This window comes from Lactuca sativa, chromosome 4 (assembly GCF_002870075.4).
Source record: "Lactuca sativa cultivar Salinas chromosome 4, Lsat_Salinas_v11, whole genome shotgun sequence".
NCBI lineage: Eukaryota > Viridiplantae > Streptophyta > Magnoliopsida > Asterales > Asteraceae > Lactuca > Lactuca sativa.
Genome location: NC_056626.2, coordinates 294,408,426 through 294,480,514, shown reverse-complemented (window position 1 = coordinate 294,480,514; position 72,089 = coordinate 294,408,426). Strand labels below are relative to the sequence as shown.

At 36.4% G+C, this 72,089-nt stretch overlaps 1 long non-coding RNA gene and 1 pseudogene across 6 annotated transcripts; both read left to right on the top strand.

Annotated features, from left to right (window-relative positions):
• Nucleotides 1–14,962: 14,962 nt before the first annotated feature.
• Nucleotides 14,963–26,521, top strand: LOC111909862 (uncharacterized). Of its 6 annotated transcripts, XR_008231906.1 has the most exons (8): nt 14,963–15,857; nt 15,947–16,014; nt 17,751–17,910; nt 20,161–20,219; nt 25,180–25,357; nt 25,437–25,592; nt 25,768–25,946; nt 26,020–26,521. It is a non-coding gene; the product is annotated as an uncharacterized LOC111909862 (long non-coding RNA). The 6 variants fall into 6 exon arrangements; XR_008231907.1 differs by lacking the exon at nt 25,180–25,357; XR_008231904.1 differs by lacking the exon at nt 17,751–17,910 and having other exon boundaries at nt 26,020–26,518.
• An 18,981-nt stretch (nt 26,522–45,502) lies between these two features.
• LOC111909861 (probable nucleolar protein 5-1) lies at nt 45,503–56,463 on the top strand (annotated as a pseudogene).
• The last annotated feature ends 15,626 nt before the right edge of the window (nt 56,464–72,089 follow it).

The window sequence follows — 72,089 nt, the reverse complement described above, 5'->3', positions numbered from 1 at the left end:
TTAGAATATGCTAGATTCTAACATTTTACGCAACAATCCTTTCGTAAAGTCATAGCACAAAAGTCACCAAGACTTGGCCAATGAAATTACAAAGTACTCTATCGGTAATTGTTACAAGACAATTCCATAGACGTGAAGTCTCACATTCAAAGTACATTCATTTGAACATCCTTCTTGCATAAAAGTTTCTATCTAGGCATAGACTCTCAATCTCCAACTCCCAATATGGAAACATTTCCACATTTGCCATATGACAACTCATCCTTAATAGAATCTTATCTATTCATAATAATGTCGATATGGTCCATACAATGCCATACTCCCAACTACTCACAAGCAACCAATCCTCAGCGAACTTTGGATCGTCCTTTGATAGTTGTTTAATTATTTTAGTCAAAACCAATTCTAGTCCTTTTTCCCTCTTAATGCGTTAGACATTTGGAAAAAAAATTTAGAATGGTAAATATTATAGCATTTGCAATCGATCCTATACCCGAAGCATATGGGACACGATGCATAATGTCTTACATAAAGATATGATACTTTACCAATCTTTTGCCATAATATTTTATGTGTCATGTTCTCACAATTCGAACTATGAAGAGGGATGCCGTAATCATAATCGAATTTTAAGAACACACAATGTATTCTTTGACTGAAAAATATTAAAATTTCTTAATCTAAGCTTTAGATTATGAAACAGAGTATAATATTCTCTCCCTTAATTATAGCAAAACAACTTTTCAACCCATGCAAGTCTGCAAATGGAACCTTTGTTTTTCTATAATTAATATTGCTAATTTGCAATACTCGCCATAATAATCATACAAGCATAACATTTATGCTCCCACTATCCTGATGATTATCATATAAACATAACATTTATGCTCCCACTAGCTTTGACATGTATTCAGAAAACAAATGAACTTCCAGAAAACAATGCCTATTGAATTTCTGAAATTCATATTTCTAATACCAGATGCTTCGATAAGCCTTTATCTAAGCTTCTTAAACTTATACACCCTTGCCTTAGATAGCTCATATGTGTGCTTAAACAATTTAGAACTTATGTTACTAAGTTCCAAATATTCAAACTAATTGCCAAACCTCACAATTCGAACTATGGAAAGGGATGCCGTAACCATAAATGAATTTGAGAATACAATTTTCACAATCGCTATCTTCTTAAAACCTCTCTTAGTGAAAACATTTCCTTACAGTCATTTTCATGAAGAAGGGAATCTGATGACACTTAGATTTTATGGTGTATGCGTTCCTATCCATGTGAATTTGCCAAAACCAAAGTTTGCGACAAATCCAAACTCATATGGACTGAGCTTTCTTAATCTTGATTTCTTGCCTTATGGTAACACGAGTGCCCACCATGTCTTCCAAGTAGTTTAGTAACTTGTCCTTACATATCAATGTACTTTCCATCGACTAAGGCTTTAGTATGCATTCAAATGAGAACTTACAGAACTCACATACACAACTAATTCAATTGGAATGGCACAGAAACAAAATAATGTCAGTACGATAGGTTGTAAACCTCAAGTCGTGTGCTAGTGATGATCGATAAGGTTTATTCTTGGTTTGTTCTTGAAACCTATCAAGACTATTAAGACTCTCACTGACTCCTTGACATATAAGATTCTCTTGTCAAGAAACATTTCTTGACAAAGCAAATATTGAAGAGTTAGTGTAGTTCTTATCAAGACAAAACACTTCACATAATTGGTCCTAGTTGGTCTTTGTCGTATCCAAGACAACACACCTTACCAATTTCAAATGTGCAAGAATAAGAAAACTTTTCCAAGTTCCACATTTGATGAGTGTTATAAACCTACTTAAGACTTTTCACTCAATGTCACAATCTTGACTCTAAGACTTGATATTGTAACGAAGTATGATTGACTTATTGATTTAACCATTTCTACAATACTCGATTCCTCTTCTTAGACACGCAATTGCACTAAGACTCAATTAGAGGATCTATTGAGACATGGTTCTTAATCTTTAAGACTTATCATAAAACACAATAAAAGGTACTCTCCCTTCTTCTTATAAAAGAGAAACTTTTATTTTTCTGCCTACTTGATTCTTCTTTATTCGTTCTACTATTCATTGAAACTCTTTCAATCAACTCAGAATTACACTTAATCTTATAAGTATAATCATATTTACTAAACTTTAGTAAATCATGACGAATATCTTTGTCATTCTTGTGGTGGACTTGATCAACGCACAACCTAGTGTACTTGATCTCCTAGTCCTTCAATTGACACTTTGCTAAAGAATTAGTCTAAGTTTCCCAAATGTGAAAGTTTTTCATTCATCATACAATACATATTGCATGATTCCAAGTTTCTGTCCAATTGAAACATGGGCGATGAGAAACTCTCCTTATTTGGTAAAATTTTGACATTTCCACAAATAACATAATTAAGAATCAAATCCATTTTGCTAATAATACAAGTACACAAACATCAATTTTTCATATATTTCATTGCAAGGATAAACAAATAAGATAAAAACCAAAATTTATTTTATTCATAAAAAAAAACAGCGGAAAATATGTCCTTACAATGCAAAATTCAAATGAAAAACTATGTAATCATATACTCCTAACAAATCTATCATAACTTCCTAAGCTCAAAATCTGATCTTCGAATTCATGCGATCGAAATCCATTTCTTCGTGATCAGACTCATCTTGCTCTTCCATCAAACTTCCTCTCCTTTCTCTAATCCTGCAAAACATGCAAATGTAATCTTATCACATTATGAATAAAGAATAGGAATTTAAATGGAGTTAGATAGTGTATTTTATACCTGAAGTAGAGCCATACTTATCGACTCTCCCATCTCTTAGATTCTTCAGGTCCTTCGGGCAGCTTCGTATCCATTTCCCCTTTCCTTGGCAGCAGGAATAGGTGGATTCTCCTAGATTGTCCACGGAGGCATGGTTGGTTGACTTATCAGACAAATATGCTCCATTACTTCGCCAAATCATTTCTGATTCGGCAGCAATAAGCATGTAAGTCAAGTCAATGAGGGTTGCGTCAAGCTTCATCATATAATACTCTCTTACGAACTCATCATATGATTCAGGGGGTGACTGAAGAATCCAGTCCACAACCAACTTATTGGAGATAGACGCACCCAACATAATCAACCTATCAATGTGCGATTTCATCCCTAGGATGTGAGCACACACGGGTTTACCATCTTGATGTTCCATTGCCAATAGGGATTCGGTGATCTTGAACTTATCAAATCTTCGATCATCTGGGTTAGGGAGAACAACGGGAGGAAGAGGAGGAAGTGAAATCAAGCTAGTCCACATTGATCTCTCACTTTGAATCAAGCTTTCACTTTCATTAGGAACACTTTTTCCTTGGGATTCGGGAATACCATGGTTAGAGTCAGACATCTACAAAACGGGAGAAAATTCAAGTTAAGTTGATTGAGTCCTTAATAAAACACCCAAATAAGTTATTAAGGCTAGGATCCAACACAATATTCTACAACCTAGAAAAGGGATGCCGTAATCTAGTTGCAAAATATTTGAAGGTAGGTAAATTGCGATTTACCAATTTCCACCATGAAAAACGAAAAAGAAGTTTAAGTTTTAAATGAATTGAAACTCCTAGATCTTTTGAGATTCATTGAACTTTTCAATGGCACGTTTAATCTCGATTATGCCCTACTATTTGTGACTGGGATGCCGAGGATCACAAATAAGGTGTGAATAACCATACGAATCACGTGGTGCACTCAATGCTACTATCACCTAATCAATGTGCCGGTTAGCCACACACGCTCCATTGATCTATGATAAGCATCGAGCCACCCTTTGCCACCAATGTCATCCCCAAATTAGTGTGCCGGTTAACCACACACGCTCCACTAACGTTTGACAAGGGTACGAAGTGTAATTCCATGGGTTAGCATACAATTTCACATTTTTCCTAAAGTAACTATGAATTGGGAATTTGTAAAAGCATTTAGTTACTTTGTACTTCATTATACTTATAATAGAAGGTTTCTGTCCTATCCTACCCGTTCGGCTAACGACCCTCCACTATCAAGAGTGCGGTGGGTAAGAGTGGATACCCATTCAATCGCCATTTTATAGGCAATTTCCTTAAACACCCCTTATAGACCAGCTTCGTGAATGAGGTCTACTAACGGTAAGACTGACTGTTTACTCATACATATATATAGTATTAGACTTTTAATGTTATATATAGTATAGGGTGTATTTTACACTTTTAAAATAGTAGGTGGTTTAATTTAGTAAAATTATACTTTTAATTTAATTAAATGTGAACCAAAACTTTATGGGTTTATTAAATCACTTTTAATTATACACTTTAATTAATTAATAAAACCATAAGGGTGTGATTTAAACTTTTCAAAATACCAGGGTTTTAGAATTTAACATTTCAAAATTAACCTTTTAATTAGCTTTTAAATTCCAAAAACTTGAGGGCAAGTTTTGAAACTTTTCAAAACATAAGGGTTTAGAATTTAAATGTTTCAAAATTAAACTTTTTAATCAAAAATTTAAATTCCAAAACTTGAGGGCAAGTTTTGAAACTTTTCAAAACATGAGGGATCAAATAACAAATAACATAAATTAAACAATTAATTTGGTGATTATCTATATTTGACCTAATCTCATTTTATTCATAAGATAATTACCAAAAATTTAAATAATCCATATTTATCATATAAAGAAACTATTATTTAAAAGATTTGAAATTATCTTTTGTTTTATGAAGGATAATCACCCAAATATAATAAAATTCGAATTTTATCATCAAAATACGTTTTTGGTATTAATCCTTCAGCAAAACAGCAATAAAACCCGATATTCCCTCTGTCTGACCCCTGGACTCGCTGAGTCAGGGACAGACTCGCCGAGTTCATCCACTGACTCGCCGAGTCAGGTCGGGCAGAGGCCAAAAATCAATTTTTCAGTAAATAAAACAGTTAAGCATCACATACAACTAAGACCAATCAAGTCTCTGATACCACTGATGGGTTTTATGCATAAGACCAATCCTATGTGCTCATACAAACCCTAATGCTTGGATCTAGGTTTCTCTATTGTACATGCTTTGAATCCAAGACTAATAAACTTAGATCTAACATATTATGAACTGAATTAGGGTTTAGAGAATTACCTTTGATTGTTATATAGCAATAACAATCAATTCCTTGCTTGGATTGGCTTCAAAAGCTTAGTGCCTCAAGTGCTGCACCTCTAATGGAGTCACAAACACCTTATGCAACTTGGATGAAGAGGGAAGAGAGGGGAGGCACCAAAAATGGTTGGAAACCCTAATGGAAGTGTTGTCCACGTTTTTGGAGCCTAAGGGGTCCTTTATATACTTGTGTGAGCTGCTAGGGTTTCAGTCAAAACCCTAATGGACAGCTTAAACTCTAAGCAGCCCATGGAACCTTCTGGATAAGGCCATGGACGAAAATATGATGGGCTTCCATCATAATTTCGTTCACCCCTTACTCCTTTAGCATTCCTTAGCCCAATAACTCAATTATCCAATAATTGCAGTCCAGTCCCCTAAGTTTAATTAATCTCTTTTAGCCACAAAATTAATTAACAATTAATTCTTGACTAATATTAATTAAACAATATGATTTCTCCTTTAATGTATTATTCTCATAATATATTAATAAATCATATTTAAACCTTTCTCTCCTTAAATCATCCTACATATTGCTATGGTGAAGGCAACCCAAAAGGACCATGCTCATAATCGGGTCAAGTACATACCAAAATAGTTATGGACTTAGACACTAATCCAACAATAGACTGCGAGCAGCAGCTGGTGACGATCCGAGATCCTAGTGGGGGAGTGCTGACAGTTTATGGTGAGGGGACTCGTAGTGATTCAGCATTCTGTTCGGCTGCCAGAGCGAGGCAGAGTTTGCAGAAGGGCTGCAAGGGGTTCGTAGCCTATGTGATGGATACCCGTGAGGCCGCTGGGAGGCCGAGTTTAGTTGGTGATGTTCCGATAGTGCGTGAGTTCCCGGACGTATTTCTCGAGGAGTTTCCGGGTGTGCCTCCCGAGAGGCAGTGTAACGCCTATGTTTCCGGGCTTGCCGTTTTTAGCAATGTAATAGTCTAGGTTAACCTTTGTAACCCATTTTGAAATAATAAGAATGTATTATTTGAGTATTATGTGTTTTGTGCTTAATTGCTTAATTATGTGGTCTGATTAATTAAGAATAAAAATAAGCGTCAAAATTTAAGTGTAAAATAAACTTAATATCTTTGGTTAATGTTGTAGTAGTTGAAACGAGGTTTTCGAATATATATATAACGCCCAAATCTGACTTCGTATGAGGAAGTTATGATTTATCGAAGTTTCGACTTAGCGGTTTGCAGCCTGAAATACTCGATTTGAGATCGAGCGGTTTTTAGCCGAAGCAATCTAAATGAGAATCGAAGATCTCATTGTTGGTATCGAAGCGATGAAAAGTTAGGCGAGAACGGACGTCAAACGAAGAAGTTATGAATTTATAACGAAGTTTTTCTGTCGCGGCCTATTAAAAATAAATAATAAAAATAAAGTCAAAATTAGCCAACGGAGTCTAAACGAAAGTTGTAGAGCGTAGTCTCACCTTTCCGTGGATATAAAGAACGTCGAAAACGGAGTTCGTATGAAGAAGATATGAATTTCCGAAGTTTGATAAATAAATTGTAATTATTTTTAAATCAAAAATCCGGCATTATCCGAAGGCCGAGTCACCAGTCCGATCCGACGTACGCCCCGCGTACTCCGAGAGTGTCGACACTTCGGATGACGCATGCAGTGACGATTTCGGAAGCAGTACGCCCCGCGTACTCCGAGGTTCCAGCCTCTATAAAAGGGATCCGAAGGCAGCCGGCTATTTTGCCCATTTCTTCTCTTTTCTCTCCCGTTTTGCATCGTTTTGCGTGCCAGAAATACCCCGAAGCCCCGGTATTATTCTCTAGCCCCGAGGCAAGTCCCGAGATCCCGAAGATCCCGAGAAGTGCGGTTACCGAGCCGAAGCTCTGCCCGCGAGAAGTTCAATTTTTGTGGAGATCTTCTAGATCTGCTGTGGATTACTACTTCTGCAAGTCGTAGTGCTGTCTGATCGTCTTCTGATCAAGTGAGTGTATACTACCTTTCATAAACACGATAATAATACAAGTGCGGTTTGAGTGTATTAAGTAAATTGTGGTTTATATGTGTGAGGGTATAGTTACTTTCTTCTAACGAGTAACTATGAAGTATTTTATATGATATACTTGTTATGTGTATATTTTGTGATTGTATGCGTGAATGGATATTCACTTTATTCTATCTCATAGATATGAATTGTTTTCTATGGAATACGTGTTATGTGGTATGCCTCATCTGTTATGTGGAATATATATTGAATGAAAATGATATACAGGTTTTAAACTATGTATGAAAATATATATTATTATCTACTAATATGTTGGGTAGAACATGGGTAGATAGTTGGTGTGTAATAAACAGATGAGAGGCCTCGATGTTGTTGTTGTTGTTGATCTAGTTATTCAGCGGAGTATGGATAACGACCACGGACTCCTTCTAGATAGTCCAGTGGAATGCTAGCAGGTTCATAACATGTAGGTGTTGTGAACGATGTGTTCACTGGTGTACTCTATCCCCCTCATGGTTGACTTTAGGATATCTATTGTTGAGGAAACTCCTTCGCAGTGATGTCCGTCCCGATGAAAAGCCTAGATTAGGTCCCTTGAGATAGTTGTCGTTTTAGGGACGTAAAGTGAGGATAATGGGAATGGGTAATCGGGATAGTGATTGGTCGGTGAAATTAAATATAACTTATTTATTGTGGGTTGAAAACCCTATATGTTCACCAGGCTCTCAAGCCTGACCCACTCAGTTTTATTTGTATTACAGGAAGTGGCACAAGGGCGTAAGATGGATGGATCATCTTGTTGTTTTGTTTACAAGTCTGTATATGTATATATTTGTTGAATGACTTGTAATGTTTATCGTTTATGCTTTATGGTCTGTATCGGAACATGACATCCCGAATTCTGATTATATAATGAAAATGCATCTCTTGATGAAATGCTTTGATAAATGTTATTTTATCATGTTTTGTTTTGGGAACAAATTTCGCAACTCCTTTCAAATCAAAAGGATTTACTCTGAAATTATTTAAAAGCATAAATGAAAATCGGTCTTTTCTGGCCGAGATTTTGGGGACGTCACAGGCAGGTGGAGTTTCGCATCGATTTGATTCCTGGGGTTGCGCCTATCGCTAAGGCGCCATATCGCCTAACACCGCCAGAGATACAAGAGTTATCCTCATAGTTGCAGGAGTTGTTGGGGAAGGGGTTCATTCGTCCGAGCAGCTCACCTTGGGGAGCGCCGATTCTCTACGTCAAGAAGAAGGATGGTTCACACCGGATGTGTATAGATTATCGGGAGTTGAACAAGTTAACAGTTAAGAACCGTTATCCGTTGTCGAGGATTGATGACTTATTTGATCAACTTCAGGGGGCATCTTGGTTCTCCAAGATTGATTTGAGGTCTGAATATCACAAGATAAGGGTGCGTGATGAGGATATTCAGAAGATGGCGTTCTTGACGCGATGCATGCACTATGAGTTCGTGGTGATGCCTTTCGTGCTCACCAATGCACCAGCAGCGTTCATGGATCTCATGAACAGAGTATGCAGGCCGATGTTGGATTGCTCGGTGATCGTGTTCATCGATGATATATTGGTGTATTCGAGGTCTAGAGAGCAGCATGAGGAGCATTTGAGGGAGATCCTCAGGGTTTTGAGATCGAAGAGGCTCTATGCCAAATTCTCCAAGTGTGATTTCTGGTCACGGGAGGTCCAGTTCCTGGGACATCTCGTTAACCAGAATGGGATTTTGGTCGATCCGGCCAAGATTGAGGTGGTGATGAGTTGGGAGGTACTGAAGTCTGCCTCCGAGATCAGGAGTTTTCTGGGGTTGGCCGGTTATTATCGGAGATTCATTCAGGATTTCTCCAAGATTGCAGTTCCACTCACTAGTTTGACCTGGAAGGGTGTTGCTTTCTCATGGGGTCCAAAGCAGCAGACCTCGTTTGAGACTCTTCGCCAGAAGTTGTGTGCAGCCCCGATGCTATCCCTCCCAGAGGGAGTTGATGATTTTGTGGTTTACTGTGACGCATCTATATCCGGGTTAGGTGCAGTGCTCATGCAGAGGGGGCATGTGATAGCGTATGCATCGAGGCAGTTGAAGCCCCATGAGGTGAGGTATCCCACTCACGATCTGGAGTTGGGGGCAGTAGTGTTCGCCCTCAAGATTTGGCGTCACTATCTGTATGGGGTTCGGTGTACCATATACACGGACCACAAGAGTTTGAAGTACTTGATGGATCAGCCCAACTTGAACATGCGGCAGAGGAGGTGGTTGGATGTGGTAAATGATTATGATTGTGAGATCTTGTACCACCCGGGCAAGGCTAATGTGGTAGCCGATGCCCTGAGTCGTAGGGCAGAGAGTGCCCTAATACGAGACATTTTTATGAGATTGACTGTGATGACTCCGGTGTTGGACACCATTTAGGGGCCCAGGCTGAGGCAGTGAGATCAGAGAACCGTAAGAGAGACCAGATTATCGGGCAGGTGTCGGAGTTCGTTACCGATAGCCGAGGGCTTATAACTTTTCAGGATCAGATTTGGGTACCGTTTGTAGGCGGAACGTGTACCATCTTGATGGAGGAGGCGCATAGATCGAGGTTCTCGATCCACCCTGGGGCCACTAAGTTGTATTTGGACCTGAAGAGGGAGTATTGGTGGCCCTGTATGAAGAGGGGCGTCGTGTGGTTCGTTGAGAGGTGCCTAAGCTGTCATAGGGTTAAGGCCGAGCACCAGAGACCGCATGGTAAGTTGTAGCCATTAGAGGTTCCCGAGTGGAAGTGGGAACATATTACTATGGATTTTATCACCAAATTGCTGAGGATTGCGAGGTTCGTCAATGCAATTTGGGTGATTGTAGACAGGTTGACGAAGAGCGCTCACTTCCTTGCTATCAGTGAGAGCTCTTCCGCTGAGAGGTTGGCAGAGATGTACGTGAGGGAGGTGGTATCGCGGCATGGAGTGCCGATCTCGATTGTCTCAGATCGAGATGTGCGTTTCACTTCCAGATTCTGGAAGAAATTTAATGAGGAATTGGGTACGAGGCTGCATTTTAGTACCGCATACCACCAACAGACTGACGGGCAGAGTGAGCGCACGATTCAAACGCTCGAGGACATGCTCCGAGCATGTGTGTTGGATTTCGGCGGGAGTTGGGACACACATTTTCCCTTGGCAGAGTTTTCCTACAACAACAGCCATCATTTGAGCATTGGTATGCCACCCTTTGAGCTGTTGTATGGGAGGAAGTGTCGGACCCCCATCTGCTGGGGAGAGGTAGGGCAACGTGTGATGGGTAGTACAGAGATTGTGCTTCAGACGACAGAGCAGATACAACAGGTCAGACAGAGGTTGCTGATCACTCAGAGTCGCCAGAAAAGTTATGCGGACAGGTGCCGGTCCGAGCTTGAATTTCAGGTCGGCGACTTTGTACTCCTGAAGGTCTCTCCTTGGAAAGGAGTGATCCGATTCAGGAAGAGGGGCAAGCTGGGGCCCCGATATATTGGTCCTTTCTGGGTGATCGCGAGGGCAGGCAGTGTAGCCTACCAGTTGGAACTACCTGCAGAGTTGGGCCAGATTCATGACACCTTCCACGTATCTCAGCTGAGAAAGTGTACAGCCGACGAGTCGGCAATGGTATCATTAGAGGATATTCAGGTGGATGCGAGCCTGAACTATGTTGAGAGACCAGTGGTTATTAGGGATTGGAATATCAAGGTTCTGAGGAATAAGGAAGTGCCTCTGGTGCAAGTCCAGTGGCATCATCGGAAGGGGTCAGAGTTGACTTGGGAGCCGGAGCGTGAGATGCGTGAGCAGCATCCAGAGTTGTTTGCAGAGTAAGACTTTGAGGACGAAGTCTGATTCTAGTGGGGGAGAATTATAACATCCGGATTCCCAGGTATATTATTTTATTCATTTATTTTGGAGTTTGTGGAGGGACTCGGCGAGTTGGTGCTTAGACTCGCCGAGTAGGGCCGCGATTTCTTTTCCGGATTAATGACTGGACTCGGCGAGTTCATGGGTGGACCTAGCGAGTCTATGTTGTTTAATGAAACCCTAATCTCTCGGGTTTGGGACCTATTTAAAGGCCCTTAGGACCGTCATTTGTAGCTATCAGTCCCTTGAGAGAAACCCTAGAGTGCTTGAGCGTTTTGAGAGAGAGAGAGAGAGAGAGAGAGAGAGAGAGAGAGAGAAAGCCATTGTTGACCTTTGAAGTATTGTTTAACAAGAAGAAGGAGGTTCTAGCCAAGAGGAAGCAAAGGAGGTTGACATTTTGTGGATTTGGAGCTCAGAGCATCACATTTGAGGTAGTAATTCGGCTTCTCTTCTGTTGTTATGATGATCATATGGATTTAGGGTTTCTTGGACCCTTTATTGGTTAGATTTGATGTCCAATTAGTCCCTATTTGTGATGAGGCTTTAGATCTGGATCCATAGAGGTCCAGAGAGCCTTACTCATCAAGCTTTATGAAGATCAATGGGGGTTTTGACCATGGGTTATGATAATTGGGGCTAAAACATCATATAGGATCAAATAGATGTTGCTTGTGCATCAAGATATAGACTTTACATGATTATCATGCTTGGGAAGGTCGGATCTATGGATTAATGGAACAGATCTGACCTCAGGAGGTCATTTGGGTTTGTGCATGGCATGGACTCGCTGAGTCCAAGAATAGACTCGACTAGTAGGGTTAGGGTTTCCCTGTAAATCACACAGTTGGTGACTCGCTGGGTTGGGGAATGACTCGGTGAGTCAGAAGGGATCTAGAGGTCGTGAGTACGCAATGGAACTCGCCGAGTTCATAATTAGACTCAACGAGTTGAGTCGGGGTGGCCCCGCGATTCAAGCCAGGTGTCACTCGTCAAGCAAGGGAAAGACTCGACGTGTTAAGCGGGACTAGAGGGGTGCGGGTGGACACGGGTGAACTCGCCGAGTTGCCCGAAGGCACTCGACGAGTCAGGTCAAAGGTTGACCATTGACCAGGGTTGACTAGTGTTGACTTGATAGTGTTAGTCAAACAAAGTCAGGAAAGTATTAATGAGAGTTGTACTTATGATATAGGAGAACGATAGGTCGGGAGATTGGGCACGAGTGATTATCCGACATCAGCGAGGTGAGTCTTCTCACTATGCCTTACCCGATGAGGTAATTATGTGTGACCGGAAGGTCTTATGTGTATGATGTATATGTGATGTATGCTATATGTGATATGTTGTGATATGAGTATGATGATGTGGACCGGAAGGTCAAGATGATATGGACCAGAAGTTCAACAGAGTCTGGGATGGAAATCCCCTGAGACACTTGGATCGGAGGATCCTAGGGCCTGGAAAGGCGTATGTGCCGTATGTGGTATTTTGGGGAACTCACTAAGCATTCATGCTTACAGTGTTATGTGTTATGTGTTTCAGGTACTAGCGAAGATCACGGGAAAGCGCCAGCTTGATCAGTACACACTTGTAGATGTCATGTTTTGAGATCTTAGGTTATGGATTATGTTATGTATTTTTGGAAACAATGGATACTTGACTTTTGGATGATTTAATAATGAAATGTTTTATTAAAAATTAAATGAAAAATTGTTTTAAATTTTACGTTGTTACAAATCCCATACGACAACTCGACCCTACTCAGCGAGTTAGACTCCCAACTCATCGAATCACTCCGTAATCCTTAAGAATTCAACTAAGCAATAACATACCTGAAATTCAAGATGTTACAACTTAAGCCTAAACTCCAGATCCATCGACCAAATGTGCTATAGGACTATAAAGTCTCGAACTTTATCACTTTGGACGTCCAAAAGTTCTTAACACATGGTCTTAATCCATTAAGACCTTTCTATTTCATACATGAGACAAATCTAGCTATTGGGACACATTTTTATCACTTAGGACCTCTTCTAAGGTTTGAAAGGACAACTCATTTCGTCCAAATCATAGCATGCACCATTTTTGGGACTTTTGGGACAAGAATGCTTCCATAAAGCTAAAATGACTAGATTTATCTCATGCAAGTATAAAGTTCCAAGCTTTTTACCTTCTGGAGTTTCTAGGGCACAAACCAACTTCAGATTTACAAGCTTGATCTTCTTCTCCAACTCCTTGATGCAACACCTTCTTTTTAAAACACTCAAGAACACTCAAAAAGCTCAAACACTCAAGGAAATGTCTTGGGTTTGGGGAAAACGACTCTAAGTAGTGGAGGCTGGGGTAAGGGAGGGTTTTGTGCTCATAATGTTGCTTATATAGCCCCCAAACCCTAAATATTAGGGTTTCCTTTTGATATGAGTATGCCCAGCGTACTAGGGCACACCTAGTATGCTCAGCGTACCCTTATGTACGCGCGACGTACTCCTCATAGTCCCAAAACTTCAACTAGCCCTTAGAACTTTCATGGCTTCACCCTTCCATTCACATGGACTATAAATGGAAAAATCTTGGGATGTTACACATTTGCTGAATTTGCGACTTGAATGGGTGGTCACTAATCATCTCCAAAAGACAGAAAGCTCATAGTGATTTGGTAACCAAACAAAATTGGATTTAGATGATGAAGGTATCCAAGTAAGGTGGTTGATCGGTGGAGGGTTAAACTAACTCTGGTAGAGAGAACTAATTTGATTGATAGTATATTCTAGTAGGAGAGAACGAGAAGAAGCCAATGATAGATAAGATGGTGGTCGTGGGTTTTCTGAACGGATGATATTTGGAGAAAAATAATTGGTTGCGGTTGTGGTGATAAAGTAACGCAACACGTGTGTTGTGTCTATGACATTAATCCGGACAATGAAAGATCATTTACTAGGCATGTGGAAAAAAACAAGAAAAAAAAATTAGATGCCTCACAGACGGAATTGACCATACATCAATAAATAAGGGACCATTTTTGCCAAAACATTAAGAAGATTACTGTTGCTAAGTTTGGACATTTTTAATATACATTAATAATAATAATAATAATAATAAGTAATAGAAAGTTAGAAACAAACTTGACATAATTGTTGAAATATCTATGATAGACAATATTTTTTGTTTTATTAGTTAGACTAACTTCCTTATCAGATATGAGTACCTTCATGTTTTTTTTTCTTTTATAACATCCTTCTTTCATTTGTTCCCACATTAACAATGTACAATGACAAATTTACCCAATTATATTACATATAAATGAATAAAAGGATAACAATTTATTAAAAAACAATCAAATAAAAAAATAACATTTGATTTAAGAACTATTTTTATGAGATTAAGACATCGTTCTTTAATCATTTTTCACGTGAAGTCAAAAAGTTTGATTTTAAACTTCAAATTTATATGAAAACTTTAAGCCTTAATCGTAATTTAATCAATTATGTCAATTATATATTAGATTAAAACCATGTTCCTTAAGTAACAATGTTTTACTTTCTTTGGTTGTTTTTTGATTTGATTTGATTTTATTTTATTTCTTTATTGAAAAGGGGTTTTTTTTTCGGTTATTGTTTCTTTCTTCAATTTGATCTGTTAAACCGTGTTTTCCTTTCGTTGGTTGTTTTCTTATGCTATAGGGTTGTTTGGTTTAACTTTTCAAACCCAAAAGTCCTTTTTGGAAAAGTTACAAAAAGTCAGGATTTTTTGATTTTTTTGAAAAAGTTAATTTTCCTTACGTAAAAACTTCAAAAATAGCTTTTAAAACTAGTTTGCAAAACATTTTTGTTTTTTTTTTTTTTTTTTTTTTTTTCCGAAAGAACTTTTGAAACGTACTTCCTCCTCTCATCTAATGTGGACTCCCTGTCGCACCGCCTCCTCTCCAATCAAATTTCATCCACCGCTTCCACTGCCTTCTACCGCCTTTCTCTGCTTTTTCTTTCTTCACGATCCCTTCCCTATCTGCTATTCAACGCATTCTCTGTAGAAATCGATTCACCCAAAACCTGTGTGTGCTTCTGATCCAGACTTCGTCGAATTTCTGTCGACCTTCAGTTCCTTGTGTGTCCTGTTTTTGACATGTGTTCTACTCCTATGCCTTATGTTTTTAGGGCAGAAGCAGCCGAAATCGACACCGACCCTCCTTCTATACATCCACACCTGCCTTCTTACTGCTATTATGCCCACCTTGCTATTGTGACCACCCAGTCCAAAGTGAAGCATAGTCGATTCCGTGTCATTTTCCTCTAGCAAAGCAGAGAAATCAAGCAACGATGTTCGGCGAGATTTTCCCCAAATCGACCCCTTTCACAAGTTACTGTGTCGCGAGAGCACTCTGAATCGACATCGACTGGAATAGATCATCGTTCCCTCTTCCAATTGCACTAATCAGTTCTTCCCCCAATATTCATTTGATTAATCAAAACCCCAATTTAATTAACTATTTTTGTATGATACCACTACACTCCAGTCTTCCAAACGAAGTTTTAATTCCTTTTAGGACAATCAATTAAAAAATTGATGTTCATCTTTTTTGCAGGAAGAATCACATATTTCTTAGATTACGTCTCATAATGAAAGATTATTATGGAACATGATCATCATTTAGCATCGTCTCTTTATCTCCCAAGAAATAATATCAGTGCACATCAGGTGCTCTACAAAATGTGCGAAAGAATGTTCGAAGCTTTTTTGACCAAGAATATTCGGAGCTTCTTTTGTCATGGGTCTCTATTGAAGCTTCAAACATTTTTTAAGTAATTAAAACTTTACTTGAATAATTACTTTTTTAACTTAAAAAAACTTACCTTGATTTTGGTTGATACAGATTCTTTGTTTTTTGTAGTGTTAACATCACCAACATGGCTAATTTTTAATCGAAGAGGCTTCACTACTAGAATAAGTAATGAACATGTAAGTTATCCTTCCGAACTGCTTTTAAGCTGATTATGTTATGTAGTAAAAATCTGCAATAATCTTCTATAATTACTATTCTTATGAAAATCGAACTAATATAACAATGCATGGATTAAACTTATAAAAACTAGAAAGATAGTAGTGGGAGTTGTTTAAATCTTAGGTATAAAGTAGCGATTTTTCATTGATTTCCCCTGTATATCACATAAATGACAACTGCATTGAATACTTTTACACTTTTAACATATGTCAACCGATGCATACAGAGATAGAGAAAAGAATTGTTGAAAAGGGTAACTTTTAGAAACTTAAGAAAAAGGCATGTCAAACAGTTGCAGGAGTAAAAATTAGCAACAAAATTGTTTTTGATAATTTTGTCTAAATAAAAATAATATTACAGTAAGTTTTTGTTCATGCCTGTGTGTCAATGTGATAAGCCGAGATCTTTGTGTTATATATTTAAATTGATTTGTATAAATATTAGTTTCTTTGTTTATAAAAACTGGTGAAAACCCTTTGGTCCATGTATGTTTTTGTTTATATATTTGCATGGTTTTCTTATTGCACGTGACCTGATTCCTTTATTTGGTATGTTCCTATATGATTTATATTTTGTCAAACATTTTTAATAATTATAAATTTGATTTAACTACAAACCACCGATAACATTAAATGTGATCTTGAATTGCAATTCCAAACACTATCAGCCACAACTCCCTGCAAGCTACAACTTCGAAGGCTATATGTAAGCGCTCTCACCCCGCCTACCCAACCTTAGTTTGTAATTGGCTGATGTTTGGTTAATATCACTGGGATATCAAATACAAGTATTGTCTTGCATTTTACTGGTAGCTGAAAATGTGAACTATTAGACTTTTAATATGAGTTGTTAACAACCCTTATCATTATGTTTTTTTTTTCCTTTTTATATAACTACTAGATAATGACCTGCGTAAAATGCGGGGAACATATAAAAATGTACATATAAAGGTATAAAAAAGCTAACACTATAAAAAAAAATATAAAGTAACAGAAACAACCTTAGCATTATTGGTATCATTGAAATGGATGAAAAAAAAAACAATGAAACACTTGAGTATCTATAATCGTTGAAGGTCCACTTTGTAGACAAAACTTTTTGTTGTATTAGTTAAACGACCTCCCTCGTTATATATAAGTACCTTCAATCATTTTTCACTTGTAACGCAGAAAACAAAAAACATATAACTGAAAATGAGTGAAGACGGGCCTACGCAAGTATAACCCAACATATGGTAATTATTGTCATTGACTTTTGTTAATGGTCATAACAAAATAAACAACTATGGAGAATTTCCTACGCTGAAAACGAAATGAGATTCTTTTATTAGATGAAGTTAAATTCATACAATGTATATAAGTAGTCTCGTTGAAGAATCTAGCATATATGATTCAGGCTTTAATGACATGTCATCCAAACCTAACAATCAGTAACCTAGTACCATTGCATAGTCCTTTGGTTTGGTCGATATTATGAAGTAACATGACTGGAACACCTATTTTTAGTGTAGGTTTATGGTTGGAAATTCTAGATGACTTAAAACCATTCAACACAATTGAAGAGTAGATTGATTCCTCAAAAAAATCTAGTAACTCTGTCTCATGTAAAGAATTTGAACTCATATATTTTTTCCCTTCATCTTTCATAAATCCTAAAATGTAGTCATTAGTAGCATCGAATTCTTCATTTGTAGGGACCAAAATAGGTTTATCTTGAAAATATGATAGACCATCAAGATGGTTTTCAAAGGATGGCTAAATGGTGGACACAATTAATGAATATGGTCACTTACAGAGCGAACGGCAACGTCTCTTGGAAATTCAACTTCAGCTTCACCATCATTTGGGCCACCGGTATGACCTTCACCAATTTTAAGAATCCACTCATCAAATGCTTTTGTCTCATCCAAATCATTAGTTAGACAACCAAACTAAAGCCTCATGTTTATGGTTAAACGTAAAACCATACATTTACGCCATAATCCAAATGAATATGAAGTCTGCATAATATCCGAAAGATTGCGTCTTTGTATTGCTAAAAAAATGTCTAAAGTCACCTCCAGGTAAAATGGTCTTGCCTCCAAATGATTCTGGAAGATAAATACATACATAGCAATGATATCCTCTTTGTTGACCATATTTGATGTATAGCCTTCAGTGTCATTGAACTGTTCGTCAGAGTTCACTAATACTTTTTGTATTGGCATGTGATATCTCTCTAGACAATGCCATATAAAGTTGGTCATGCGAGAAACCTATTCTGGGAGATAAATACCTGCATTTGGAATTGTTTGTCCCTGAGTTTTATTGATTGTCATTGCGAAACATAATCACATTAGAAATTGTTTTCTTATCAGCTTGAATGGGAACATGTCATCTTCATGTGGACATAGAGGAATCCTTAGACCAAATCTCCAGAATAGTTTATTTCGACTATTAGTGATGAAGCGATACCAAATAGTTTCTTTCGATAATTAGTTTCGTACGATTATCTAGGGGTTTAAGGTTTAGAAGGAGGGTGTGTTTCAATAAATATTAGCAAATTCATTAAAAATGGGACTTATTTATGAACGCAGATTTGTATATGTTCTTAGTAGGAACATGATATACTTTAAAGAACACGGAATATATTCTTCTTGTATCATCTCTCATTCATATATAAGTATACATTAATCTTCACCAAAATAAATAGTTATTTTTTCAAAATATATGTTTAAGAACTAAAATAATATGTGAAGTTTATTTTAAAACATGTTGATGCTAGTACTCTTTTTTGTAATATGATTTTCATATATGAAAAACATAAACAATGATTACTTTTATAATTTTACAAATTAAAACATTATTACTTGTATGTATTTAGACAAAATTTTCGTATAACAAAATTTTAGAACATAATTAACCGTTTAAAAACCATAATGAAATAGAGAATCAATTAATTGGTTGTTATTTTATTTTTATTTTTATAAGGTGGTAACCACATTGTGTCTTATTTATAAACTTATATTATAATATAACTTTTATATATATATATATATATATATATATATATATATATATATATATATATATATATATATATATATATATATATATATATGATAAATACAAAATAAATTAATATATTGTTATCATTCTACTTTTATTCCACAAATAATTAATTATGATTATAATGTAAATTATTTTAAAATAAACTAAATAAGGAATTAGATTTACATAATTATATAAATTTTAGAATTAAGACAACTAATAAAACAAAAAAAAGACAACACTCTCATCTGTCATTCAAATCTTATTATTGTAAAACAAAAACGCTACTGTCAAAATAGCTATTAGATATTTCATAAAGAAAAGACAACACTCTCATCTGTAAGTATTATAAATGTTTATCGTTTGTACATGTTAAAGTAGTAAAATCAACAAGGGAAGCTAAACAATTTACGATATACCTAAATAATCAAATGCATAAAAACTCTGATAACATTAATTGAAAATCTTCAAGGTTTAATGTTGGAAGTTTGATGTATAATTTGGGAATTGATTCAAATTTTACTACATTTCAAATTTCATTGCCTATTTTTGTAGGATTATTTAAAGTAGATTGCTAATCTTAGTGGGGTAACTAATACGGTTGAGGGTCTGATCTTGGTCAATGTAATATGTTCTTCTCAATCATGAATTCAATGTGGATAGCCTGCAGACCATGTGTAAGACCATGTGCTGAGTAATACCTAAGTGAAGCATTTTGACACATTTATAACAACATAAATCCATTACCTTGCATGAGAGAGTTGGGTAGGGCCAATCAATTGTTACAGGAAGACATTATTACAATAAATTAAGAACATTAGGCTTTGAATATGCAACATTGTTTTGTATATTGATCACATTCTTTAATTTAAAAAAAAAACCATTCAAAGGTTTCGTAGTAATGATCATTAGAAAGTAAGAAACATGTCAAATAACATTTTAGCTTTATTACATCTTGAAGTTATTTCATATGCTATTTTGAGAACATCTAAATGGTATGCCAGGTACCAAAATGAATAAAGATTTTAAATAAATTAGGTTAGTCAAAACTGAGTTTTTCTTTTTCTTATTCAGGTAGTCATATCAGGATTTTATCATTTTCCAAAAAGATTTCTCCACATATGTTCATCAAGGTAGGTATTCAAGGAATCTATCTACAGTCAAAGAATTCCAATATATATATATATATATATATATATATATATATATATATATATATATTAAAAGTACAATGCTATTAATGATTTTCTTTGCAAAATTCAACGCTATTAATGAAATTCGCTTCCGGAACATTGTCCTACAAATGAGCTTCACTGCAGGAAAAAATAAAACGTTTCAATCTCATCTACAAATAATCCAAAATAATATATTTTTTTAAAGTACAATGCCGTTAATGAACTTTTTTTTTGCCAATTTCAATACTAAAAACAAAATTTTCCTAGAAAATTATCATATTAATGACCTACTAAATAACATTTAAATTTATATATTACATAAATGGTTCACTTGTGAACAAAAGTACATAAATAGTCCATATTTGAAATGTTTTTTTACATAAATGATCTATATGCGAAAGAAAATGAAAATGTATTTTCCATTAACAAAAAGTTTTAAAAAAAATCCTATTAAGGAGCTCTAACGTACAAAAAAATAAAACTTTTCTAGAATAGCCAAAAGAATACGAAAAAATCATTTTTTGAAACTACAATGTTATTAATGTATTTTTTTTTTGAAAAGTTTAATGCTATTAATGGATTTTTTTTCCAAAAAACAATCCTTTAAATGAGCTTCAATATTAAAAAAAAATGTAACTTTTCATATCAACTAAAAATAATCCAAAAAAGTCATTTTTTTAAGAGTACGATGCTATATATGAATTTTTTTCAAAGTTCAATTCTAAAAATAATTTTTTTACCAGAAAAGTTCCTAATATAAGGCTAAAAGAACATACTGTAAAATACTTCTCGATCTACATGAGCAAGAATTAAATGTTTCCATCAATACCAAATAAGGTATATAAATCATGCCTCATTCTGTAGTGAATTATAACGCCCCACAATGTTGAATCCTCTCAGTAGCAGCATTCTAGAACTCAAATCATATTGGATAATCAATATGAAGAGAAACTGCAATAAAAAATAATAATTGTCGCCATTTTATACATATATTAGAGATTATTGGGGGTGTTAGTATAATAACTTGCAATTAAATATAATTTTCAAAGAGAACTTAGTATGAGAAACTAATCAAGGTGATCAAGGGCCAAATGAGGCGTTATAACTAAAACATAAACAAAGAAATGTTAGTGATGAAAAAGGAAACTTTAAGGAGAAAACATACAAATTTAAACCATGAAAGATAACAAAAATCCACAAGTATATTTTTAAAGTAATTTAAACCGATACGTTTTTAAAGTATTTAAAAAAAAAGTAATTTAAACCAAGCCGTAGGTTTATCCCAATATTGTTCCCTTAAGCATTTCATCGAATAGGTAGTAGACAGGTAGACCAAACAAAATTTCCAACTATCCAAATCAATGTCTCAAATCCTAACACATCCTAGCAAACGAAAAAACAAATCATATTTGTGATTTTAACAACCAAAAGCGGAGGATATGGCATAACTTGTGTATGAGTCTGTTGTTTATAATTGGTTTGTTCAACTTATTGAACATTTCGCCAAAAGTAAAAAGAAAATGGGGAATCTCATCGAAGGGTCCGATTCAAATTTCTAAATAACATAATTGCGACAATTATTTTCAAACCACAAATTTTGATACCCTCGTAACATAAAAATCAAAATATATTTTACATACATTCACAAGAACCCAGATGAATTCGACCATTTATGTTGTTCGTCAACTCCAATTTCGACGTACAAGAAATCTAAAAAAAATCAAGCAACTTGAGTAAAAATCATTTTCATGTTGTCGCAACTTTAGCACAAATATCGATGAAGAGTACAAATATCAGTTATCAAGAAATAAACATATATGAGATGACTAAGAAGTTGTCAAGTGGAATTTGAGTTACTTGTTTTCTTACCTTTCCCTGATGTGATTATAATTCCAGTCGTTCGACTAAAAATCTAAATTATTAAGTAAAAGTCAAAACAACATGCTTTATGTGTATTTTTGAGAGAATGGAGAATGAAGATGATCAATAGTCTGATAAAGAAATCATCAATGGTTTATCGAGATATGCAAAGCGGAAGCATACTCATCGGTTTTAAATATGGATAAATCCCTGATTTCTTGCATACGTAATGCAATTTAAATTTCGTGTCTGATTTTTTGGAATAATTTATCGTTACATAAAAGATTGATTGAGATTAACAATTTGAAAATCTCTAACTCTTACAATTTCAGACACCTTAAAATCATAAATTTAGATCAAAAAAATATTATGACATATTGAATAAACATAATCAAAAGGAGGTAATTATGTTGTTGACATAAAAGGTAATAAACAATTAAATAAACAATTTATATTAAAAGGACCATTATACCCTTGCCTCTTTCATAAGAAACCAAAAGTCAAAATAAGTTGTTTGTACTCTTTAATAGAGTGTAAGATTTAAAGAGTTATCAAATTACCCATGATCCTAGACAGGGGTGATCACACCTTGTAGCCATCGCATGTACAACATTTAAAAAAAATATATAAAAAACGTTATAAAAAATAAACTATTATTATGATATCTCTTCTAGGGTACATATGATTATTGAAATTAATGCCAACAGAAATCTTCAATTCAAGTGGCTCTAAATACAACCACCCTCCAGTTTTAGGGCCATTGACTTCACCCTACTCCCAAGTAGAAGCGGTCCCTCAAATACTCAAAAAACCTAAAAGATTAAGATATACACAAAAAAAAATGAAAAAGGTAAAATGGACTTTCAAATATAACAATAATATTTTATAGACAATACTACAAACAAGCTAAAAACATACAAATAGAGACGAAAGAACATCATGATTGGATTAACACGATACACTCATTTAGTCTTATCTTTCTTCTTCCCTTATAGGAGTTTATAAAACATTTTCTATTTTGTGATGGATTTCTGAATTACTTTTTTGGGATATGTGAGGTTGCAAAGAATGGAATAACAAAGAAATGAAATGGATAAGTAATCGTAAAAGAAAGATAATAGAATGAGTAATTTCATTCCAGAAACATGTTTCTGAGGCATGAAATGGAACACAATGAAAAATTCATACGATTTTTATGTTATATATTGGAATTTAAATTATAAAGATAATCTTTCATATATCTTTGTTTAGTTATTATTATGTAATTAAAAATAGTTTATATTGCAAATCTTATACAAATATTTTCTCCTATTGCTAAGAAACCTTGATACTCACAATGTTCCCAATCCTATTTTCAAGAGTGTAGGGTGTACCCATTTATCCTTAAGAAAGTAAACTCAATAAGAGTATTCAAACCAGTTAAACGAAAGAATAATGTTGTGCAAGGTTCTTACTATACTTTTTGGCATGTCCAGACAACACAAGTTAACCAAAAAAAAAACCCCACTAATTAACCAATATTAATCAATCTAAACATTTTCCAATAAGATTTATTGATTTAATCTATTTACATGGTATACTAAAACTTTGTCTTTTTTTTATATTGAGTTTAAAAGATGTTTTTTTTATAATATTAAAAAAAGATTGGTGAATAACTTATTTCTGAGAGCCTAATTTCTATTTTTATAAAAATTTGTTTTTTTTTACAATAAATCAAAACACATATCACCACACGGTTTTGCTCAGTTGTAGAGTATGTGGATCACTCACTAGTATAAGGGTTTGAATTCCATCTCCAAATCCAGGAAGGGATCGAATGGGTAAAGCATTATATACATTGACTGGAGTATATCTTTCATTCACAAGCTGGTAAGCCACAAAAAATCATTGACTAAATGCATATATATATATATATATATATATATATATATATATATATATATATATATATATATATATATTCACTACCTAGTGGACATATCTTCCAAATCGAAATAATGGATAAGAGGTAGTAGTGTTGCTATGTCCATCCTTTTGCTCTCTATATACCTATAACTTAAAAAATTAAAATCAACAATACATAACATAAGAATAAAAATCGAAACGGATCCACAAAAACGTAATCATTATAGATTTAAACTTAAATCGAAAGGTTTTATAGATTGAAACTGAATAAAAGAAATATATTCTAAAACGTGCCCAAAATCGATCTAAACTATGATCAAATTAAAGTAGAATCCAAATTTTTTTTTATCTATATATCATTCCTCTTTCTTACATGATGATCAAATACAAGACTAATCTACATAGATTGGAGCTCACATATATTCTATTTCTTCTTCCCTCCATTTTCTTCTCCACTACAAAACTTAGGTTAGATAAATCATATAAAGAAAGGAATGAGATAATGTAGGGGTACTGGTAATGAGGGGTGGGGTAGGGTATTTTTTCATTTTATTTTTGCTGAGATTTAATTGTCATTAATAGAATTCCTAATTTAATTCATTTTATTTTTGGTGAGATTTAATTATCATTAATAGAATTCCTAATTTAATCCATCTTATGGTGAGATTTAATTGTCATTAATAAAATTCCTAATTTAAAATACAATATACATTTTATAAAATTTGTGGACAAAAATAAATAGGTTGAGAAAGATGATATCAACAAATAATTCAACGATTGAAAATATAGGATTGGAATCAAATCAATGGCCTTATTTCTTTAGTGTAGAATTAAAGGTTTTCTTTTAATAATATTTAAAGATTTCTTGCATCCGCCCTTAAGTAATCAACCCATTATCATTACGTAGGGACCTTGATTGCTACACAACAACCATACTATAACCGTAAACTTACATTACACTTTGTGTTTAGTTTATGAGAGGTAATGAAATGATATCAACTATCATGTATATGAATCATATTATGCTTCTAATGGAAGTATCCTTATTGTGTTATCTAGATGAATGTCACAACCTCACCGTTACCGTTGTCTCCTACTAAATTTGTCGATGTTCTTCCTAATATCACTATCAATTGTCGATGTTCATTTGCAGTTTGCACACCTATGTTTCTGGACCAGGATCAAAGTTAGAGCGTTCTCACAATTTCCTAATTCATGGCTTTAGTGGTCAATTCCGCCATTCAAAAACTTTCCACCCTTCAACTTAATGAACTCTACACATCTTCATCTCCTAATCTCCAAAAAACCTCTCAATTCTATCTCCCGAACATGTATGTGTATCTTTATGTGTGTGTCTGTTATGAAATGAAGTCACACAGGATTGATTTTACTTTTTTGGGGTATGTGCAGATAGAGCTCGGAAAGATGTTGTTGGAAACGGGGCATGTTCATTGTTTGAAAATTGGTATGATCCTAGTGTTGATGACGATGATAAAAAAAGCTCTGATTGCTCAAGTAATTTTACTTGCTGCTAGGCTAATGTGATGAATCAGGCAATTAATTTAGGTAATTTATATATGTTATCCCTTTGATGGCCCATCTCCATTGACCTGGGTATCGAGTAATCGCGTCTTCGTTACCCTAAATTGGAAGTAATATATTAAATGTATATCAAATCCTAGCTTTTAGATGCTTATGCAAAGGATTGCATCCTAGAATGAAATTTGCTTGGTTCTTCTAGGTAGATCTGCTTAATTCAAGCTACCCTGGAGGTTTGGCATCATATATCAAGACTATTAGAGAACTCTTGGCATTCATTTGTCCGTTATCAGCTCTCCTTAGGGAGATCGAGGATAAACTTTACTAAATGATGTTGGAAAATGTATCAAAAAGAAAGAAAATAAGCTCTTCATTGAAAGGGTAAGTTTGAAAATTTCTATCCTCCATTCCTATGTATTTATTTCATATGGACCATTGCCTTTTCTATTGACAGGAGAAGCTGAGAAAGCAGTCCTTGATGAAGTTAGAAATACAGGAGCAAGTTAGAGAGAGGCAATAAATGGAAAAGACGATGCAAAAACTCATTAAGACGATGGATCACTTTGAAAAGGAAAAAAAGGAAGAGGTTGCCCCTCTCATTGAAGCTGCTTTCCAAAAGTATTTAGCTAAAGATAAACTTTGTCGTAAACACCATCAACTATCTGAGTAAATGAAGCTGAAAATGTTACTTTAAATGTTCTATTTCATCAGAGTAAACAACAAAAATAACAACAAATCTAGAAAATACATTCCGTTTGCATGGATCTCTTCACTAGTTTTACTTAAAAAGATTAACCAAATATAAATATGTTTGAGTCGATATGCATTTGCTAACAGATGAACATAACTATTTTTAGGTCGATATGTATCTGGAAAAAGAACATAAAGAAGTAACATGACATGCGTTTTTTTTTTTTGAGAAATGTGTGTTGTAATTTTTTTTTATTAATAATAGAACATAAATAGAAGCAAAAGCCAATAGAAAAATATTTGGGTAAATTTCCCAATTATGTCTGTTAATTCGTTTCAATATTAACCATTTACCCGTCACACATTTATAGTTTATTATCGTTAATTTCTATTAATTGTTTATTTATATCGTAACGTTTAAAATATTCAATTAATAATTAGGACTCAATAAATAATAACAGTTATTCTCTATGATTTTTTTACTTATAATTAGGACTCAAAGGGCTTCTAGCCCAGCGGTATTAGGTGGTGTCCTCCCTCTTTGAGGTCGAGGGTTCAAGTCCTGTCGTGGACATAGGTGGAATTAGGTGTTAGTTTAGGACTAGATTAGTATATTTGTATTTCCGGCAAATACAATTAGGTGTTAGTTTAGGACTAGATTAGTATATTTGTATTTGCCGGATCAATGTATTTTTCTTCTTTATAAGAAATCATTTTATTTTATATTTTTTAGTTTTATATAAAACACTTCTTTACCGTAATTTTAAAACTTCTTCATTTTTAAAAGGTATGACATTATTAAATACATATTTTCAGAATCATCATTATTATTTAAAATATGAAATTAGATAGTGTAAAAATAAATTCAACCAATAAAAATTTATATATTAAATATGAATAAATAAAAGAATTACAAATAAATTAAAACATAATTAAATAAAATCAAGTTAAGAAAATTACATTCATCTTTGATACGATGTGCAACACCCCTAACAACCACATAGACACATAATTTTTTTTTAAAGAAACTTACATTCATATTTGATACGATGGGCAACACCCCCAACAATCCAACTTTATTTACTTCTAAAGCTTTCCTTTTCCACATCCAAATCTCATGGGCTCATATACATTTATTAACTTGGTTTTATAGAAAACAAACTTGGTTAATAAATAAAAAAACAGGAACTACTATAAGTTGCATATAGAAGGGCATTTTGGTCTTTTTTTGTTTTTTGTTTTAATTCTGTAACAATTGTTGGTGGTCATTAGATATAGAGAAAGACCAATTTTTTTCAAATTTATGGAGTAATAATAAGGGCATGAGTAGAGAAGAAAAACAGAGGGCATAATGGTCAATATTAGGAAAATATTGACATTTGTTTGTTGATTGATCTATGGAGATGTGGATGGCGTTGGTTGGTGCTAACTTGTTAGAATGGTATAATATAGGACTTATGGACTCATTGCTTCCTTGATTGAGAGACTCCATTATGAAACCTTATGAATCAATGTATTTAATATTTCAGCTCCAAATCATACATGATAAGGCTTTGATAAAAAAAGAAACAAAACAAAAGCAAAATAAATAAGTAAATAATCAAAAATGAAAATGGAAGACAAATCAAACATGATTTAAATCAAAAATGTCCAAAACACTTGTGCACAAACACTCCTATATGTTTATGTCAAGTCGAAAGGTAATAAACTAAGATGGATCCACGAGTACTCCAAAAAATCAAGAATTGATATTGAACATGCATACTCAAATTCTTCCTTGGATTACTATTTTTACCTTCAATCACATGCATGTTTGTTTTCAAGTGCCAATGTAACGTCCCACTTTCACAACAAAAAATTTTCATTTTTTTATTAAGATAAAAACTCCCCAAATTGTTAATCCATTAATTAAGAAAACCATTTATTCTGAATTGTATTTATTTAAAATCAGAGTATTATAGAAACATAGAATCTTCAATGTTGCTGATGAGTGTGTACAGTCCCGGTTTCACCTTCCAACAATAACCGATGATACCTGAAACCATAAACAATAGGTAAGCATAAAGCTTAGTGAGTTTCCCCCAAAATAACACACACTAATTATACAAATAGCCCAGCCTTGGGGTTCAGTCCAACCCAAAACAAATATGGTCCCCACCCTAGGGTATATTTCAACCCAAGCATGCCATAGTGAGCGCCTTCTTGGGGTATATTTCAACCCATTATGCCATAGTGGGCCTCGCTCTGGGGTATATTTCAACCCAAACATATCACAGTGGGCCCCGCCCTGGGGTATATTTCAACCTAATCACAACATGTATCATACAACAACTATCATACTACATAAACAGTTAATGGGTCGGCCTTAGTGCCTTCGACCCATGGTTATAGTGAGGAGACTCACTACCGCCTAATAGTCTTCTCCCAGCATGCATTCCTGCCACCAGCTAACCTCTATAGAATGTGTAACCCTAAGTAACCAGAGATAAGATAGCCACCTGAACAGGTGATCATGCTCTAGAGTCACAACCATACGAGGAATAGGCAAGAGAGCCTAGACCGAGAGTTCTCAAGCTATCCTACATGACCACATACAATCCCAAAGGGCACTCCATAGGTGATAACCAGCAAGCACATATAACATACAGTTCTACAGATTATTACAAAAAGCAGGATACTCAATACCAAAACACAGATCTAACAGATCACTACAGCATAACAACATACTCTATACCGAAACACAGATCTAACAGATCACTACAACATAGCAGCATACTCGATATCAAAACATAGATCTACAGATCACTATAGCATAACAACATATTAAATATCAACAATCCAAGGACTGCATGACCGAATATACATATAGGTGAGATAGTCACCCGGACAAGTGATCCTACTCTAGAACCACAAACAAACAAGGAACATGTAAGAGAGCTTAGATCAAAAGTCCTCATTCTATCCTACATGACTATATACAGTCCCTAGGGTATCCTTCTATTAGCAAATAACCAAAACTAGTGGGCCGGCATTGATATCTTCGACTCACGGGTATAGTGAGGCGAAACTCACCTCGATATATGTGTAAGTAACCACTGTAGCAGCGAAGAACTCTACCAGCTTCAACTAACTTCCAATCACCTAAAGGAAGATACTTGAGTCAATACATGATCCCAGGTTATAGTCACTTGCAGCAGTGACCACCTCACATGAATTGACGATTAGGGTTAAGTAAGAACACTTAACCCTTTAAGGACTTAATCACTTAAGGGTAGTACTGATTAAGGTTTTACTTAGTTATTCTTGGGTGTAATAATAATCCCATCAATAGCCCAAATACGCGTCCGAACATTGTCCAAAATAGAGCTCACCAATTCTAGGGTTTTCACATAAAATGATAACTAGAGTTAGTGTTCCACACTTAACCCCTTAAGGACTTAATCCACTAAGTCCAATATTGCATTAAGTTAATTGTTGGGGCGTTATTAAGTATTATTTAAAGTATAATTAACAACTTTAATGTAGGTCCTGACCAACTCTAAAAACTAGGGTTTCTTGACATTAGGGTTTTCTAAACCATAATTAGGGTTTCCAACTCCTAAAGTTAGATGATTAGCTAATTAAATAAATATATATTTAATAAAATGGGCACCACCCACTGCCACCTCGGGCAGTGGTGGTCAACGACGGACCGCATCGGCTGCCACCTGCACACGGTGGCGGTTCGAGTGATAATTCTAACAATCCAAACACACATACAAGTTTTTACATCATTCATGCACATTAGCACCAAAACTAATATCAAAATGTCCAATACGGCCACCAAGATGGTGGCAGACGGTGGCAAAAGGTGCCAGCTACCACCTCAAGGTGCTGGTGGTGGGTTTTCCTTAATTTTCCGGCCAAGAATTGTTCATACAACATCATACCATTAAAACACACACATTCATGCCATAATACACACAAAACATAACACACACACACACACAACCACCTCACACGGTGGCAGGTGGTGGCAGAAAAGGGTAGCCAAGGCATAATCCACCATGGTTGGCTGATATGGTGGTGCTCTTCGTTTTCTGGAGAACTAACCACATCCAAAACTACTTCGTGGCTTGCAACAACAACACATATACACAGACACGAGTTATAACACGTAACCATACACCCAACACAGCCACCCACGAGGTGACGTGCAACAGTCAGAGCAGCGACAACAACACATAACAACCATTCAGGGCGTCGATGGCTACAACATATTGATAGAAAGGGAAGAAGAGAGAAGGGCGCACGACCTTTAATTGGAAACATCAGTAATGACAGCCACGAATTCACTCCTTCCGATCGCCCACTACCATAACATCCAAATGGCAACCTTCATCTTTAACGACAGTGGGAACAACGACATCAGTGCTTGGCTTGGTGGTTTCCGACTTCAACTGTAACAACCGGAAACTAGAAAGCTAATTAAGGAAAGATAACAAGCAAATTAAAGGTCTACTCGTCGAGTCCAAGGGGTACAACTTGACGAGTAGAAATCAGTTTTTCGACGCGGGTTGAGGAACCTACTCGATGAGTTGGAGAGGACCAACTCGACGAGTTGGTCTGGGAAACCCTAGATTTGGGGATTTGCACCCTATTTAAGCATCTTAATCCTCACTTCAGGGCCTCATTTCGACCCTCCATTGTCTAAACTCTAATCCACGAAACCGTAGTGCTTTGTTTGAAGTTGTGAGCCATTTTGAGTGATCTTTGTGTACTTTTGAAGCTTGTGGAAGAAGAGGAAGCTAGAGGGCTCAAGAAGGAGAGAGTAGAGCCATTTTGAGTGATCTTTGTGTACTTTTGAAGCGTGTGTACTCGTCATGTCTCGTTAGTGACTAGCGTGGGAACTCGGCAAGTCAAGGGAGTGACTTGACGAGTTGGGTAAACTCAGGGATTGACTTTGACTTTGACCAAGCGTTGACTTTGACCAGAATGTTGACTTTGACTAGGGGTAAAATGGTCATTTTACCCTAAGAAGGATTATCAGTTTTGACTAGGTATTATGTTGGTAATGATAACTCGGGGAGTCGAGAGATCAACAGTTTGGGGATCTGCCAGCTAGCAGCGAGAGGTTTATTCGCAAGATTCTGCAGTTAGTTTGTGAGGTAAGTTTTCTCCTGTAGGAGCGGGTCGAAGGCAACAATGCCGACCCGTTTATGTATGTTAGTGTATGCCGGAGCGGGTCGAAGGCAACAATGCCGACCCGTTTATGTATATTAGAATGCTCAAAACCCAACAGTGGTATCAGAGCCTAGACTTGTTTTCTTATTATACTTGCAAAGTTGGCTGAAAAATTGAAGTTTGTTGTTGTCAGCTCAGCAGACTCGCCGAGTCCATGAAGGGACTCGACGAGTCCAAGGCAAAATTCATCCAACTCGCCGAGTTGGTTCATGCACTCAACGAGTTGGACCCCCTGACAGCATATCTTTGAGTTTTAAAGCTGGAATTGGTCTAGAATCATTACCTTAAGCTGTTTTGGACTTACAAAACCTGTTTTTAAAGTGGTAATGATTATAGTAAACCAATTTCAAGGTTAAAATCAAAATTTCAAGTTTTATATATGTTGATGTAATTCTTGAAATTGTTAATACGGATTGTTCATGCTTATGGGTTTTGGTAGCTCTTAGGAATTATTTACAAAAGTGTTTGTTAGTTAATTCTTGATATAAATGTATTTTAAAGGAGTCCATAATTTGTCCTCAAATTATGGATTACCAAAAGTTTTTTTTTTTTTTTTTTTCTTTTTTTTTTTTTTTGTGTTACCTTGTTTTATGAGTTAATTTAGATTAATGAAAAAATTATGTGTTAGTAGTTTTCAATCCAAATTGATCTAAAAGTTGATCATAAGATGTGTTTTTTTTAACTTGTTCTCAAGTTATATGAAAAGTCACATTTATGAATCTTAAAACTCATAAAAATGCCTTAGGTTACAAAAATGAAGAATCCTTTTCTTATAAATAGTTTTTATGGACTCCATAACTTGTCCTCAAGTTATGGATGTCCAAGAGTCTCTTCATTAAAAGTTTTTTTTTTTAAAAAAAAAACTTTAATTAAACTCATAAGTTATGAATATCCAAGAGTTTTGAATAGTTTCAAAATTTTCCTTCAAGTTTTGGAATTTGCAAAGTTACTTCCCCATGTATACTTTATTCCAAATTTAACCTTAGAATTTTAAAAGTTTAAAATTCAACCTTATACTATAATAATATTAACAGTTAATGATTATATATATATATATATATATATATATATATATATATATATATATATATATAAGAGTAAAGTCAGTCTTACTGTTAGTAGGCCTCATTCACGAAGCCAATCTATAAGGGGAGTATAAGGTTATTGCCTATAAAATGACAGTTTAATGAGTGTCCATTCTCACCCACCGCTTCCTTGACTGGTGGAGGGTCGTTAGCCGAACGAGTAGGATAGGACTCTAATTCTCCTTTCATTAAAAGTATAATGATAAATACTAAGCAACTAAACTCTTATAAATTCCCAATCTTAGTTACTTAAGAAAATGTGAATTTGGTGCTAACCCATGAAATTACACTTTGCACCCTTGTTAAGTCGTTAGTGGAGCGTGTGTGGTTAACTGGCACACTAACATGGGACTGACAATGTGTGGCAATGGGTGACTTAAGTTTTATCATAGATCAGTGGAGCACGTGTGGTTAACCGACACATCGATTGGGTGATAAAATTAAGGGTACCAAGTCAATTTGCATGGTTATTCACACCTTGTTTGTGATCATCGGCATCCCAGTCACAAACTTGAGAGGGCACAATCGAGATTTAAACATGCCATTGAAAGTTCAATGAATCTCAAAAGATCTAGGAGTTTCAATCCAATTAAAACTTAATAATTTATTTTGTTTTTCTTGGTGGAAATTGGTAAATCGTCATTTACCTACCTTCAAATATTTTGTAGTTTGGATTACGACATCCCTCTTCCAAGTTATAAAATAGTTTGTTGGGTCCTAGCCTTAAAATTTCATATTGGGTGTTATGTTAAGGACTTAAATCAACTAAAACTTGAATTTGTCCCTCATAGATGTCTAAGTTCAGACAACTATGGTCTTCCTCATCCTTTTGGATAGAGATTAATTTCCTAAAGAAGATGAAATCCCAAATGGCAATCATAGTGAAAGATCAATCCCTTTGGTGTGCACTAATAGGACTGGAATCATACTTCACTTCCTCCACCTCTTCCAATAATTCTCCCTGACCCACAAGTTCAAGTTCACCCAATCCCTATTTGGCAAGCAAGGCCTTTATGTGCTTACATCTTGGAGATTAAGTCACATATTGGCAAGCCGGGAGAGTTAGGTGTCAAAGTCTTTAGGAAGTTGACTGTTGACTGGGTTCTTCAATCGCTTTCCAAGTCATATAGTGAGTTCTTTTTAAGGACTGCTATGTGACAAACCATGACATGACCCTTAATGATCTTACATATTTGCTCGATGCTACTGAATCAACAATGATTTGGAGCAATGGTAAAGAAAATTTGATTAGAAGATCTACTTCCCATGCTTCCATGGACATTGGTAATGGTAACATTGAAAGTTCAGAAAAACTTTCTCTTCCAAATAGAAAGGGATTGGCCATGGTCAAGTAATTTGACCCAATGGTAAAGAGAAAGGCTAAGTCTGAGATAGTCTCGTGTACAACTTCTAAAGAGTCCATATGTTTCTATTGCTAAGATAAGGGACAATGGTTGCGAAGCTGCCCAATTTACCTTAAGGATCATAAGGATGGTAAAGTCAAAAAGTTTGACTCTACTTTAGGTAAGGTCCATTATTTAACTCTGTGAAGTCTCTTTTGGAGATTCTTAATACATTATATAATGTAATTACATTTTGATGTTTTGGAAGAATCAAAGGAAACCTAAAAGAAAGGGTATGCTGATTCTGATCGCGAAGATGGATTTCAATCGCATGGTTCGGTGATCAGAATTTTGAGCTCTGCTTAAAGAGTTATGATAGATTTCTTAGGAATAGATAATAACATGTTTTTCATATGTATTTGCATTGTAAGGATAAGTTTTTCCACAAATTTTAAAATAAAAGAAAAGTTTTGATTTTATTTATTTTAAGCATCCTTACAATGACATTTGTGAAAAAATGTTGTTTATATGATTTCATTGATAGCAATATTGGAATACAGATTTGATTCTTTCGTTTGTGGTAATGTCTAAATTTACCAAATAAGGAAAGATTTTCATCACCCAAGTTTTAGTTGGATAGAAACTTGGAATCATCCAACCTGTGTTGTATGATGAATGAGAATTTTCTTCTTTGGGAAATTAAAACTAAGTCCTTGTTTACATGTATGTGTGAGTTAAGTGAGGGATAAGAGGATCAGGTACACTTGGTTGTGCGTTGGTCAAGTCCACCACAAGGAATGATAAGTTTATTCTTCATGATTTACTGAGGTTTAGTAAATATGGTTATGCTTACAAGTTTAAGTGTAATTCTGAAACATTGGAAATGTTTCAATGTATGGCAGAACGGATGAGAAGAATCAAATTAGGTAAAAAGATAAAAGTTTCTCCAATCTGGAAAGATGGGAGAGTGCTTGAGTATATTATTTTATGATTATCTTAGTGATTATGAAACCATGTCACAATTGATCCTCTAAGGACATCTTAGTGCATTTGTATGACTAAGAAGAGGAATCATGAATTGCTGAAATGGTTAAATCGAGAAGATAAATTATACTTCGTCCCAAAGTCAAGTCTTAGAGTTGTACTCCAAGATTGTAACTTGAGTGACATAATCTTAAGGAAGGTTTATTACACTTGTCAAATGTAGAGTAAAATGCTTTCTCACTCTTGTGCATTTGAAATTGGTAAGTTGTGATGTTTTGGATAAAACAAAGACCAAGTAAGACCAATTGTGTGAAGTGTTTATCTTGATAAGAATCCGCACTAACCCTTGACTATTTGTTCTATCAAGGAATGGTTCTTAACAAAGAGTATCTTATATGTCAAGAGGACAGTGGGAGTCTTAAAAGATCTTGAGATAGTTTCAACAACCAATCAAGATTATTATTAATCACTAGTCCACGAGTTTAGCTTTTTCACTAACCTTGTCTTGTGATTAAGGTTATGACAAATTAAATGGATAGGAGCTCATACACCATAAAAATCTAAGTGTCATAAGGTTTCTCTCCGATTCATGAAAATGATGGTGAGCAAATGCTTTCACTAAGTAGATTTTAAGTAGATAGCAATTGTGACATTTGCATTCTCAAAGTCATTAGTGGAGCGCATGTGGTTAACCGACACACTAACATGGATTTGTGAGAATGGCAAAAGGTCTAAACTTTATGATTACGACATCCCTCTTCATAATTGTTTTGACACACACGTGAGCTATCTGTAACGCCCGTATATCAGGGCTAGTCAATTTAGAGACGATAAGCGTCAAAAATGAATTTTTGATGGAAGATTATTTAGAATGAATAATCTTAACTAAGTTATAGTATATGTCACAAGGATTCTGTACATATAAAGAACGCCGAAATCCGAGTTATAACGAATAAGTTATGACATGTCGAAGTTTCGCGACAGAACCGGCACGACACAGCGCGACGTAAAAAGTGAATTTATGTTAGAGCAATATTTAGCCTTAGTGATCTAAATGAAAGTCGTAGAGTTCGTTAAACCGTGAGCGTGCATAAAAAGAACGTCCAAATCTGACTTCATATGAGGATGTTATGATTTTTCTAAGTTTCGACTTAGCGGTATGCAGCCCGAATACTCGATTTGAGATCGGGCGGGTTTTAGACGAAACAATCTAAATGAGAATCAAAAATCTCGTTAATAGTAGTGAAACTATAAAAAGACAGACGAAAACGGACGTCAGATGAAGAAGTTATGAATTTATAACGAAGTTTTCCTCTCCCGGCCTACTAAAAATAAATAGTAAAAATAACGTCAAAATTAGCCGACGGAGTCTAAATGAAAGTTGTGGAGCGTAGTCTCACCTACGAGGGGATATAAAGAACATCGAAAACAGAGTTCGTATGAGGAAGATATGAATTTTTGAAGTTTATTAAATAATTAAAATATTAAATTTAATTATAAATTTCAGTATTGGTTACGCCCAGCGTAATCCTTCTTCTAGCACCCTATAAATAGATGTTGAGGGCTACCGAGTTTTCGTGCTCCATTCTTCCCTTTCTCTCGCGTTTTTACCTCGTTTTGCGTGTAAGAAATACCCCGAAGCCCCAGTATCATTCCCGAGACCCGAAGCAAGTCCCGAAGTCCTGAAGATCCCGAGAAGTGAAATTCTTGAGCCGAAGCTCTGCCCGCGAGAAGCCCGGTTTTTGTGAAGATCTTCTAGATCTACCGAAGAATACTACTTCTACAAGCCGCAGTGCTGTCCGATCATCTTCTGATTAAGTGAGTGTGTAGTTACTTTATTCTAACACATAATTATGAAGTATTTGATATGAAATATGTGCCATGTGTATATATTGTTGTTATGGGTGTGAATGTATATTCACTTTCTTTTATCTCATAGATATGATTTATTTTCTATGAAATACGTGTTATGTGTATGTATCTCATTTGTTATTTGAAATGTGTTTTGAATGAACATGCTATACAGGTTTTTAACTATGTATAAAAATGTATATTTTATCTACTAATATGTTGGGTAGAACATGGGTAGATAGTTGTCGTGTGATAAAACGATGAGAGGTCTCGATGTCAATGTGATCCAGTCATCTAGCGGAATTTAGATGACGACCACAGACGCTTTCTAGATAGTCCCGTGGAACACTAGTAGGCTCATAACCTGTAGGTGTTAATGAACTTGGGTGTTCATTCGTTGTATTCCATCCCCCTCATGGTTGCCTTATTTGACTTATATTGCTGAGGAATCCCCGAAGCATGTGTTGTCGCCCCGATGAAATATTCTTAGACTAGGTCCCTTGTGATAGTTGTTTTAGGGACGTAAAGTGAGAATAACAGGAATGGGTAATTGGGTTATTGTTGGTTGAGGAAATTAAATTAATTATTATTGTGGGTTGAAAACCCTATATGCTCACCAGGCTCTCAAGCCTGACCCACTCAGTTTTCTTTGTATTACAGGTAGTGGCGCCAGAGCATAAGTTGGATGACTTGTCAAGTTACTTTTGGATTATAGACTTGTTATATTTAACTGTTGTAAGGTTTGTTTTATAATGTTTATGCTTTTGGTCTATTTATTGAAACACGACATCCCGAGTTTTGTTATGAAATGAAAATACATTTCTTTAAGAAATGCTTTGGTAAATCTTATTTCATCATATTCCGTTTTAGGAACAAATTCCGCAACTCTTTTAATCAAAGGATTACTTTGAAATTATTTTAAAAGCATAAATTAAACCGGACTTTTCTGGCCGTGATTTTGGGGATGTCACACTATCTAAGGAAAGGTGTATGATTTTGATAAAGTCTTATCAAAGCATCTCGTATCAGAAAACTGAACTTTGGTAAGAAAGTCAATAAAGTATTGATTTCAAGAAGTTTAGCTGATTTCTGAATACATGTCAGAGCTAGTGGGAGCATAAGTGTTATGCTAATAATCATCATGTTAGTGGGAGCATTATTATTATGTTAAGTGTTGCAAGTTAGCAATGTTAATTATAGAAAACAAAAGTTTTAATTCACCTTGAAAAATTGTTTTGCTATAAACAAGCTTAGATTGAGATTTTAATCAACTTTCGTTAATGATATATATGAATGTTATGTTGGAATGGTTCAACATAAGGAAATTCTATATATGTTGCGTTCTCAAAATTCGTTTATGACTACGACATCCTTCTTCATAGTTTGAATTTTGAGAACATGGCAAATAAAAATTTTGATAGCATGAATCGTGTCCCATATGCTACGGGTATAGGATCGATTACATCCATTCTAAATTTTCCAAATGCTTAGGGCATTAAGAGGGAAAAAGGAATAGAACTGGATATGACTAAAATGATTAAGCAATTGTCGAGGACAATCTGAGGTTTACCAAATATTGGTTGCTCTTGGACAACTAGAAGTATAATGTAAACTTTGGAAAGGACCATATTGACATATTCTGAAAAGGAGGCAACTCTTGTTCAGAAACGATAGTCAAAATGGTAATATGGAATTGTTTCCATAGGCCGAAGTTATTCTTTGAATCTGTGTAAGATTAGAAAGCTTAATGCAAGAAGGATGTTCAAAGGAATGAACTTTGAATTTGAGACTTCGGTTCCATGGAATTGCTCTCCATTGGAATTCTTTGTAATGTCTATTGTGAAGTCTTTGTGACTTTTTTGCATAGTCATTACAAGAGAATCATTGCATATAAGTTTAGAATCTAACAGATTACAGTAAATGGCAAGAGTTTGGTATTCTTGCATTTACAAAAAGGATTTGGATTGTGAAATGAGCATCATTGGAGTCGTGTTTAATTGATCTATTTCACAAGAGAAGGACCATAGGTAAACATAGTGTTCATGCTTGGTGCATAGCATGACTATTGTTTTATTCAAGTATTAAGTTGATAAAATCGAAACATTGAATAATGAGTAATCAATATGGTGCTTAGATATAAGGTGTTTTTATTTACTCTCAAAGTGTTGGGGCCATATAGGATTAGTATTATTCTTGTGTTTCATTTTGCATGTTTTCACTTCCAAAATAACTAGGTTATTCAAACATCCACAGTCGGTCATACGTTGGAAGTAGGTATGAAGCAAGACTGTCATGAATGGGTCTGTAGTTTGTCTAGGTGGCTAGTCTTAACTACAGTGTTCATGAGTGCTCCTGGAATAAGATTCGAGTATTGGATTAAACCTACACTCATTTGAACCACTTCATGGATTTTATCACGAGTGAATCATGAGACGATAATATCTTATATTCTTCAAACCTAGAGATATGAGTTGTTGACTATGAGTTGGTTGTACATTGATTGTATGAAAACGCTGTTGGATAAGGTGTCTAAGTCCATAACTTATTTGGTACATACTTGACCCGACCCGGCATGGTCCATTTGGGTTACACTTCACCCAAACGATTTATGGATAATTTAATGAGAGTTATACACATATGATTATTAATATATTATAAGTTATAATATATTAATATGAAGTCATGTTATTTAATTAGTTTTAGTCTTAAATTAATTATGAATTAATTTAGAGATTAAAAGGAAGACTAATTAAGTTGTGGGCTATTGTTTTATATGGTGTGGGCTAATACTCATTAGTTAATGGGCTAGGCTTATATGGAAGTCCATGGATGATCCATGGAGCTTTTAACCCATGGATCCTTGGAAAAGGAAAGGTCGTGGGTTATTAGGGTTTCACCCTAATCATGTACACTATATAAGCATGCTTATGTTGCATGAAATAGCCACTAGTAGCACTAGTTGTGTGAGACTTAGTGTGTGGCCGATTTTATAGTGTGTATATACTCTCTCAAAGTTTTCCAAGAGTTTGTGGTGATTTGTGATTCCATTTGAGGCATTCACACTATTGGTGCTTGGCCCTCAAACTCCTTAAGAATCAAACTCATCAAAAAGGTATGTAATCTCATCTAATTCTTTTATGTTTAAAAGTACCCCATGCCATGTTAGATAGGTTATGAACCTTGGAAAATTATTATTTTGCATGTATTTAGACAAACATAGATCCAAGGTTTATTAGAATTGCATGCACACTTAGGAAGTGTTAGATTGCTCAAAACCCAACAAACGCATCAATAACTTGATGTTATAAAACGTGCCTTTGTGTATGATTCAACAAGTAGTTAGTACAAGCATATGAGTCGAAGTTTATCCATTCCTTTTACCTCATAAGGATAAAAGCGATATCTGTGGGCCCCACGGTGATTTAGTGATGACACCCCTATGTGCTTGGCCAAGCCTGAACTAATTTGATTTGTTCAATTAGTCAGTCGTCATAAATCGGAAATTAGGAAAAAACAAATGGACAGAGAGAATGATTATAATCCATGTCTCAGTCCATATGATATCTAGAATGGAGGAATATATGATCACCTATCTAATGGACGCGTCATTTGATTTGTTTAGAGTTCGACAACAACTTTAAGAGTTACGATTGCTAGTCATATTATGAAGTCGTACTTGCAATAATGGTTTTAGACTTATCCAAGTGGGAGACTGTTGGATTAGATATCTAAGCCCATAACTATTATTGGTATGTACTTGACCCGAGAGTAGCATGGTCTATTTGGGTTGCATATCATTAGGACAATTTGTTAGGATGGACTCTTGAGAGAAGGTTATATATGATTTATTAATATATTATAAGTACTAATATATTAATATGAAATCATATGGTTTTAATTAGTATTGATCAAGAATTAATTTGGAATTGATTTAGTGATAAAAAGAGACTAATTAAATATATGGGGACTAATTATGTTAATTAGTTATATTTATATATGTTGGGCTTATGATCCATGTTGGACTAAGTTTATGTATGGATACATAAAGAGCTGGGCCACATGAACCATGGATCATAAAACCCATGGGGTATGGGTTTGGGTCTTACCCATGACTCTTACAATTCAACACATATAAATACATATATGATGACCTAAAAACCACCAACCCAAGTGTGTGGGTGCATGTTCTTGGAGTTCATGAAGGTTTTAGAGTACGTGAAGATTCTTTCTCAAGTCCTACCTTTGTCTTTGATGTGTTGTGATTCCACTTGAAGCTTCCACACTATTGGGGCTAAGCTTTTAAGGCCAAATGCATCAAGACTTCCAGCCATATGAAAAGGTATGTTACACTAACTAGTATCTTGTGTACTTTACATCTTTGTATGCTAGTTATAGGCATAATACCTTGGAAACACCTTTGCATGTATAACTATTGAAAACATAGATCCATGGTATTTAGGGTTGCATGAACACCTTAGGAGTGTTAGAATGCTCAAAACCCAACAGCCAGATCCTTCCCTTTGGAACTCAAAGAACCTAAAAATGTTTAAACCACAAACCATAAGCACAAAACTTAGTGAGTTCCCCAAAATACCACATACCATACATATAGGCCCAGCCCAATATGATAATGATCCAAGCCCAACATACATACAAATGGGCCCAACCCAAGATTCATATAAATATGCCTAGCCCAACATATAGTAATTGGGCCCAACCTAACATACAAATAGGCCCAGCCCAATAAATATATAAATGGGCCTAGTCCAACATATACTAAATAGGCTCGGCCTAACATACAAATAAATGGACCTAGTCTAACATACATATACAAGAGTCACAATGACAGCTAACATCCTACATAGTATAGTGAGAATACTCACTAGTCTCACGGGATCAACTAAAACACAACTCACTGCCATGTGAACGACACTACAACACACCTATCGAATCAAACAAGGTTCCACTTTAGTCTAACTTCCAGAACTAACCATTTTAAAAAAGTCAAATCAGGTCAACAAGTCAATGGTCATGGTCAAAGTCAATGGTCAACACCTCTTTCCGTTGACCCTCACGTCGTGACCAGATCATGGTTACATTATGGAAAACAGATTCTGCCCAGTTTGTAACACTCTATTCATATACCTTTCAGTTTAGACCCCCTTGGTGCGTTAAGGTTTTGCAAAATTGGTCTCCAGTTGGCAGAATTGCCAATTTTAGGAAAATTAGATTACGTTGGTCATACTCCTTGTACGCTAGGTGTACTAGCCAATGGTGGTTGCGAAGCTCATCCACGTATGTTGGGCGTACGTGGAGTATGCTTAGCGTATGTGAGCAAGTATGAAACCCTAATTTTAGGGCTTGCACACTATATAAGCCATATAATAGCCTCATTTGGTCATTTTTAGACCAACCTCCACATCCTAAAACCCTAAATTCATCCCTTAGCCTTTGTGTGGTGCTTTTGAGCTCTTGTAAAGCTTTTGCGTTGTATTTTGTGAATCTTTAAGGAGAAGGAAAAGGTTGAAGACTCATCCTTTGGAGAGGAGCTTAGAGATCCAGCTTTAGCACCTCCATTTTGTGGCTTGTGAGGTATAAAGCTTATAGCTAGTCAACTCATTTCATAGATCTACTCCTTGGCTTGTTTTTAACTATTTTGGTCCCTTTTGGTTGGTGATTGTGAGCCAAGTTCGTTTATGGAGCTTATCCTTGTAGATCTGGGCATATTAAGGGTTTCTTAAGCATAAAGGTGCAAACATTATGGTGGTTTTGGTCTCATGCATGTGTAAAATTTCTTATTAAGCTCTTTTAAGCTCTAGATCCCCATTAAGCCATGCATGCACATAAATTTGGCAACTTTACATGATAAACCACCCTAAGGAAGTCAGATATGAGTTTGGGTTGAAGACTTAATCAATTAAGACCTAAATATTAGAAGTTGGCTAATTTGGTGCAGTATATTGGGTGTACAAGCATGTACACTACGCATACAAGCCCTAAAGCGAGTACGCTAAGCGTACAAGCTAAGTATGCCATGCATACTCCGCCGATTGGGCTTTAGACTTTTGGTCTCTCGGTTTAGGGCCATTTTGGATTTTAGTTGTCTTGGGCCTTGTTGGGCCATCAAAATTCTATTGTTGAGATATTAGTATTTTTTGGACTCTCTTAGTTGAATGCCCATGAAGGGGTTTGGACCAAATTTGGAAAATTAGGCAATATTTGGGCCTTAGATGATTATTTTGGAATTTTGGATTTTTGGACAATTGAATTGGGCATTGGCCTTGGGCGAATTTAAGGAAAGGGTAAAAAGGTCTTCTACCCTAGATTGGACTCTTTGTGTGAGTCAAGATCCAATTATTAATCGGATGTTATTTTGTGTCTGATAGCGCAAGGATTTTAGTGGGTTAGCATCCATAGATTTATCTGTGTGATTTAGTAGTCTGAGGTGAGTCCTCTCACCGTACTTGTACGTCAAAGGCACCAATTTCGGTCCATTAGGTTTTTTATGCTAATTGTCTTTGTGATTCTTGCATTGTATGACGGGCTGGGCCGATTTGTAAGTTGGGCTAGGCACATTGTATGATGGTTTGGGCCCATTTATATGTTAGGCTAGGCCTACGGAAAAGGAAGGGCTTGGCCCATTGTATGTTATGTAGGTGCTAACTGTCTTTGTGACTTTTATATTTGTATGATTAGGCTAGGCCCATTATAGTGGGTTAGGCCCAATATATGGGCTAGGCCCAATGGTATGTATGGTATGTGGTATTTTCAGGAACTCACTAATCTTTTTGCTTACGGTTTTTATGGTTATAGTTTCAGGTACTTCTGGCTCGAAAGGGAAGGGCTCAGCTTGATCGCAGTGCATCCACCCATTGTTTCCGCATCATGATGATTTTGGGACTGTACTCTGATAACTGTTTTCTTATAAAGGTACTTTTGAATATTTGGATAAAAAGATATTGAATGTTGACTTAGGGATAATTAATGTTTTGGTTGAATTAAAAATAAAATTTTTACCTCAAAATTTTAGGTTGTTGCAAGTTGGTATCAGATACTTTGTTTGAGGGATTCGAGCACACTCTTGAGTGTGACTAAACTCAAACTGAGGAATTGGTATTTTTTCTTAAAATGAAAGCGAGTTTTAAAAAGATTTTTGTAAAAGGCATGAAATTTATAAAAGGATTTTTGCAAAGACAAAGGAGGTGATGAGTGCAATAAGTCGATCTCAAGTAAGTGATTCTCAAAATACTCATACATGTTTGTTATGAGAATGGCATGCTTTCAGGATGCATGATAGATTAGTCTGATATGTGATGTCATGTAGCCTAGGCAGCATTGGATGCTATGCTAGATTGGGAATATGTATTGGTATCAGTAATTGCTAAGTGTACACTTTAAAAATTGTATACGGTTTAGATCATATATCCCTATAATGATTGATTTGGCCATATTGCATATTCCTCATTTGGTTGTGGTCTTAGCGTAGAGTCTTTTATTCAATAATCTCTTTGATCTTGTATTGTGTATAACTTGCATGCATAAGGCAACCGACAGTGTGGGTGGAAGTTTCTAGCATGAGTTGTAGTATGTGAGTTTGCATCTTCTTTGGTTATTCTATAGATTGGAGTGCTATTCCACAAATGCTACTTGCTTTGTGCTTTGTGGAACTGTTAATTCATGTGAGTTAGCTATTAAGTGAATATGTTAAGTCACATGTCACAAAGGTTGAATAATCTCAGAGTGATGGATTTGAACCTATTACGTAGCTCTCGTTTGAGTCTAACTATTGTAGGGATGATTTTTTTACTCGAAGGATTATCTGAGCTTTGTTGCATGTGATTGTATTCATGAGGTGGTTAACTGAGATTATGGGGAGTTCTTCAGCAGCTGATGGCTGGGTTAGGTCGAAAACCTAGGAAAGCCAAGGAAATGCTTCAATGGGTTTTGTTGTGTTGTTTAGCGAGTTCTTGGAGTATTAGTTTGAGAAGGTGACTTGGAGGATTCATGATGATTCTTGAGGAAAGTGTGGATATGTGTGGAAGGTAGTTAACTGAGATTATTGGGCTCGTACTACTGAAAGCACATGATCCATACTCGAATCGAGGAGAGTCTTGGAGAATCTAGGAAGTATGTGGGATGAGGATTCTTGGGTATGTTCTGATAATTTGCATGTTGTTTTTCAATATGGTGATGAGCACTTAGAAGGAGGTTCAGGTTCTGGTTCCGGCTCATGTGTAGGTATTGAGCTGATTGGCGAGCGGTTGCGGTAGTTCATCTTGTCAAAGATTACCTGCGATATTTTAGAGCAGACTCATGTGATCTTTGGTATGGTCAAGGAGGAGATTTTGGACATTTTGGATGAGGATCTGGGTGCATTCCACACTGAGATTATGGCAATTGTTGGAGCCCACACTCTTTCTTTTCGTGATTTCTGTGCTTAGGGAGCTCCCGCGTTCTATAGTGAGAAGGACCCCATTGCCAATAGGAGATGGTTAGAAGATATGGATAACGTGTTCAGGACAATTTTCTACCTTGAGGGATCAAAGGTTAGATTTGTCTCATGTCTTCTGACTGACAGAGCCTAAGATTGGCAGGAGGAGGTAGACTTTGCTTTGGGAGGCGAAGCCCTGGAGACGATAACTTGGGATGAGTTTGTGACCCGTTTTAGAGCCGAGTTTGCACCGGCTATTGAGGTGCAACTGTCGGCGAGGGAGTTTAGGACCTTTTACAGACGACTAAGACTGTGGTAGAGATTACTGCCATGTTTTGGGAGAGAGCTTTGTTGGTTTCACAATATGCATTGGAAGAAGAGATGAAGAAAATGAGATATCATGACATGTTGAGAGATGACATCACGAAGTTTGTGAGTTTATCAAGGTGTGAAACCCTGAATGATATGATTGCTGAGCTTGAGAGTGTGAGATTGATTTGGAGCATCTTAAGAAGAGGAAGCCAAAGCATACTCAGATTTCAGTGGGCTAGGTGAAGAGGCCCAGGACTCAGGATTCTTGTTTGGGAGGCCATCAGGGTCGGGGCCGTTGTGCCTAGTATGGGAGGACTCATGAGGGAGGATATTGAGAGACAGGCCGATGATGTTTCAATTGTCATTAGATCAGGTGGCCATAAGAAGGTTAACTGTCCGATGTTGAGGGGTGGAGTAGTGAGTGTACCTACTATAAGAAAACAACCCTTCAATGACACACATTGATTTACGATACGCATTTTTTGTATGTTGTAAAAATAATGTAAGCTTTCTAAAATTTGAAGAATAGAGGACAGACATTTGTGCGTGCCCTAAAATTAGTGTCCAACAAAAAAATTACAAACACGGAGGGCACATACCTTAAATGTGTGTCATCTAGAAATGTCTCTTTATAGTTTTTAACTCAAATGCGTGTTTTTAAAAGGGGAAAAAAGAAATCCTCAAAAATTCTAAAATTTTGTAGTACCCCGCACACTCTCTCCTCTAGATCTCCCTTACCCTTTCCTTCTTCCTTGCTGCATATTTGTGACCTTCATCGAAACTATCTTCTCCTCCCCCGCCACCACCAACAACCCACATCATCATTCATTATCCTAAAAACAAGACTAATCTTAAAGTTAATTTTTTCGAAAAACTACATGATAACCCCCTTTAACAAACATTTATGGAGTATATAAGGTACCTAATATATGTTGACATACATGTAAAGATCGCATCTACTGGTGTCCAATGTATCAGACGTCTAAGATGTAGAAGAAAATGTTGGTGGTACGATGGTTGCTGGTGGCGCTACTAGTGGATTTTTGCGTTGAAGAAGTTCAATTGGATGCCTCAGATCAAAAATACACATTTGGTGATGAAGTCCTAGTTTACGCCAACAAAGTCGGTGCATTCCATAACCCTAGGTAGGCATTATCCTCTTTATGTAGATTGGATCTCTTTCGATCTATCTTATGCTTTTACATCTTCACATTATGTTTCTCACGCTACTGCTTGCATCGACTTAGTGGATCTATTTTGATAATTAGGGTTTTTGTGTTTGTATTTGATGGATCTCAGTTTCAATTATGGTAATCAGGGTTTTTTTTGCTTAGTTCCAAGTTTTATCGGATGAACTTTATATTGGTCGATGATCATTCAGCTAGTTTATGTTTGCATTGTATGAAAATGCACAAAGTTCCAAGCAGTTTATAATGCACAAATTATAGGGAGGAAAAAAGTTAGGTAGTTAATTCGAGATATGTTTCATGTTAGCCAAACTTAAATGAGAGATAGGACTGTACTATTCGAGATACAAAATGGGTGTGCTTGTTTCTTATTTTATCATTGTTTTTTTTTTTTTTGACTTTCTGTTCTTGACTATCCACTATGAAGCAGTTAGTTCTAGTTTTTAAATTCACTTTTTTGTTTCTTTTCAGCTGATAAGATTGGTTATATATAGGAATGATTTCGGAATGGTATGTCTCAGGTTGGTGTGATTGGGAATCTTGTCTGTTAATCCCCCAACATTAAGAAGGAAGTTCTTCTAAATATTATATCTCAGAATAGTTGTTTCTTTCCAATATTAACTTTCTACATGTTCAGTTAACACTCAAATCGATTCATTTTCATAGCAAATCTATTGTATTCACAACCAAACTATTATGGACTTTATGAGAGGAGTCAGAAGTCAATTAACTAAACTCATAACTGGTTTAGGATTAGAAGATCTAGCTCCAATGAGCTTGGGGCTATCTCATAGTTTGTCAAGATACAAACTAAAATCCAGCCCTGATAAGGTTAGTTTCTGACTTTCTTCTCAAATATTATTACTTTATTATTCTAATTAGGTTTAATGGTTATAGTAAAACATGATTCTTATACAGGTGGATACAATAATCATTCAAGCTATTGGACATCTCGATGATTTTGATAAAGAACTTAATATCTATGCAATGAAAGTTAAAGAATGGTATGGTTGGCATTTTCTAGAGCTTGCAAAGATAGTTTCAGACAACATTCTTTATGCCAAAGCTATTAAGCTTATGGGTTATCAAACCAATGCTCCATAACTTGATTTCTCTGAGGTATCTAAATATTATCTTTTTTATTCAAAGTTATATTAATTTACACACTAAACTGTTATATAATAGATACTTTTAGAAGAGACTGAAACAGAACTAAAAGAATCAGTTGTAGTATCCATGGGAACAAAAGTCATTGAACTTGATTTAATGTGACATTCCCATTTTCACGGCCAGAAAAGACCGATTTGTTTATGCTTTGATTGAAAATCAGAGTAACCTTTTAAAAAGAAGTGTTGCGTAATTTTTTCCCAAACGATAGATGCGATAAAGATTTACCAAAACATTTCCAAAGATATGTGTTTCATTATATTAAACATCGGGATGTGATGTTTGATACAGATCAAAAGCATTAATAGAACAACATAGGCCTTACAACATTTATTTATATCTACTGGGCTATAATCAATAATCCCTCGTCAAGTCATCCAACTATGTTCTTTTGCCACTACCTGTAATACAAGAAACTTAGTGGGTCGGGCTTGGGAGACTCTTATAATCAGTGAAAAGTTTGCACTTTGTGCCATAGAGATAATACCTCCATATCTTTAGGGAGAATACTATCGTTGCCAAATCCAGATCATGAGTGGGGTAGTTCCTTTCGTTCTCTTTCAGTTTTCGGGATCCATAAGCTATCACTTTATCCTTCTGGGTTAGAACACAACCTAACCTAACTCTTGATGCATCGCTATAGACTACGAAGTCTTCAAATTCGTTAGGTAAAGAAAGAAACGGTGCTTCATATAACTTCTTCTTTAGCTTCTCGAAGGCTTCTTCATGTTTCTCACTCTAAGTATATGCAGCTCCTTTATGGGTCAAAGCTGTCAATGGAGCAGCTATCGAAGAAAAGCCTTTGATAAACCTTCGGTAATATCCAGCTAATCCCAGAAAGCTTCGAATCTCCCTAGGGCTTTTTGGTCGTTCCAACTTCATCACAACTTCAATCTTTGCTGGATCAACCATTATTCCTTCTTGGTTGACCACATGACCCAAGAATTAGACTTCTTGAATCCAAAAATCACATTTGAAGAACTTTGAATACAACTTCTCCTTCTTTAGAACTTCTAACACTTTTCGCAGGTGCTTGCCATGCTCCTGCTGGCTCTTTGAGTAAACCAGAATGTCATCTATGAACACTATCACAGAGTTATTGAGGAAAGGCTTACAAACTGTTCATCAAATCCATGAATGCTATAGGAGCATTGGTTAGTCCAAATGACATAACCAATAACTCATAGTGTCTGTATCTCATTATGAACGAAGTTTTCTCAATATCTTGCTCTCTCACCTTCAGCTGATGATATCCTAACAAGAGATCGATCTTTGAGAAATATCTCAAACATTGCAACTAATCGAATAGGTCATTAATCCTTGGCAATGGGTACTTGTTCTTTACCGTTTCCTTGTTCAACTCTCTGTAGTCTATACAAATCCTCATGCTTACGTCCTTTTTTTATGAATAACACCGGAGCTCCCTAGGGGGATGAACTAGGTCTAATGAAACCGTTATCCAACAACTCCTGAAGTTGTGTCATCAGCTCCTTCACCTCCGTTGGTGCTAGTCAGTATGGTGCTTTCGCTATTGGTATCGTTCATGGTAACAATTCTATTCGGAATTCTACCTGTCCATCGGGTGGTAATCCATGAAGATCTTCGGGAAAGGCTCCCGGATAGTCACACACCACTGGTATACTTTGCATCTCCTTCTTCTCCTTCTTAGCATCGATCACAAATTACTGGTATGATGTGCATCCTTTGGAAAAACATTTTTCCGATTTCATTAGGGAAATGATTCTAGAATTCACTCTACATTTGTTCACATACAACATAAATGACTCTTTCCCGAGTGGGTTTACTCTTACTATCTTTTTCCTGCATAGTATTTCGGCATCATTAGCAATAATCCAATCCATTCCCAGAACGATTTTGAAACCATTCAACTCAATGGGTAGCAGATCTTTGTTGAATTCGTTTCTGTTTAAGTCGATGACGATGTTCTTAATGCAATCGCTAATAGGCATGCATTTGCCACTAGCAAATTCTACAACTAGGGCATCATCAATTTTATATACACACAATGCTAGTCTTCCACCAAATTTATGTGATACAAAGGAGTAATTCGCACCGGAATCAAACAATATATTGGCAGAAAATCCATTTACAAGAAAGGTACCTAAAGCGACATCTGTTGTATCCTTTGCGGCTTCCAAGGTCATCTGGAAAGCTCTAGCATTTGGCTTTGGTGGGACATTGGACCTTGTCACCTCCTTCTTCTTCAGGCAATCCATAACAATGTGCCCTTCTTCATTACATACATAGCACACCCAATTGCTGGCGGTGCACTCGTTGGCATGATGCCCTGTCTTCCCACACTTGTAGCAAGTCACCTCCTCGCTATATTTCCTGAAGTGCTTCTTTCTGCACTTCTCACACCACTTAGCTTCACTTCCTCCTCCTCCTCCAAACTTCCTTGAACCAAACTTGATTTTCTTATTGGGCCTTGCATACCCCTGAAATTTCCTCTTTTCGCCAACCTCAACCTTGTTGGCGGCTCTTCCCATGATCATCTCATCTACAGACTTGGCATCCCAGATTGCTGCCTACAGAGTAGGTGCCTGGCATACTGCCATCGCATACTAGGGATGAGATAGGGTCTAAACCCAGACCGGATGGGACTGGACCCAGAAAACCTAGAACCGGTTAACGTGTTTTTGTAGAACCGGAAACCGGACCAGTATATAAGAGCCAATTCCGGTTGAGTTCCGGGTACGATACCAGGTAAAGTTGGTCTAGAACCGGAAAACTCGGAAAAATAAAAGTGGCTAGGTTGGAACCGGATAAAGTGGGTTTAGAACTGGAAAACCCAAAAAACCAGAATTTTATTATAATTACTTACTACTTAGTGGGTTGAACTTTGAAAATTTTAATATTGATATCCCGACTTTAGGGGACTGTAACTTATTGAATATGAAACCAAAATTAACAAAATTATAGTTTAAAATCATGTAAAAAATCTAAAATACACTCTACAAAAAACCACATGTCAATCCGACTTTAAACGAATGTGATATGCATATGTTAACATTTTCACAGAATACAAAGTACAAAACCAAATAGCTGAAAAGTTGAAATTTTTTAGTTTTGATACCCCAAATTTGGAGGACTATAAATATTGTATATTAAACCAAAAATGACAAAATTATAGTCTAAACTCATGTACAAACTGTAAAATACAAGTTGGAAAAAACCACATGTCAATCCGACTTCAAACGAATTGTATATGCATGTTTTAAAACTTTCACCAAATACAAAAAAACTGACAAACTAAAAACTTCCAACTTTGATATCTTGACTTTTGGTGATTGTAAGTCAATGAATATAAAACTAAAAATTTCAAATTTATAGTCTAAAATCATGTACAAGCTCTAAACTACATGTTCGAAAAAACCGCATGTCAATCGGAGTTGAAACAAATGAGATACGCATTTTTTAAACGTTTCATAAAAAATGGTTCCGACCCTAACATGTATTCCAGTTCCTAATATCGGTTTCGTTTTTTAGATCGCGTTTACTCGGACCCGATGGACCTAAACCCAGATTACCCAGAACCCGGATAAAGCTAATTTTAAACTGGGAACCGAAACCGGTTCAATATATTCTGGTTCTAACGGTTCCGGTTCAGGTCCGATTTCGGTTCCGGTCTGGTTTTTCAGTTCTAAATATCATCCCTATTGCATACTCCCATGGAAGTCCCTTTGTGTACTTGTCGATTTTCGTTAGCTCGTCTGGGACAATGCGCAAAGCAAACTCCATTTTGTCTGTGAAGTTGTTGGTGTATTCATCAATGGACATGCTTCCTTTCTTCAAAGTCAGGAATTGGTTCTATAGCTCGATCAGGTTTTGGGCCGAGCAATACTTGTGCTTGAAGTGCACTAACAACTCTGTTCAAGTTAGTTGCAAGGGCTCATTGGGGCTTAGGGTCTTCCCCAGGGTGTTCCACCACCGAACAACGCCACCTCTAAACTGACGCACTGTGAATGTGATTTGTAGCTTGCCTTTGTAACCACATGTCATGAAGACTAATTCCATCTCTGAGAGCGAATCCATTAATCCAATGGGATCCTCCTTCTAAGTGAAATTTGACAACTTGCAAGTCATAAATTCCTTATACTTGCATCCGTTTCTCTCGACTCCGTCCTCCTGGTTATTTCTCCTAACCACTGGCGGATCAGCGTGACCAACGGTCCTACTGTAGTTTCCCTCCTCTGATTTTCCATCATTCAGTTCGGGGTATTCAACGGGCATTGAAGGTTCATCCTTATTATTCAGTAATAGTTGCCTCATTTATTCCTTCTGTTCGGCCATTATAGCCCGAGTCATGGCTTGTACTCCAACCATCGTGACTGGCTCAGGTGCAGCTTCTACTATCAGCACCTCCTTAATCACTTGGGGACGAGGCTGCTGATTCCTGTTCCCATCTGCATTTCCGATTCCACTTCGGGTTCTTGCCATGTTGATCTACACACAAAAGTAGGAGAATTTATATCTTTATTTACGATAGACTTTTAAATCTTCCTTGTCTCTCCGAAACGTTAAATGCTAGTTCTAATATCGTAGTCGAACGTTTAGAATCATCAACACGTAAGGTTTCCAGATCTGGTCGACAATAGACCATAGATACAAACAAATAATAGCATACAAGGCAAACATAAAGAATTTAGCACATAAAAGAATATTAGGCATCTTTCCTAAAATAAACTAGTGCTCGCGTCTAAAATATAGTAGACACTCATCTCACAATCATCGCTTAGCATTCTAAGTTTAAATTTAAAAATCCTACAAATTTCTAGTTTGCTTAAACTGATGCTCTAATACCAACTGTGACATCCCCATTTTCACGGCAAGAAAAGACCAATTTGTTTATGCTTTGGTTGAAATCAGAGTAACCTTTTATAGAAAAGTGTTGTGGTATTTGTTCCCAAAAGATAAATGTGATAAACATTTATCAAATCATTTTGGAAGAAATGTATTTCATTATATTAAAACCTCGGGATGTCATGTTTGATACAGATCAAAAGCATAAACAGACCAACATAGGCCTTACAACATTTATTTATATCTACTAGCCTATAATCCATAATCCCTCGTCAAGTCATCTAACTATGCTCTTTTGCCACTACCTATAATACAAGAAAATGAGTGGGTCAGGCTTGGGAGCTTGGTGAGCACATAAGGTTTTCTACCACCAATAATACGCTTATTAATTTCATCAAACCAAACAAACTTGATTAATTGTTCCCGTTATCCTCACTTTATGTTCATAAAGCATCTAATATAAGGGACCTAGCCTAAGGATTTTCATCGGGGTGACAACACTGCTTTGGGGGTTCCTCAGCAATTTCTGTCAAATAAGGAAACCATAAGGGGGATGGAGTATTGTTGGCGAACACTAAGTTTAAATAAACACCTACAGGTTGCGAGCCTGCTAGCATTCCACTGGACTGTCTAGAATAGTCAATGGTCATTATCTATACTCCGCTACCGTAAACATCAAGACATCTCATCATTTTATCACACGTCGTCTATTTAATCTACCCATGTCTTACCCCCAATAGTTTTTTAGATATAAGATACATATACAGTTTAAATCAGTTAAAACTTGCATAAAATGTTCATCCAACATAGATATCAAGTAAATAGATAATATGCACACATAACACGTAATTTATATAAACTACTTCATATCTATGTGTAAGATGAAAGTAATTACGTATTCACTTGTTAAGGTGGTGATTCCGAACTCAGACAGCACTTTGCTTGTATTAATTTATTTTCCTTTGACGAAACTTTGTATTATTACCACTAGATTTTAGTCTAATATTCTTTCCGACTGATTATTAGTCCATATTCATCTTTAACTTAGAGTCTACTTCATGATCTATCAAGTTTGGATCAGCAAGGTAGGACATTTAGGAGGCAAGACCATTTCGGCATATAGCTTTTCTAAAATCCAACAACCAAACCCAACGTGACCATTCTAGACACCTCCCCTGTAAGTAGTTCAATCATATAACGACTTTGAATCGCTAATAAATCTTATTTATAGGTTCATAATAACGAGATTATATTTAAACATAAGCTATATTTAAAGTAGGGTAGGCGTATCTCACTTACAATGGTTTTTGCTAAAAACCAGGATTCGCTGGAGCAGAGCTTTTGAGCCGAAAATCACCTTTTTTCGGAGTCGTCGGGCGCTCCAGGGCTTTCTTCTAGTGCTAGGGAGCTTCCGTAGGAATTAGGGGGGTTTAGGGAGTCTAGAGAGGGAGAGTAGAGAGAGAAAGAAGTGGTGAAAGGTGTGAGAAATCCGACAGCCCTCACACACCTTTTATAGATGGGAGGCCTCACATTACGTTGGGCGTACCTTCGGTGGTACGTTGCGCGTAGAGGCTGGTGTCCTAGTTTCGGTGAGGCGACGTGACACGCTTCGGACCGCAAAAGGAAAAGCGACCGCAGGGTGTTCATTCTTTGTACGCAGGGCGTACTCCGGTACACGAGGTGTTCCTTCTCTACGCGGGGTGTAGCCTCGCATCGAGCTCGCAAATTCCAATCCCAACTTCTAAAATTTGTAACTTTCGCATAAGAGCTCCGTTTCAACATTCTTTATATCCACGCGTAGGTGGGACCGTACTCTACAACTTTCCTTTAGATTTCGTTGGCTAATTTTTACCTTATTTTTAAAGTTATATTTTTAACAGGACGGGACAGGAAAAGCCAGTTAAAAATCCATAACTTATTCATCCGACGTCTGTTTTCGTTTGTCTTTTTACCCTTGAACTACTATTAACGAGACATTTGATTCTTGTTTAGGTTGTGTCGGCTAAAAATCGGTCGATCTACTATTCAAACTTCGGGCTGCATACCGGTATGCCGAAACTTAGAAAAATCATAAATTCCTCATACGAAGTCAGATTTTGGCTTTCTTTTTATGCACGCTGTCGCATTAATGTATGATACAAATTTTGTTTAGATTGTTAAGGCTAGAAAGCGCTTTATCGTAAACTCACTTTTTACGTCACGCAGCGTCCTGCCGGTTTTGTCGCGAAACTTCGACGGGTCATAACTTCTTAGTTATAACTCGTATTTTGGTGTTCTTTATATCTCCAGAATCCTTGTAACGACCACTGCAACTTTCTTCATAGATATCGGGTTTATCTGTATTTTTATTTTTTATGATGATTTTCATTCTTGATTTATTATATCTTTATAGACAAGTATATAAGCACATAAAATCACATAATTCACATAATAATTCCTTTTTATTACTTCAAACTAAGTTACATTTGTTGACCCTAACTATTACATCATTGCATCCATGCTTAGCCTGGAAACACAGGCGTTACATTTAACCAACATCAAAGATTTATATGATCAAGCTCTTTCTCTTTTAGAATATAGAGCTCAACTATACAATTACTTAAAAAGCATAATGAACATAATTGCTCCAAATCTAACATCTCTTGTTGGAGAAGTTGTGGGGGGCCGCTTAATTACCCATGGTGGCAGCTTATTAAACTTTGCGAAACAGCCTGGAATCATTGTGCAAATTCTTGGAGCAGAAAAATATCTTTTTAGGGATTTGGAAACTAAACATGCAACTCCTAAAGTAACTAATATTATGGGTAATATATATACTATTTATATACATTTCAAGTTATCTATATTGGTATTATCAGTAAAGAATTATAGTGCTGTAGTCCTCCTTTACTCCTCATAATGTTTGTTTCCTCATCAAGTTCTGTGGTTTCCTTAAACCTGGATCTTGTTTCATTGTTAATTCCATTAACTTTGTTAATATAATCCAAATTAAAATTGAAGTTTGCATATATATGATAATTTTATAGTTTTAGAAAGATATATATGCAATTTCAAGTTTATAAGGACATTGAAGTAATATTTAAAGTTTTCACTTGACCTTCCTGTATACTTTGGTGATGCTGGTAGTCAAGAGGTGAACCCACCCAATTTCTTTCACAACAACAACAACAAAACAAAAACACATTTGTAAGAAACAACACTGTACTTTCATTGATTTTTTATCATTTTTCAGGTTCTTCATAAAATTGGGGCAGAAAGGGCCTATGTTGCTGCATTTATGTCTTTTCCATAGCCTACCAACTGATATTGTTGATGTTTTTCTCAGATTCCACAAGGAAGGGAAGTGGGTGACAATGATTCCTTCATGTTTAATGATGTATTTATTGCTCCTCTTTATCGTATAAAGGCGATATCAATTAATTTTTATACAAATATATAATGTGAAGTTCATATGAAATTGTAATGGAATGACTCCTTCCATTCCCTTGCTTATTTCATTATTCCATTCAATTCTATGTATAGGTGAATGCTATCCAATTGAAGGAAACTGTCAAAGAAAACGCAAGCACCACAAAGAGAGCATTCCAAGATCGTCAATATCAGGTCTAATTATTGTTTTTATAAACGCTTTAATTTTTTTGTAATTATAAAATTTATAACCACATTTTTTTTATAAATATATTGTAGGTTCCTAACAGCTTAATAAGTAGCTGCTTGTATTGTGCAATTGGTTCAGAAGGTACAATCCTATTGAATGACTTAGAAGCCTCTAATGATGAGTTTTTCTCTAGAAAAAGGTAATGATTTCTGAGCCATTGGTCAAAGTCAAGACAATCCTTAGCTGTCCAATTCACTCCCTCAATCTGGCAAAAATTTCAGCAAATTTTTGCCAGAATCCTTCTTCATGAGGTAACCCCATGCTTATGTCCGAACCACAACAAACTTCTGACAAAATTATCAAAAAAAGCACAGCTGATGCACCTATCTACACAATACAAGTCAAAATAGCTTATCAAATATTTTAAGTCATAGAATCCATACTAATATCCATGGGTGAATTGATGATTTCACATGTTGAACGAATGAAGCAGTTCCATTTCTGTTGATTGTTGTAAAAGGGATTGTTTTTTTCTCACTGTATAGGTCTGCTTTAGAAGCGACATATGACCACAAAAGATGATCGATCTTTAGAAAGAAACTTATCACTGTCCTTTTATCTTGATAGAAATAGGATTATGAAAACTAGAAAAGTTTTGAGTTTTACTTTCATTGATTTATATAACTGTTTGGGCTCTTAGCAAATACTTCCCGAATGCATTAGACATGGCTAAAGATTTCAAGTGAGACTTGATCTACAAGTGATGTTCTGTTGATATTTGCTTTATTTTTCAAGTGAGACTTGATCTACAAGTGATGTTCCAGTTGTCCAGTGGCCACCATTCTTGCTTGCCAGTAAGGTACGTTTGTTTTTATTATTGGTTTTGACTTTTTGCCACTTATGATCCCCATTGCATTAGACATGGCCAATGATTTCAAAGGAAAGGAATATGCAGACCTGTTCAGGCAGATCGCTAATGATGATTATATGCGGTCAGCAGTGATGATTAAACTTAAGGAAATATTATTTGGCTTTATTGATGATGAGTTGACGACCGAGATAATATGTATGGCGTACATCTTGATTCTACTACAAATTTATACTTACAAGTAGTTAGAAAATCTATTTCATTTTTTTCTTTTTCTTTTTGCTGAAATAGAAAATAGCATTCAATAGCAAAATTTTTTGAGTAAATTTCATATGAGCGAATTGCCTTCACTCAATGATAAGCTGGAGAAGTTCTTGGATCATCTGGTAAGAGGCATTTCTTTATTATTCATTATAATTGACAATCTATTCCTTAAATTGTTTTTTGCTATTTTTCTTTTTACAGGAGCGTACATATTATATCACATATGTTAGTATATATGCATTCTGATATACATCTAAATGTTGTCAATTGTGTGATTAATAAAAGTTTTTTTTTTTGTTTCAACTAATGTTCAACTCATTACTTTCCATCTACACCCGGTGGAAAATAGCCAATTTTTTTACATGGAGAATTTTTTTACATGATATCTAAAACAAGGTGTCCCTTAATAGCAATGTAGTATTAGGTTATATAGTTAAAGAAAACCTCTTATAACAATGTATAATCAGATCCCCTTAATACCAATGCATTAATTTTTTTTGACATGATGTTATTCGATGAAATTGATTGTTTTGGTATATATTTGTTTCCATTATTTTATATTATGCGTAAATGAGTATCGTAAAGACGCGTTGTAAATACATATCGTAAATGGTTGCTGAAGTTTATAACATGAAAATGCGTGTCATCTTCATTTAAGACGGGGGCTTTAATGATACACAATGCGTGTCCTAAACATGCGTCGCAAGGTTACAACATGTAAATGCGTGTTGTCTTCCTTTTTGACAGGGCCTTCCTTGATACACATTGTATGTTGTAAATTAGCGTCGTAAATGTGTGTCGTAACTGCGTGTCGTAAATAGACGACACGCAAAAGTGTGTTGTCTTTCGTTTTGACAGGTCCTTCCTTGACACGTATTTACGTGTCGTCTGAGCATTTTATGATACACATTGCGGGTCGTAAAAGGTTGTTTTTGTAGTAGTGACCTGCTCCAATTACTTTGAGGATCACTGACGATCATGGGGGTAGGGCAGGAGCCCCAGCAGCGAGGAGCCGAGCATTACAGTGTCAGTCAGAGGAGGACAGGGTTTCATTAGGTGCTATTGCAGTTATGTAATCCTTGATTTCTTCTTGATTATTATCAGTATCCATATTGCTTTAGAATCTTGTATTGGTTTAGGTAAGCATTATCTTTGGTTTAGTTCTCTGTATTTCTTGGGTTATATCATCAAGAATTGTTATATGTCATTTTGCATGCCAAGAGTCATTAGTGGGTCGTATCTAGTTGAGCGGGTTTTAGTTCATTCAGATATTGTTCCGATTCTTTGATCGGGGCAATTCAGGAGTAGCGTTTGGAAGGTCAATGGTCATATTAGCTGGTTAGTTCTCCAATGAAGTCAAAGTTCATTCGTGTTAGCATTTGCTCTGGTAGGATCGATAGTCGTCTATGGAAGAACCTTTGGGTTTAATTACTACCTTTGCTAGTGAAGGAGCGGTAGCAAGAAGATGGTGGTGGAAGTTGTATGAGTTATTTGGTCACTGGAAGTGCTAGGGGAATTTTATAATCGCAAGGGATGAAAATCGTTAGAATTCAGAGATCCTTCTAAGGATGGGAAGTTGGAGTGAAGATTCACCAGTTTAGAGCAAGGTTTAAGGTCGTTGTCACCAGCATGAAGGACTTAAGGAGGTAAGATGGATTGGAAATACATCAAATTTTGTGGGTTGGGAGAGCTTTGGCAAATCCAAGTGGGGAAGAATCGTTTAGATTTCCGGAAGCTAGCTAGATCAGGTGTGAATCTAGGGTGAGTTTCACATCCCAATCGGGAAGGAAGACGACTCAAGTGGTCGTCTGGATTGAATATTGTGTATGTTGGGAGTTTAGGAAACTTCCAACAACTTCTTGGCGTCTTCTTTGTGATGGATAGTAGGGATGTGGATGGATCTAAGTTGAGGGTTGTGTTAGAGCCTCGTCGCCTGTTCTTGTTTAATGAAGGCTTTGGGGTTCGAAGCATAACCCGAACACCTGATTGGGATTCAGTTGGATGTGTGTTCGACTCAACATTATTGTGGTTGTTATGGTAGAGGTGTGGTAAGACCATGGGTGATGACCATGGTGGGATATACATGTCACAAGACCGCAGGGTGGTCATAGCATTCACTTGATTGGCAGATAGTATGGGATTGTTGTAGGTATGCGATGGGATCGTAGTGTTCACCATATTGAGGTAGACCATCATTGGGGTAGTCGTGAGTATGAAGGAGGATCAGCTCGTGCATTGGGCAAGGCGGACAGTAGGGTCAGAGAGCATTTATCTATGTTACGGGAAGAAGACCATCGAGATTCGAGGCGAGGTTGGGCCTGTGTAGCTCTCGTTAGGATGAGACCCATGGGTGCGGCCCATTCGTTTGTATAGAGTGGGTGAGACCCGTGGTCGAGGCTTATATGATTATGGAAATGTAGGTGAGACCTGGTAGAGACCGGTTGGGTCAAGAAATTGGATTATGGTTTTAGTAGGATGATTATGTCGCCAAGGAGTGGCATCGTGTGGCACATGGTCTAGGGTAGCTTAAACGGTTAGAGTCTCGGGAACCTGGTTGCCAGACTAGGTTTGAGACTGGTAGTCTCTGCGGTCGTTGGGGATTTTATATCCTGGTTTAGCGAATGGATGCAGTGGATTAGAAAATTTTAGTTGAAATGCAAGTGTATATCCTTGGATCTCCGGTTATAAGTTAGGTACCGAGTTGGTTTTGTTCGAGACTCTTTTGATTATGTTTCATCTTGGGTCCACATGAATGGAGGTTAGGAAAGTGATGGGATTTCAGAATTATAGCAAAAGCGTATCTGTTCAACAACTAAGGAAGTAGTGACTTGTTTAGTGCTAGAAGGTTTAACTCCCATATTGACTCTCAATGTTCTTTATATTCATGGAATCGTTATCGGCAGGATGACCTTTTTATTGAAGGAATATCAAATCCCTTTGGTCAAGTAAAAAGTTTCCTGCAGCAGCGAATGGTCTGTGATTCTATTTTTTCCACAGGGACATCAGGTACCTATAAGTTAGGTAGACAGTTTGGAAGACAAGTGAAATGGAATTAGCAGTGGTTCAGTATGGGCGGTTTGTCATGGAGTCAGACTAATTCAAGATTTGAGATTCCGGGAAGAGTAGAAGTGGATATTCTGCAGGGGATACATTTAGGTTGATAAAGGATCTGTTCAATATCAGAATTTAGGAAACCTGCTAAGGTTGGGTTCAGTTGCATCTTTAGAAGACTGATGTATGCCCGACGTGCTTACTAGGCCCGCATCTGGGTTGTGGTCGAATTGCCGAAGCTGACTAGCATGCCAGGGATAGTAAGGAATGATTTTGAGGACGAAATCTAATTTATTTGGGGTTGTTACACGATCCCAACTCAGTCACAATTCAACTCAAACTTAATTCCAATAATAGTTGATCCAAGCCACTGTCACGTCGTAAAGGTCATACCCTCACGTCATGACAGTGCCAGTCCAAAACAATTGGGAAAAGTCTCTTCTCCACGTCGTGACCAATAAATGGTCATTTCGTGACTCACGCAAAATGGACATCTTGATGCATTCAGCCCTAATCCTTGAACCCATGCATTCCAACTTTCCATAGGGTCTTATAAACTCTAAAATGAACCTAAAAATCGATATGTTATGGACATACATGTCTAATGCATGTCTAGATCTTATTTTAGTTCAAAATGAAAAAAAAATAACCAAAGCTCACATGAAAGGGTCCAAAACATATTCAATTTCCAGATCTGAACCATATGATAAACATAGGACCTCAAGGATCCATAAAGTTGCCAACTTTATGGGATCCCACTATTCTAACTAACTCATACATGAAGAAAATAGGACAAAACTATAGATCTAGCAACCTAGCATAAGAAAGTTTAGATATTGGACACTTACAAATGTCTAAACCTACTCAAATGAAGCTCCAAGTTAGCCAGTGCATTCACAAATCTATCAATGGCTCCTTCTTCCTTCAAAAGTAAGTGCAAGCACCAAAATGATCCCAAAAATGGAGGAGAAGGATTTGGGTTTCCTTTTTCTTGTTTGGATGTGATGGAGACTGGGGGTGAAAGAAACCCTAGCCCCTCAATTCCTTTAAATAGGCTGAAAAGTCCTAAATTAGGGTTTTACGTTTTATCAGGTGTCATGTCGTGACCCTTATAGTGTCATGTTGTGACACTTCAATTACCCAACCCGTATATCACGATCATGTCATGATGTGAGGGTGCTTCCTTCACATCATGATCCCCCGTTAAATCCATATTTTACTTATATTATTCGTACATTTAGGATCCAGATGTTACAAAAACAATTCGGGAATTACTATATTCTTTATCAATCTTTATAACGAAAGTCTCAAGATATCATAAATGCAATCACAATGGTCTCCCATACAAAGAAACTGATTGAAACCCCTAGAGATAATTAATGAAACTCTTTTCTTGATGATGTCATTGAGTTTTGTAAGAAGTATGATATTGATATTCTAATTTTCAAAGTTCCTTATTTTGAAGGGATAAACAATAGGAATAGGAAGGGAGATCATACTACTATTGAGTATCACTATCGTTTTGATATATTAATGAAACAATTGATTTATAGTTACAGGAAGTTGACACAAGGTTCAATGAAAACATTGTAGAGATATAAGAATATAGTTTTGTTTTGGATCCGAAAGAGGGATATAAACACTTCAATTTTTTATTCTAGTTGCAAACTTGTAAAAAAAAATTATTACATTGATTTCACCGAATAGGTAATAGATGTTTTAAAATTTAAGTTGAAGCTCTTTGAAACTTATGTGAATGATCATCTATTATTCGGGAAAGTTGTCATTAATTGTTGATGTATGTCAAGGTTTGATAACGACGGGAAAAACAAGTCTTTTTTTATCTTGTTGACAGATTGATTCGGCTTGTGTTGATCCTTTCGGTGTCTACTACAACTACTAAGTGTGCATTTCATGTCATGAATTGTGAAGAATTGACTATTTAATAAGATGGATGATGATTTTATTGTTGATAGTCTGGTTCCTTACATCGAGAAAGATATCGCTAATATATTTAGTTTAGACTTCATTTTAAATGATTTTAGAGCATTGTGTGCAACTTAAATAATTTTAGAGCGCCGTGTGCAACTTAAATGAACAATTTATTTTTAAAATGCAGACATTGTTGTATTTTGTTATCATTCGAAGTAATTTAATACTCATTTATATTTTGTAATTTGTTTGATCCATCCTAAAACAAAAATCCTAACTACACCATGGTCTACTTACATCTTAAAATATGGGTTTTATCTCACACATTAAAAATAATTAATCACACGTTAACAATAATTAATCAAGACATTTTCTAGTTACTTCTATTTTTCTCTAAGCTAACCAATGCTTTAAGGATGTCTTATGCTTTTAGTCTATGGCGTTGCACCTCCTTAGACATTATCACCATCATCAATTTAATGTCAATATGTTTGTATGAAGTAATTTGTTTTTTTTTTTTTTTTTTTTTTTTTTTTTGGCAAATATCGATACTTTCAAAAAGGAACTGGGTGTATTTTTATCAAAAGTTACTATCCCCATATTTAATTTTGATTTAGGGATAAAGCTTCAATTTTAAGAATGTTTTCTATCTAGAGGGTCGGTTTTACAAAGTGTTCTCATAACACCCTCGAAATTAAAACAAACATGTGCACTATTATCATCATTGCCCTCCAAGTAGGTAGTATGATGGTTAATTTCGTCTTTGATCCTTTCACTTCCCTACTCGCATGATCAGCCCTTAAGTTACCGAAAAATCGTTATGAGGCTTGTATTACATTTAAAATACGAACCGGGTACCTAAGCGTTTTATTATTATTGTTATTTTGTAATCGAGTAGACTATGAACTTATTATTATTATATGAGAAATAGATTTTTATGTTCCACCAAATTTAAATAAATATTGGAAATAAATATATGTCTACCATTGGGTTGAACTTGAAATTAGGGTGTTAGTTGTTTTGGTTTATCGGTTTTCAATTTAATTGGTTTGGTTTTGTTAGTTTTTTAACATATCTAAATTAACCATAAGCAAAACAAATAAGATTCAGGTTAATCGGTTTGATTTATTCAGATCGGTTTACCAGTTAATCCGAATAAAAACAATAAGAGCATTATGTGTAAATAGATTAACTAAATCAAATAAATTAATAAATATAAAATATTTATATATTAAAGTAAAAAACGTTAACTATTAAACATATACCAATGATATAAACATAAGTGAGTATTCAATTGATTTATACAACCACACTTACACCTAAATTACTAAGTTTTATTATTCCTTGTGAACAATGTGTTAAGTTTTGTTATTTGATTTTATAATAAACAATAACTAATATATAATATTTAGTGATCAAAATAACATTGAAGGGGCTTCTTTAGGAGTTGTTTGATAATTTATAACTGAGTTAGATCTGACTAAAACTCTATTAGAGTCTGACTGAGTTTGAAACTTTGACTGCATTTGACTCTAACTGAAATCCTGTTGTTTAATTATGCAATTGACCATGACTAATGAAGTGACTATAGTGATTCCTAAATAGAAACCGTCGCACCCAACGCACCACAAATAAAACTCCAAAAAACCTACAACCCATATTTTGGTGTAGTAAAAACAGTTGCACATGAGTCTCCTAATGACTTCCCCGGTACACATTCAAGGTTCCAAGGATTCACAGTGACCTAATGTGTATCAAAATGGATAAATTAATGACAAATTGGTAGAAAGCTCTAAAAAATCGTAAGAAATTATTAATCTAACCCGGTAAGCTGATCCTTTGGTGGTACTTCTGATTCATAGTAGAGAAGGATCAATTTCAATTCGAATTTGTAGAAAATTTTTACATCCCAAAAATCAAGGTAAATTTTTCATTTTTCCAAAAACAACCAAAAACCATAAACTTTTAAAAAACATGGATTCCAAAGTAATAAGATCACAAATCAGAGTATCCTAAAATCGAATCTCATGGAAACTAAAGGATTTACATGATCAAGCCTCCACCTTGCCTCGATTATATAAAGTACCTAAAACACAAAACTTAAACTGTAAGTCAAAGCTTAGTGAGTTTCCCCAAGGTACCACATACAACCAAACAAATATACACATTTCATGTTGGGTCCACAACCTCCCGATTGGATTACCCTAGTTCACAACCTCCCGGTTGGATTGCCATACATATTGCATACTGGGTCCATAACCTCCCGGTTGGATTGACACTCTGGCCCACAATCTCCTGATATAGATTGCCCTAGATTTGTCGGCTTACAACACAAAACAGTACAACCTCAACCCAACTATATTATGTCGATATGTAACAAATAATCATATAACAAGCAAGTACAGGTAATCATATAGATCTACCAATCTAACATATAATCAACATAACATCATCATATATTTCGGGATACATAGCTTAGTGAACTGACATTGGTGCCTTCAAACCACGAGTAGAGTGAGGAGACACTCACATGACGGTCTAAAATTATAGCAAAAAAGAACGCTACTCTAAATGATAACTCTATAGATCGCCTATACAATAAACAATAACCTAGTCTTAAACTACTGCTGAAAATACCCAAAATACCTCTAGGTCAAACTTGGTCAAAATCTTGGTCAAAGGTCAAAAGTCAAAAAATAAATGAGTCAACTCAGACTGAGTACGCTCGGCGTACTTAGCCAATATGCCCAGCTTAGTGCACTCTTGGCTTGGTTACGGGGCCTCGATCACATAAGCGCAACGTACCATCAGGTACACCCAATATACTCGGCCGCTAACTATTCTTTTTCTATTAAGTGCTTAATCTATTAAAACACCACATCTAAAACTTAGTTCTAGTTCCAAATTACGTTCGAAGTCATAAAGTTCCCAACTTTATGACTTTCCAAGGCTAGAAAGGGTCAAAAACTAAAGCCTAACTTGATACACCAACCAAAACCTCATATCTCATGCATGAAGAAAAAAAAGGGACCAAGATCACATTTTTATGGTCCTAAACACCTAAAAATGTTTGGAAGGACAACCCTTATGGGTTAGAGTAATCCATACTCATAAACAAAAAGATTATGGGACCAAAATGAACATAAACTACAAGCAAACAAGATCTAAGCAAATACTCATCATGTTTTAGACTTTATACCTCCAAATAATGCTTGATGGCGAAACACTTTTGGATCCAAAGAGCCTTAATCTTCTAAGATGGTTTGCGTTCCTTCTCCTTCCTTCAATAACACCACAAGTGAACTCTTAAGTTCACAAAGGCTCACACAAGGAATTAGGGTTTGGTATAGACGAAAAGGGGGATGAAGGCTGATAAATGAAGGGGTATCAATCAGATAATGATTCTTAAATAGGGTTCAAACCCTAAAATTAGGGTTTGGACATCATTTATGTATGTCCAACATACATAAGTGTACACCCAATGTACCCACAAAAGGCACATTTTCCAGTTAAGTTACCAAGGGAACAATTTGCATAAAATTTCATAGATAAGGGTCAAAATGTAAATTACCTTGATAATGAATGTTACAATTCTCCACCACTCGAATCAGACTTCATCCTCGAAGCCTGTTGCCACGAATAAATCAGGTTAGTGCTTTCGTATCTCTACCTCTGATTCCGAAGTCCATTCAGAACCCTTCCGATGCTGCCACTGGACGTTGACCAAAGATACCACCTTGTTGTGCAAGGCCTTCGTCTTCCTATGCAAAATTACCATTGGTCTCTCAACATAGTTCAGGCAATCATCAACCTGCATATCATCTAAAGGAACCACTATTGAATCATTAGCTATGCACTTCCGAAGCTTAAGGACATCAAAGGTGCTATGAATTTGGCAAAGCTCTTCAGGAAAATCCAATCGGTAGGCCACCCTGCTTACCCTAGCCTAAGATATTGGGGCCCCAACTTACCCCTCTTACTAAATCGTATTACACCCTTCCAGGGTTTTACCTTTAGTAAGACCATATCACCGACCTAGAGCTCCAACCTGGATCAACGTCTATCAGTATAGCTCTTCTGCCGACTCGAGGTTGACTGCAACCTCTGTCCAATCTGCAAAATAAGCTTTATCATCTGAAGGACTACTTCGGTCTTTCCCATGACCATGCGACTGACTTCACACCCAACAGAATGAGGTAAGACATTTCCTCCCATACAGAAGCTCAAACTGCGGCGCACCGATACTGGAGTGATAGTTGTTGTTATAAGAAAACTCAGCCAAAGGAAGGTAGGAATCCCAACTCCAACCAAAATCTATTACACATGCTCTCAACATATCCTCGAGCATCTGGGTGGTCCTCTTGCTCTAGTCATCAGTCTGCGTATGGTAAGTAGTGCTAAAATGCATCCTCGTACCTAATTCCTCGTGGAACCTCTACAAAAATCCAAAGGTGAACCGAACATCTCAATCAGATACAATGGAAACTGGAACTCGATGTCGAACAACGATCTCGCACACATAAACATCGGCTAATTCCTCGGTCGAGGATCTCTCTTGAATAGCTAAAAAATAAGCACTCTTGGTCATATGGTCCACTATAATCCATATCACATCAAATCCATTAGCCGTCCGAGGTAACTTGGTGATGAAATGCATGGTGATCTATTCTGATTTCCACATGGGAACCTCGAAAGGTTGAAGCCTGTCATGCGGCCTCTGGTGCTTGGCCTTGACCATTCAACAGGTCAAGCACCTATCAACATACAATGCTATCTCCCTCTTCATACATGGATACCAATAGTTGATTCTCAAATCCCGATACATCTTGGTGGCTCCAAGGTGTATCAAAAATCTGGACTTATCTTCCTCTTCTAGCACAGTCTATCTGATCTCACCAAAATCTGGTACCCAAATGCGACCACATCGGTTCAATAACCCACAACTAATGGTAGAAAACTTGTTGATCTCACCCATGATTCAATTATGCTTCCAAATCTCCTTCTTGACTCCCTCGGCCCGAGCCTCCCTAGTCAAATCCAAAAGTGGTGAATCAATCGAAATCCTCATACATAAGCTACCAATATAAGAACTAACCAACTTGTGGCCCAAGGCATCAGCGACTACATTAGCTTTTCCCGGTTGGTACTGAATCTCGCAGTCATAATCCTTAACCACGTCAAGCCACCTATGTTGTCTCATGTTCAGATTCGGTTGATCCATGAGATATCTCAAAATCTTGTGATCCGTGTAGATGGTATACCAGACCCCATATAGATAATGTTGCCAAATTTTGAGGGAAAACACCATCGCCCCTATTTCCAGATCATGCATAGGATACTGAACCATGAGCGGTTTTAGTTTCCGAGAAGCATATACGATAACCCTTCATCGTTGCATAAGAACTGCCCCCAGACCGGTGATGGATGCATCGCAATATACAACAAAATCCTTAACACCCTCAGGGAGGATTAATAATCGGGCCTCACATAATTTCTACCTTAGTATCTCAAATGCAGCCTGTTGCTCAGTCCCCTAGTGAAAATCCATGCCTTCCTCATCAGATGAGTGTGGGGTACAATAACCTTGGAGAAATCTTGATTGAATCTCTGATAATACCCTTCTAAATCTAGAAAACTCCTGATCTCCGAAGGAGACTTTGGGACCTCCCACTACATAACAACCTCAATCTTGGCTGGGTCGACTTGAATCCCATTCTGGTTAACGAGGCGTCCTAAGAACATGACAAATCGTAACCAAAACTCACACTTCGAGAACTCTACATATAGTCGTTCCCACCTCAAAACTCTAAGAAGCTCTCGAAGGTGATCCTCATGCTGCTCCCTGTAGAGTTCAAAGTATGTTGTGAGGTATCGAAGTACCGTTAGGATTGATTAGTTTCAAAGTCTATATTTTGTATTCGAATGTATGTATTACATAAGGCATTGTTTTGAGTTCAAAGCTTACGTGTCTAAGTTCTTATGTATTTTTTGCATGCTTCTGTTGTTCCTATAAATAGCAATAGGTATAGGAATGAGAGTAACTTTGTGAACTCTTGTGAACTTTACTCTTTCAAACTCGTGTACTCATTCAGAAGCAATAAAAGAGCCAACCATATCATGTTTACAATTTGTGTTCCTAATTCAATCTGTACTCCGATTTTGTTATTTACACTCGATTCATACAAACTACATTTGGTATCAGAGCTGGTATTCTTGATTTGATCAAGAATTGATGTGACAACCCGAAACTTTCATCTTGTGCACTTAGCCAATTCAATCAATGTTAAACTTGTTCTGTTAACTTCTTGTACTGTTTAAGGGTTCATTTAAGTGTTCTAAGCTTGAGAATGACCAAGGTTGAGTTTAGGAATGAGTCAGCAAGCCATAGAGTGTCAAAACCGGGCCATACACACCCTTAGGGGAGTGTACGGCCGTACACATGGGTGTGCAGCCGCACACTCACCTCTTGGCCGCACACTCCCTTCTAGGTAGCACACCCACTCATATATAAAGGGTAGACCCCTTTCCTTTCATTCCTTTCACTCCTTGGCCGCACATTACACCATTATTTCAAGTTTCTTCAATCATGAACCCTCCAAAGCTTCAAGAACGTGAGTAACTCATTCTCTAACTTGATATCCATGAAATATCACTCTATCTAAGCCTTAAGTGTGCAATGTTCTTCATGTTCTTCATGTTTGGAGGAAAGTGCGGCCGAACACCCCATAAAGTGGCAGCACACTCTTAAAGCACCCTCCAAAGTGAGAGTTTGACTTCCATGCTCGAGATAGACATGACCCTAGCCTTCTTGCACCTCGAAATTTGCATTTTGGACATCTTCATGTGGGGTTGACGACCACACACACATGTGTATGGCAGCACACACCCTTGTGCGGCTGCATACTCCCGTATGCGACCACACACACACCACTAGGACCATAAACCTACTTCTAGGACCCTTAACTTGCACTACAATCGAGTATAGACCTAGAACACTTCATGGATGCAAGTATGGACCTTGAAAACGCCACAAAGGTACCTCTCATCATGAGTGTACGACCGCATAGGCATATGCCAACTCTAAAAGGGTGGAGTCTTGGAGTCATTTGACCTAAAGTCAGATGACAGTTACGATTCATGCTTACTTGGAAAAATGACAAAGTCACCCTTCACTGGTTCTTGTGAGAGGGGTGAAGGTTTGTTGGATCTCGTACACACAGATTTGTGTGGACCCTTCAAACATGCCACAAGGGATTCTAATCGTTATTATTTGACTTTTATTGATAATTATAGTAGATATGGATATGTCTACTTAATCAAGCATAAGTCAGAGACTTTTGAAAGGTTTAAAGAGTTTAAACAGGAAGTCGAGAATCAATTGGGCAGGAACATTAAGATGCTTCGATCCGATCGAGGTGGTGAGTATCTTAGTTCAGAGTTCCTCGACTATCTTAGGGAATGTTGGATTGTCTCACAATTGACACCTCCCAGGACACCGCAGTTGAATGGTGTGGCTGAGAGGTGTAATCGAACCTTGTTAGATATGGTTTGTTCCATGATGAGTCGGGCTTCGCTACCAATCTCATTCTGGGGGTATGCCTTAGAGACTGCTACCCATATCCTTAATCTAGTCCCTACAAAGAAAGTTGCCAAAAGTCCTAATGAGATGTGGACTGGTAAAGTACCCAAACTAGATCACATCAAGATTTGGGGTTGCGAGGCTTTCGTGAGACGCGAGAATCATGATAAGCTCGAACCTCGAAGCGAGTGGTGTATTTTCATCGGTTACCCACATCAATACTTTGGTTACATCTTCTACAGACCTAGTGAAAATGTGGTCTTTGTAGCTAGGAGGGCTGTCATTTGAGAAAGAGAGTTCATTAGCCAAGGAAACAGTGGGAGGCGTGTTGACCTTGAAGAAATTCAAGAGTCAAGTGGCGAAGGAACTTCAAACCCTAGCAATCGACTTGAGGAGGAAACTCCTGTTGAGCCAATTGACATGTCTGTACCTCTGAGGCGTTCCATAAGGGTTAGGAATGCACCTGAGCATTACTATGGATTATTACTGAGAAAGGTGATACACTTATCAGTGATGAGACACTGATAGGTCACGAAGAACCTAACACTTATGCGGAAGCCATGGCAGGCCCTGAGTCAGCCAAGTGGAAAGAGGCAATGGACAGCGAGATACAGTCCATGTATGACAATCAAGTTTGGAACTTGGTTGAGAATGTACTAGGTCATAAGATTGTAGGGTGCAAATGGATCTTCAAGAAGAAGACCGACATGGATGGTAATGTACACACTTATAAGGCACGACTGGTTGCAAAGGGATTCTCACAAACTTCGAGAGTTGATTATGATGAGACTTTTTCTATAGTGGCCAAGATTAAGTCTATTAGGGTTCTGTTAGCCATAGCGACATTTCATGATTTTCAAATATGGCAAAGGGATGTCAAAACTGATCCTTAATGGATAGTTGGCTGAGGATGTTTACATGAATCTACCAGAGGGTTTTGTCAGTACAGAATACCATAATAGAGTGTGTAAGCTTGAGAAATCCATTTATAGGTTAGAGAAAGCACCTTGCAGATGGAATCTTTGCTTTGATGAGAAAGTCAAAGAATTTGGCTTTTTTAGGAGTGAAGATGAATCTTGTGTATATGTTAAGGCTAGTGGGAGTATAGTTAGCTTTTTGGTATTATATGTGGATGACATACTACTCATAGGAAATGACGTCCCAACTCTGCAGGAAGTTAAGTCCTAGCTTGGGAAGTGTTTCTCTATGAAGGACCTAGGAGAAGCTGCCTATATTCTACGGATAAGGATCTTGAGAGACTGGAGTAAAAGACTACTTGGACTTAGTCAGAGTACCTACTTGGATAAGGTGCTAAAAAGATTCGGCATGCAGGACTTCAAGAAAGGAGAGTTACCCATCGAGACTAACGCCAGATTGAGTAAGACACAAAGCCCTAGTACTGAGGATGAGATAGCAGAAATGAGTCGAATACCGTAGGATTCGGCTGTAGGATCGATCATGTATGCTATGACGTGTACTCGACCTGATGTAGCCTTTGCCTTGAGCATGGTTAGCAGGTATTAGGGGAACCCTGGCAAGGCACACCGGATTGCGGTAAAGAATATCCTCAAGTACCTACGGAGGACTAAGGACTGGGTCCTTACTCTCGGTGGGAGTGGTGACTTGAGAGTTGTAGGGTATAATGATGCTAGCTTTCAGACTGATAGGGATAATTTCCGTTCTCAGTCTGGCTGGGTCTTTACCTTAAACGGAGGAGCAATTTCTTAGAAGAGTTCCAAGCAAGAGACAGTGGCTGATTCAACCTGCGAATCAGAGTACATAGTAGCTAGCGAGGCAGAAAAGGAGGTGATATGGCTGAAGAACTTCATTGGAGACCTTGGATTTGTACCAGCTATTAAGGAGCCAATGGAAATTTTCTGTGATAGTGAAAGTGCTGTTGCCTTAGCCAAGGAACCAGGGGATCACGGGAGATCCAGACACATCGATAGAAAATACCATTTCATCAGACATCGAATAGAAGATGGACTCCTCGTGGCAAAGAGGGTATCATCCAATGAGAATCTAGCAGATCCCCTCACGAAGGGACTGACTTGGGTTAAGCATCTCCAGCATGCTCGGAGCATAGGACTGAAGGATGATATTAGATTTAGTAGTTAGATAAGCTTTACATTTGT